The 72,089-nt window shown below is 38.0% G+C and overlaps 1 protein-coding gene and 1 pseudogene across 4 annotated transcripts; both read left to right on the top strand.

The window, feature by feature from the left end:
- Positions 1-15,761: 15,761 nt before the first annotated feature.
- On the top strand, positions 15,762-45,048 carry Ednrb (endothelin receptor type B). 4 transcript variants are annotated; one of them, XM_074043171.1, is made up of 9 exons: positions 15,762-16,113; positions 16,859-17,394; positions 37,126-37,238; positions 37,373-37,577; positions 38,995-39,219; positions 39,511-39,644; positions 39,795-39,854; positions 40,173-40,281; positions 41,294-45,048. In XM_074043171.1, exons 2-9 carry the CDS (start codon positions 16,909-16,911, stop codon positions 41,426-41,428), a joined length of 1,467 nt encoding a protein of 488 aa, XP_073899272.1. In that variant the 5' UTR covers positions 15,762-16,113; positions 16,859-16,908; the 3' UTR covers positions 41,429-45,048. The 4 variants fall into 4 exon arrangements, with proteins under 4 accessions (XP_073899272.1, XP_073899273.1, XP_073899274.1 ...); XM_074043173.1 differs by having other exon boundaries at positions 15,772-16,113; positions 38,995-39,144; XM_074043172.1 differs by lacking the exon at positions 39,795-39,854 and having other exon boundaries at positions 15,771-16,113.
- Positions 45,049-54,407: 9,359 nt separating this feature from the next.
- Positions 54,408-55,190, top strand: LOC109676311 (citrate synthase, mitochondrial-like; annotated as a pseudogene).
- The last annotated feature ends 16,899 nt before the right edge of the window (positions 55,191-72,089 follow it).

A 72,089-nucleotide genomic window follows, 5' to 3' on the forward strand; every position in this document is an offset into this window, starting at 1 on the left:
TAATTAGCCAATTAAGAACAGACTTTCATAGATTAGATAGATAGATAGATAGATAGATAGATAGATAGATAGATGATAGATAGATAATTTATCTTCTATATATATATACATATACACATCCATGAATATATGTATTTTAATCTATATGAAGCCATATGAAGTAATGCAAGTTAATCAGCTAGATTTAGTCATCCCACAATGGATATATTCTTCAAGGTAGCATATTGAATATGGTAAATATATATACTTTTATCTGTCAATTGAAAAAAAAGCTGAATTATTGGGCCAAGCTCCCAGAGAAACAAGTCTGTCATTTTGAAGCCTCTTTACCCCCAGACATTTCCCAGTCTAGTTCTAGGGAAGAACAATCTATTTTTCTTTTTTTTTTTCTTTTATTATTCATATGTGCATACAAGGCTTGGGTCATTTCTCCCCCCTGCCCCCACCCCCTCCCTTACCACCCACTCCGCCCCCTCCCTCTCCCCCCCCCAATACCCAGCAGAAACTATTTTGCCCTTATTTCTAATTCTGTTGTAGAGAGAGTATAAGCAGTAATAGGAAGGAACAAGGGTTTTTGCTGGTTGAGATAAGGATAGCTATACAGGGCATTGACTCACATTGATTTCCTGTGCGTGGGTGTTACCTTCTAGGTTAATTCTTTTTGATCTAACCTTTTCTCTAGTTCCTGGTCCCCTTTTCCTATTGGCCTCAGTTGCTTTTAAGGTATCTGCTTTAGTTTCTCTGCGTTAAGGGCAACAAATGCTAGCTAATTTTTTAGGTGTCTTACCTATCCTCACCCCTCCCTTGTTGTTCTCGCTTTTCTCATGTGCTCAAAGTCCAATCCCATTGTTGTGTTTGTCCTGATCTAATGTCCACATATGAGGGAGAACATACGATTTTTGGTCTTTTGGGCCAGGCTAACCTCACTCAGAATGATGTTCTCCAATTCCATCCATTTACCAGCGAATGATAACATTTCGTTCTTCTTCATGGCTGCATAAAATTCCTTTGTGTGTAGATACCACATTTTCTTAATCCATTAGTCAGTGGTGGGGCATCTTAGCTGTATCCATAACTTGGCTATTGTGAATAGTGCTGCAATAAACATGGGTGTGCAGGAGCCTCTGGAGTAACCTGTGTCACAGTCTTTTGGGTATATCCCCAAGAGTGGTATTGCTGGATCAAATGGTAGATCAATGTCTAGCTTTTTAAGTAGCCTCCAAATTTTTTTCCAGAGTGGTTGTACTAGTTTACATTCAAACCAACAGTGTAAGAGGGTTCCTTTTTCCCTGCATCCTCACCAACACCTGTTGTTGGTGGTGTTGCTGATGATGCCTATTCTAACAGGGGTGAGGTGAAATCTTAGCGTGGTTTTAATTTGCATCTCCTTTATTGCTAGAGATGGTGAGCATTTTTTCATGTGTTTTTTGGCCATTTGAATTTCTTTTTTTGAGAAAGTTCTGTTTAGTTCACTTGCCCATTTCTTTATTAGTTCATTAGTTTTGGGAGAATTTAGTTTTTTAAGTTCCCTATATATTCTGGTTATCAGTCCTTTGTCTGATGTATAGTTGGCAAATATTTTCTCCCACTCTGTGGGTGTTCTCTTCAGTTTAGAGACCATTTCTTTTGATGAACAGAAGCTTTTTAGCTTTATGAGGTCCCATTTATCTATGCTATCTCTTAGTTGCTGTGCTGCTGGGGTTTCTTTGAGAAAGTTCTTACCTATACCTACTAACTCCAGAGTATTTCCTACTCTTTCCTGTATCAACTTTAGAGTTTGGGGTCTGATATTAAGATCCTTGATCCATTTTGAGTTAATATTGGTATAGGGTAATATACATGGATCTAGTTTCAGTTTTTTGCAGACTGCTAACCAGTTTTCCCAGCAGGTTTTGTTGAAGAGGCTGCTATTTCTCCATCGTATATTTTTAGCTCCTTTGTCAAAGACAAGTTGGTTATAGTTGTGTGGCTTCATATCTGGGTCCTCTATTCTGTTCCACTGGTCTTTATGTCTGTTTTTGTGCCAGTACCGTGCTGTTTTTATTGTTATTGCTTTGTAATATAGTTTGAAGTCAGGTATTGTGATACCTCCTGCATTGTTCTTTTGACTGAGTATTGCCTTGGCTATTCGTGGCCTCTTGTGTTTCCATATAAATTTAACAGTAGATTTTTCAATCTCTTTAATGAATGTCATTGGAATTTTGATGGGAATTGCATTAAACATGTAGATTACTTTTGGAAGTATCGGCATTTTTAACTATGTTGATTCTACCAATCCATGAGCATGGGAGATCTCTCCACTTTCTATAGTCTTCCTCAATCTTTTTCTTCAGAAGTGTATAGTTTTCCTTGTAGAGGTCTTTCACATCTTTTGTTAGGTTTACACCTAGGTATTTGATTTTGTTTGAGGCTATTGTAAATGGAATTGTTTTCATACATTCTTTTTCAGTTTGTTCATTATTAGTGTATAGAAATGCTAATGATTTTTCTGTGTTGATTTTATATCCTGCTACCTTGCTATAGCTATTGATGATGTCTAGAAGCTTCTGAGTAGAGTTTTTTGGGTCTTTAAGGTATAGGATCATGTCATCTGCAAATAGGGATATTTTGACAGTTTCTTTACCTATTTGTATTCCTTTTATTCCTTCTTCTTGCCTAATTGCTCTGGCTAGGAATTCCAGTACTATGTTGAATAGGAGTGGAGATAGTGGGCATCCTTGTCTGGTTCCTGATTTTAGAGGGAATGGTTTCAGTTTTTCTCCGTTAAGTATAATGCTGGCTGTAGGTTTGTCATATACAGCTTTTATAATGTTGAGGAACTTTCCTTCTATTCCTAGTTTTCTTAGAGCTTTTATCATGAAATGATGTTGGATCTTATCAAAGGCTTTTTCTGCATCTATTGAGACGATCAAGTGGTTTTTGTCTTTGCTTCTGTTAATGTGGTTTATTACGTTTATTGATTTTCGTATGTTGAACCACCCCTGCATCCCTGGGATGAAGCCTACTTGGTCGTGGTGAATAATCTTTTTGATGTGTTGCTGAATTCGGTTTGCCATTATTTTGTTGAGGATTTTTGCATCAAGTTCATTAAGGAGATTGGCCTATAGTTCTCCTTTTTGGAGGTGTCTTTGCCTAGTTTTGGGATAAGTGTAATACTGGCTTCATAAAATGTGTTTGGCAGTTTTCCTTCCCTTTCTATTTCATGGAACAGTTTAAGGAGGGTTGGTATCAGTTCTTCTTTAAAGGTCTGATAGAATTCAGCAGAGAATCCATCAGGTCCTGGACTTTTCTTTTTGTGGAGGCTCTTGATTGCTGCTTCAATTTCATTTTGTGTTATAGATCTATTCAGGTGATTAATTTCCTCTTGGCTCAGTTTTGGATGATCATATGTATCTAGAAATCTGTCCATTTCTTTAAGATTTTCAAATTTATTTGAATATAGGTTCTCAAAGTAGTCTCTGATAATTTCCTGGACTTGCATGGTGTTTGTTGTTATCTCCCCTTTTGCATTCCTGATTCTACTAATTTGGGTTTTTTCTCTCCTCATTTTAGTCAGGTTTGCCAGGGGTCTATCGATCTTGTTTACTTTTTCAAAGAACCAACTTTTTGTTTCATTAATTCTTTGTATGGTTTTTTTGGTTTCTATTTCATTGATTTCAGCTCTTATTTTTATTATTTCTCTCCTTCTATTTGTTTTGGGAATTGCTTGCTCTTGTTTTTCTAGGAGTTTGAGATGTATCGTTAGGTCATTGATTTGGGATTTTTCAGTCTTTTTAATATATGCATTCATGGCTATAAACTTTCCTCTCAGGACTGCCTTAGCTGTGTCCCATAGGTTCCAGTAGGTTGTGTTTTCATTTTCATTGACTTCCAGGAACTTTTTAATTTCCTTTTTTATTTCATTGATGATCCATTGTTCATTAAGTAATGAGTTATTTATTTTCCAGCTGTTTGCATGTTTTTTGTCTTTACTTTTGTTGTTGAGTTCTACTTTTACTGCATTGTGATCAGATAGTATACATGGTATAATTTCTATTTTCTTATATTTGCTGAGACTTGCTTTGTGCCCTAGGATATGATCTACTTTGGAGAAGGTTCCATGGGCTGCTGAGAAGAATGTTTATTGTGTACAGGTTGGATGAAATGTTCTGTAGACATCTACTAGGTCCATTTGATCTATTGCATTTTTTAGATCTTGAATTTCTTTATTGATTTTTTGTTTGGATGACCTATCTATTGATGATAATGGAGTGTTAAAGTCTCCCACAACCACTGTGTTGGCGTTTATATATGCTTTTAGGTCTTTCAGGGTCTGTTTGATAAAATTGGGTGCGTTGATATTGGGTGCATACAGATTGATGGTTATTATTTCCTTTTGGTCTATTTCTCCTTTTATTACTATGGAATGTCCTTCTTTATCTCATTTGATCAATGTAGGTTTGAAGTCTACTTTGTCAGAGATAAGTATTGCTACTCCTGCCTGTTTTCGGGGGCCTTTGGCTTGGTAAATCTTCTTCCAGCCTTTCATCCTAAGCCTATGCTTATTTCTGTCAGTGAGATGGGTCTCCTGTAAGCAACAAATTGTTGGATCTTCCTTTTTAATCCATTTCATCAAGCGATGCCTTTTGATGAGTGAATTAAGTCCATTAACATTAATCATTAGTACTGATAAGTATGTGGTGATTCCTGTCATTTAGTTGTCTTAGTTGTTTGAAGATTTGATTGTGTGTACCTAAGTTGAGGTTACTCTCTACTGTCTTGCTTTTTCTTTTCCTGTGGTTTGGTGCTGCCTGTCTTTTCATGGTTAAGTTGGGTTTCACTTTCTGTGTGCAGAATCCCTTGCAGAATCTTTTGTAATGGTGGCTTTGTGGTCACATATTGTTTTAGTTTCTGCTTATCATGGAAGACTTTTATTGCTCCATCTATTTTGAGTGATAGTTTTGCTGGGTAGAGTATCCTGGGTTGAAGTTATTTTCATTCAGTGCCCGGAAGATCTCACCCCATGCTCTTCTAGCTTTTAATGTTTCTGTTGAGAAGTCTGTTGTGATTTTGATGGGTTTACCTTTGTATGTTACTTGTTTTTTCTCTCTTACAGCCTTCAATATTCTTTCCTTAGTTTCTGAACTTGTTGTTTTAATGATGATATGTCGTGGGGTAGTTCTATTTTGATCTGGTCTGTTTGGTGTCCTGGAGGCCTCTTGCTACTGTATGGGAATATCTTTCTCTAGATTTGGGAAATTTTCCATTATTTTGTTGAATAGATTACACATTCCCTTCGCTTGCACCTCTTCTCCTTCTTCGATGCCCATGATTCTCAAGTTTGGTCTTTTGATGGAGTCGGTGAGTTCTTGCATTTTCTTTTCACAGGTCTTGAGTTGTTTAATTAATAGTTCTTCGGTTTTTCCTTTAATTACCATTTCATCTTCAAGTTCTGAGATTCTGTCTTCTGTTTGTTCTATTCTGCTGGATTGGCCTTCTGTTTTGTTTTGCAGTTCTGTTTCGTTCTTTTTTCTGAGGTTTTCCATATCCTGGGTGGTTTACTCTTTAATGTTGTCTATTTTTGTCCTGAGTTTATTTATCCATTTATTCATCGTATTCTCTGTTTTACTTTGGTGTTTATATAGTGCTTCTATGGTTGCCTTTATTTCTTCTTTTGCGTTTTCAAATTCTCTATTTTTGTTTTCTTGGAATTTCTTGAGTGTCTCCTGTACATTTTGGTTGACCCTATCCCGTATTATCTCTATAAAATTCTCATTGAATACCTGTAGTATGTCTTCTTTTAAATTATTCTTGTGGGCTTCATTGGGTCCTTTGGCATAGTTTATCTTCATTTTGTTGGAGTCTGGATCTGAGTTTCTGTTTTCTTCATTCCCCTCTTGTTCCTGTACTAATTTTTTGCTGTGGGGAAACTGGTTTCCCTGTTTTTTCTGTCTTCCCGTCATTGTCTTTGGTATTGTTACTGTCCCTGTACTATGTGCAGTTAAGTATTTTCTAGCTTGTAATAATAACAATGGTAATATTTAGAATGGAAGGGTGAACTGAGATGGAAAGCAAGAAGTTAAAGAAAAGGGGAAAACAAATACACCGACAAAAGGGAGAAAGCAGAACAAGGTTTCAGACAAGAAAGTTTCAAAGGTATAAACAGGGAGCATTAGTGTACTAATTGACAGTAAGCTGAGCAGACATTAGAGAGACAGAGAGAGGATTGAAAATCAAAACTAAAAAAAAAAGATAAGAATAAAAATAAAAAATAAGTAAATGAAAGAAATATCTATATATAAAAATGAATTAAAATAAAATGGAAAATAGAAAATTAAAAAAAAAAAAAACCAAAAAAACCAAAAATCCTCCAAGTCCAAATGCAATGAAGTTTCAGTCTTAATAATTTAGGTGTCTGTCTCAGTCTCCAATCCTGGAGACGGTGCCTCAGATGTTGTTCTGTAGTTGTCTCATCAAAGGGGACGCATAAAGTGGAACAAAACTACACACACACACACACACACACACACACACACACAAAAACCCACCAAGTGTCCCAAGTTCAAATGCAATACAGTTTCAGTAAGTTTTTCTACTTGCAGGTGTAATTCAGTTGTTCTCTCATCAAAGGTAGGGAGAAAAAGAAAAAAAAAGAGTCTGGAGGCAGTTCTGAGAATGGTATCTGCAGCTGTGGCTTTCAGCCTGCTGTTGCTGGCGGCATTATTTATGCAGATCTCTGGGGTGAGCTTAACACTCACCTGGCCCCGCAGGCTTTGTTTGTTCAGATTTCTCCTGTGCAGGAGCCTCTGATACAGGCTTTCCCCTTTCCAAGCACTGGGAATGGTGACACTGCACCCACGTTGCCAGGCCTGTGTGTTTATTTAAAGTTCATGTGGGAGGTGGGTCTTCCCCCCCCATCTCTTCCCTCCTCTCCTGTGAAGTTTTCCTCCCTCCGCCACTCTCACCAGCTTTCCCGCTCCTGGTTGCTGGGCATGCACCCCACTCCTGCCAGTGCCTCTCCAGCCCGCCCGGCTTGTTTATTTACAGTCCCAGGAAGGATTCCCTTTCCCCAATCTTCAGCGCTCAGGGAGCCCCACCCTCTTTCCTGCGTGTCTTTATTGTTCTTATTGCTTATTACTCAGTTTCTCTTTTTTCCCCGGGTGGAGGTCAGTCTGTCCAAGGGGCTATGCTGCTCTGGCCCAGGCTTGTCTGTGGGAGTACCGCGGTACTGCGAAGCTCACCTGGTCTGCTCACCTGGTCTGCGTCTTCCCAAGCCATCTGGGTGCCGGCCACTGCTGGCCCCGGGGGCCCTCCTCGTTTCTCCGTTTAACGTGAGGTGGAGATTCTCTGCGCCGGCTGGAGGTGTGGAGGGGTCAAAGTTATGCCTTTTCTCAGTGATTATGCCTGCAAAGTGTGTCTCCGGCATCTCTCCAAGATTTCACTCTAGGAGGCTTGCTTTCTGCTTCCTCCCTCTGGCCACCATCTTGGAATCTCAACAATCTATTTTTCATGCTTTGTAGACTTAGGTGGAAAAACATGGGAGTCCAGAACAGCTTTTGTAAATTTCCCCCATTTAGGGGTTGAGACTCAAAAGTGTGGCCTCTTAAGACATGACATTGACCATTGTAACCAAAAGACAATGAGCTCTCCTATTCTTTGAAACCCAACTTCAAGCCATCTGTCAGCAGCAGCATGCATGCAGGCCATCAAGGCTCCCACCACAACACCATCATGTCAACACTTCAGCAAAAAACACCTGTACACCAAGGTTTTCACTTTCCCTAGCCAGCCTATGGCTTTCTGCTTGTCACCTTCTGCCCACCATAATCTTAGTAAAAGGCTTTGTGCTCACCAGCCTTGGTCTAACAGTTGGAGTCTATCTCTGACCCAGGGCTACACAATGAACTTTCATCACCATCCCATGGGCTGTAACCTTACCCTCACATTCCTTGGGTACCTTCCCTCAGCCTACCTGCATTTTATCCCTGTTTATCTCTTCTCAGAATTTCTAGCAGATAACCTGTAAGGTGGCCTCAAGTCATCGCCAGTTCCTGGTAACCATACCTTTGTGTAATCCCCTCTCTTCATGTATGGCTAGACCTAGTTTTACTTTTAATGAGTAGAACATGGAAAAGGAATGAAATGTTGCTCTCTCATTCTCTTTATTCAGAAGGAATCAGTCCAGGTGCCAATTATGAGCTATCTTAGGAGAAGCCCTGAAGACCAGAAACTGGTGTCTGGCCAGGGATGATCAATGTCTTGTAACAACATGTGAGGTGGGCTGGGAAGAGGATCTCCTAAAGTCACCTAAAGGAGCTGAAGCAAATCTTCCTCCACTAAAGCCCAAGAAGAATGTTGCTCCAGGTGACACCAGATTGCTACCTTGTGAGAGACCCTGAGGCAGTGCCATTCAGCTCGGCAGCTCCTGGATTCCTGACCCATGGGAACTTTGTGGTAACAAAGATTCGTTGTTTAACATTGCTAAATTTTGTCTGCCTGATAAAAAGCACCACCAGATTATCCTGTGTGATCCGTCTCCTTCCTTCCTGCCTGACCCTCCTAGTATTTATTGCCACCACATTGGATTCTTCCTCTCCAGAATCATTCTCTCCTCACCTGATGACCACCCTCTGCAACAGTCTGTCTCACAGTGGGATTCATTTTTTTCTGGTCCTCTCCCACCCTGGCAATTCTCTTCCATTTTTCCAGTAAGAAAAAAGTGTTCTTAAGAAAGGAAGATGAGCACATTTGTTTTTGAGTGTAGAATTTCAAACAGGACAAGCAATACATCTGGGTGGTGGTGAGGAGCAGTGGGCTTCTTACAGGTCCTGGAGGTCACACCATCTCATAAAACCAAGCATGTCCTGCAGCAACGTTTTCTTTTTTAAAAATGTAAGCTCTGGGGGACAGGATCACCAAGGATCCACATACCACAATTTACATGCAAAATTATTTATTTATTCATTGTCTGTTTGGTATCATTACTCTCCATTTCATCAAAGTAAGGAAAGAGGACAGGGCAAAAAAAGCAGCTATTTCAATGCCAACACATTTTCAGAGGGATTTTGTAGCCTACTCATATTTTTCTATTCTTGGTATTGTAAACTACTTAATTTATGACAGATAGTTTACTTCAAATGTAAACAGAGTATCTGAGAAAATGAATTATGTCTTTTTTTTTAAGTATAGCTATGAAATGGTGCAACTGCTATGAAAAACAGTATGGCAGTTTCTCATATAAGACAGCATTCCCATTTTTGGATACATACTCAAAAGAATCAAAACCAGGGTCTCCAAGAAATATTTACACACCCATATTCATAGCAGCACTATTCATAACACCCAAAAGGTGGGAGGAACCCAATTACCTATTGATGGATGAATGGATAAACAAAATGTGGTATTATAAACAATGGAATATTATTTGGCCATACAAAGGGAGGAAATCCTATCTCTACACCACATAGATGAAACTTTAAGACATTATGCTAAGTGAAGTAAGCCACTCACAAAACCATAAAGACTGCATAATTTTACTTTTATGAGTTATCTAAAGTAGTCAAATTCAGGGAAATGGAAAGTAAAATGGTAAGAGCCAAGGACTAGGTGGAGAAATAGGAATTTATCTTTTAATGGGTAGAGCTTCAGATTTGCAAGATGAAAAAAATGTATGGAGATATGTTGCACAACAATATGGCTGTAGTCAACGCTGTTGAATGGTATACTTGAAAATGGTTACTACAGTGCATTGCATGTATTTTCTACCACAGTAAAACTTGTATACATTATGCATATATTCAAATGATTAGCCACCCTTTGGATTCCCTATACTGCCTTCATCTCTGCAGGTATTTTTGGTTCCTACCATGTCAGCAAATTCTCCCTAATAGCAGCCTTGTATTGCCCGGATGACCTCATAGGAAATGAGTTTTCTGGGCACTTCCTGTGAGAGTATGTCACTAGTTTTATTTGCATAAGCCAGTTGCTGATAAAGCCATTTTAGAATCTCTTTCTCCAGGAGAGTGGTAGCTATTTTTCCTAACAGGGCCCTAAAGAAAAGGGACAATTTCCTGTGCATGAGTCCCCAAGGAGAGACCAAAAACCACCTTATGACTGTGGACACGATGAAAGTCACGATGGTTCCTCACCTTGCCAAAGGTGTGCCATAATTCTGAACTATTCATTCTAGGTAAAGCTGTAGATTACTTTGTTCGTCTAATGTACAATAAACAAAACTTTCAGAGAAATGCTTGTTTCCCTTTAAATTTTGACACACGCAGTTCTACTCCTCTACAACAAACTCTCAAAGCAGGATTGGAGTGGTAGAGAACCTGTGAGTGCAAAGCCCTGAATCTCAAAGCACGGTTAGAAACCTTTTATGAATGTCCACAGATTTTTGGTTTGGATTGGTTTGGCATTGGTTTTGGTTTTTTGAGACAGGGTGTCACTGTGTAGCCTAGGCTGACCTGAAACTCTCAGTCCTTCACCTCTGCCTCCTCAGTGCTGGGATTGTAAGTGCACACCACCACTTCTAGCTGTCACCACATTTTAGTTGAAAACATTTCCATTAGGAGAGTTTAATAACTAGCAGAAATGAGATTAAAATATCTCATTGATTAAAAGCAATTGTTAAAAGGAAAAAAGTCTGTTGTGGAAATTCTTTTTGCTGTCTCCTAGGATACTCTATTCTGAATGGCAAAGAACTTTTCCTTTCTTTAGAAAACAGTGACTTTCCTTTACTCACCACTGGATAATTAAAACCCTCATTCTCTTTTTGTTCTTTATAACCCTCTTTTACTATTTCACATCTCTTTGTACACTCTATTCAAGTATTGAAAAAATAGAAACAGGAAGGTGAAAATTAAAGAAAACAATTGCAAAGGAAATGTATAAACTCATCATAAATTATACTCATGTGAAATAGTCCCTGAAAGAGTGCTTTACACATGATAGGACAGTTCTAACATAAAGTTACTAGTGTTTGTGCCATGATTTCATGATCTAAAATAATTTATATAAATAGCATGTGCACTGATAATCAAAGACACCACACATCTGCTTAAATTGTAATTTCTAATATATTTTTATATTTTACCCAGAGAGTGCTGTGAACAGTTTTAAATTTGTAGACCAGGTAATACTTTTTTTTTTAATTTAGGTTGGTAAAAAAAAAATAAATCAGACACAGGAAAATAAAAATTACTTAAGTAATAGGAAAGAGAATCATTACCCTTTGGTTAGTGTAGACCATGGTGTAAAGTAATTGAACTCTAAGAAGGAAGGAAGTGTGGCCTTCCTAAGTCTCATATTTCCTATAAACACAAAAGAATTAGTTGTGTTTTTCTTATGGTTTTTATTAGCCTACCAAATTTTAATTACTCTGAAGCATGGAGTGAAACTAGGTAATGTCAAATAATTATTGATAAATTTTCAAATTTTATATACTTTTAAAAACATACCTTTAATTTATGAATTGTATTTTAATTATAGCAGCTGATAATAGGAATAAAATAAATTGATAAAGCAGGAACAATGTCTTACTGAAAATTGTAATAGAAATGGTATCTAAATCCAAAATATTCAGGTTTTGCTACTTTGCAAGAATAAATGCATTTTCAAAAAGCCCCTTAGGTGTGGATGCTGCTGTATACATAATTGTACAGCTCTTCAAGCTGTATCCATCTAGCTGTATATAAATTATACCTTAATTTTTTTTAAAAAATCCTTAACATAAAATCCACACAGCTTCAGTCACTGAATATGAGAGAAAAAAATCCAAGAAATAGAAATGGTGATGCTGTTTGCTATTGATTTTTGCAGTTATTTTAAATCTTTTTTATGTACTTACTTCAACCACTATTTGATCATTGGATCTGGTCCTTGGGGAATGTTGAAAAGCAATTGAACCAATTCTGTCTGCATTTTTCACACACCTTGTCCCTCAGCATTCATGATTTAGAGAGTTCAAGGTCAATTTTGAAGGGTATATTCATATCAAGAGGATTATATGAAAGTGTTAGGGGGTTTCCATGGCTAAAGGTGCTTTTCTTTTTTCTCTTACCAGGGAAAAAGGTTTGCTTTGGCTGAGCTCCCCATGGCAAACCTCTTTGAGGAATGAATTCTGAAGTGCCTTCAAACCTGTCTTCAGGACCTTCTAGTAAAAGCATTTAAAGGAGATACAGAGACATTACTCCAGACATTTCTGACTTTGAGAGGTGATCTTAGCCAATTTGGAATTTTTACAAATTTCATAGAACACTTAGTAAGAGTTTCTTCATAAAAGCAACCTTGTAAAAGATCCCATGTGTATATACCCCCCTTAACCCTTCGTAAATGGAAAATTAGTTCAGACCCAGATGTTTTTAGGAAAGGATTCTTAAACGCTGATACAACATTTTGCTCATATATACAAATGAAATGTACATGGTACTTAACTACTGGTGAATTTACAAATAAAATTGATCAGTAACAGATTTCAAGTCATATGGTGAAAAACTAAATTGAATTTAACAAGCTATATCCATAGCAGTATTACCCAAAACACGAGTAAAAGCAAAAGGAAAAAAAAAAAGATTCTTGGTCAAAGATCTGTCTGCCTCACTGTTTTGCACTCAGGCCATGTGTATGGGGTCAGTTTTTCCCTCACAATGATTTATTAGAGCAAGGAGTAACTTTAATCTTTCCCCTCCATTTTACAAAAGGGGAAACTAAGATCTAATTTCTTGTGACTTGATGATGGCATTCATGAGGATCAGAGATTTAATCCTTACATTTTACATGGTTATCTTTATATTTTAAGGTTAAATGTTCAAGGTTAAACTTGCATTTTATTTTATTTTTGCAGTGCTGGAGTTTGAACTCAGGGCCTACACATTGAGCCACTCCACCAGCCCCACCCCTTTTTTTGTGCTGGATTTTTTCAAGATAGGGTCTTGTAAATTATTTGCCTGGGCTGCCTTCAAACCTCAATCTTCCTGACCTCTGCCTCCTGAGTAGCTAGAATTACAGGCATCAACCTCCTGCACCTGGCTAAAGTTAATCTTTAATTAAACTTACTAATGTATAAAATACTTTTTTCCTAAAAAGAATGATCTATTTAAGACTCTAATCCAAAGTATAATTTGTATAACCAGATAGACATGGATTCAAACCCTATTTCCAAAATCTTGGTCTTATAATTAACGGGTCAGATGACCTAGAGGGAATTTTTGAGAGTCAATTTCACTACAAAGTTACCTACAAAATCATGAAACATAATGAGGAACTCAAACACTTCCGTAAGAGAATAAATGAACTCCTGTGGATAAGTGCCTAGTACAGGCAATAGTTCCTATAATGCAAAGCCCATATACCTCTTATACTGGAATTTAAATTCCAAATGAGAAATGGGTATATTTACCTTAAAATTATTTGGCTTTCAAGTTATGGAAACAGCCAAGATGACCCACTACCAATGAATGGATTAAGAAAATGTGGTATTTATACACAATGGAATTTTACTCAGCCACAAAGAAGAATGCATTTTGTTATTCGCAAGTAAATGGACGGAACTGGAGAACATCCTCTTAAGCAAAGTTAGCCAGGCTCAGAAGGCCAAAAATTGCATGTTCTCCCTCATATGCAGACTTAAACAAATGCAGTAATATTATTGGACATGGGTCACATACTAAGGGGAGAATGCATACAGGAGGAATAGGGAAAAGTAGGAAACCCAAAACTTGCAAGTGTTTGATGTGCCCACTGCAGAGGAATGAATAAAGTAATCTTAAACTGACAGAGACCACTATGGGAAGGTGACGGGGAAGTAATGAGGAGGTCTGATAGAGATGAACCAATGTGGGTTGCAATATGCATGTGCATGAAGCAAAGCTAGGAATCTCTCTGTATAGCTATCTTTATCTCAAACTAGCTAAAATACTATGTCTTTCTTATTATCTCTTATGTTTTCTCTTCAGAAAAATTGGAGAACAGGACAGAACAGGTTCTGCCTGGAAGCAAGGGGGTTGAGGGGAAAGGGAGGAAGCAGAGAGCAGGGGGGAGAGAAGGCCCAAACAATTTTGCACATATGAATAAAAGAATAAACAATAAAAAATTATCTGGCTTTGTTTTTGAGTTCTATAACTACAATTGCTAAAGTATAATTAAATAATTTAAAATATTCTATTAGAAAGTATTTCTTGTGGCAGGTGTTGTGATGAAACAGAATAAACAGAGAATTCACTCTTTATCCTGAAAAAGGAGTTAATTCACATAAAATCAGCAGTGACCCAGAGTCTGTATGTGATCGAGTGCTAAATTGTGAACAACAATAGCAAAAAAGTGCTATGTAGTGGTTATGAATGGAGATGATGATGAGCGAGATGAGGAGAGGAGGAAACAAAGTCACCACTGCAGGGAGAAATGTGCATGAGAGGGAAGAAGACTTGTGTCGGGTTCAAAGGAAGGAGGTCGGGTTCAAAACTGCCCTCCGTGGAGGCAACTGAGCAAAACATCCATCCTCCAAATGCACCCATCTAATTCCTCATGGATCCAACAATTTATATTATTACGTGACTCCTATGTGAAGCAATTGAATGTGGACCTTGTCTTCACTGACACAGGAGGGTAAGTGTTGCCTTCAAAATAGCCAGATTTGGAATTAGCACTCTCACTCAGACCATATTTCTCATTCCTTTAACCTTACTCCTTAATCGCGCTCTTAACTATAGTTCACACTTAAAGTTCACCTTTTAAAATAGAAGTTGCTTGTCCACTTCTAGTTTCTCACAAAGCATTTGACAGGAGCCAATATTTCAAGATTTGAGTCTTGCCTATACCATTAACTTAACTGAGAAGCCAAAAATGTGTAAGCGCCTTAGTGTTTGGGTGAAACTGGTATATGGAATGGTTTTCTTCTGCATGTCACACTTCCCAGGATTTTGCTGAATTGGAGGGTGGGGGGACAGCAGAGTAACAGCCAGTGCACCTCACAGCCTGAATTTCTATCCAAATTTCTAAAATTTTCACACTCTGTGAGCAAAATTGCCAGCCAATATTATTTCCTTCTATGCCCTTAAAAATGGAGCTCAAGGATGGATGGGGGAGGATATAAAGAAAGGGTACAGGAAGGTGACTATGATGGAGATATTATGGATGAAAATGGAAAAATGAGACCTGTTGAAACTATTCCAGGAATGGGGGTGAGAGGGGAATTTATGATATATTGTAAGAACTTTTGTTAAGTGTCTCAACGTGCCCCAATACAACAATAATATAATTAAAAACAATAAAGAACTCAAAAATATTTCTTTTAAAAAAGGATGGATGGGAAGAATTGGTTTTATTGCTCTGCCTGGTGAATAAACACCATGTTGAGTTTGCATGGCAACTTTCTGGTTATTGTCATGTATCCCGTAAGTATTAGGTACAGTACCCTTAGAGCACAGTACAACAATCCCTGACCTGACACCTCAGACCAGCAGGAAGCTGGAGAAAATGAGGGAGGTCCTCTCCTGAGCCTGAGAAAGGGTCGTGCGCTTCCGTGTTGGGGGCCCTTGTGGACTAGAAACCTCATGGAAAACAAAGCAAAGAGGAGCGCCCCCAAACCAAGAATGCTTGCAATATTACAGGGACGTTTATGAGAAAGAAACGTCTCAGACCACATTAAGTCTAGGCTAACACGTTTAACACAGAGGTTTGCTCTAGTCTGGAGTTCCCAGAGAGTCATGGGGTACTTTAGGCTGTTCGCCTGAAGAACTTTGAAAGAACTATGACAAATAAACAGCCTCACGGGACGCGTCTCTGGCCGAGGACTGCCCTCTCCAGCGGGCAGCTCGGGCTGATGCTGTCCAGGCATCGCCCAAGGGGAAAAGGTTGCAGCGCGGTCGGAAAGCGCAGGAGGAGTCTGGCGGTGATTGATGGGAAGGGACGAATGAATACAAGCACTTGTCTGAGGACAGCGGAGACCCGGAGCGATCTGTGGAGGCTACACTGGCATTCTCTCAGCGTTTCGTCAGAGCCAGACCCGCCTGCAGCTGAAAGGAGGCGTTGCTCTGCCTAGGGGGCCGCGCGCCCTGTGCACCGGCACTGCAGCTCTGCGTCCCGGGAACGAGGTCCCTGCTGGTGGCTCTGCGCCTGCTGCGTCCGATCCGCGAGGTAACCATTCTGGTTGGATGTTGAATTAAAATCAGTGACTGATCCTTGCTCTGGGCTTCCGCTTTGCTTACTAGTTTGGAAATTAAATAAATACCTACATACACATAAATTAAAATGAAGTTGGGGTAAAAGGAGAGTGCGTGAGTGTTGAAAGTCACTTAGAAGAGTCAGAAGTGTCCAGGTTGATGCTGACACTCTCCCAAATCGGACTGAGTTGAGAAGGCTCCGATTTTCCGAGTCCTCCAGCTCACCCCTGGGCGCGCGGGGGTAACCACTGCGCAGCCAGCGGGGAGTTCAGACGTCGGTGTCTGAGATGGCTGAGACGTTACGTTGGGTGTCTTAAGATGCAGATGTTGACGCGGCACTTGACCTCTAGGTGCGTTGATTCCGGGTCCCCAGGCTTAGCTGAAACATGCTTGTCTTCCTCCCGGCACGCAGAAGTATTCAGAGCTTTGCTTCCTTCTTTGGCACACCGCTTCTAGAATATCCCGCCCCCCTATGTGATTCACCCTTATCCCAGGCGGAAAGTACGAGAAGAAAAACATTGCGAGAGGGTTGGGGAAGGAGATTTAACGCGTACGGGCGGGTGGGGTGTGCCAAAGTTCTCCATTGGCGCGCAAACTTAAGTTACTTTTGGGGGCGGGTGGTGGCGCACGGCTGAGTTTTGCGCTAGTGTTTGCAGAGGCGTGGCGGTGTTAGCTGACTATTTAAGTGTCCTGTCTTCATTCCCCCTGCGGGTCTCCAGACTATAAACAGCGCAGCAGTCACCGGACGTCCACTGGAGCAAGCAGTAGCATGCAGCCGCCGCCAAGCCTGGGCGGACGCGCCCTGGTGGCGCTGGTTCTTGCCTGTGCGGTGATGGGCGTCTGGGGAAAGGAGAAAGGACTCCCGCCTGCCCAAGCCACTCCGTCGTCTCTGAGTACCAAAGAGATAATGACGGGACCCGTTAACACCTCCTGGCTGAGTGGTTCCAACTTCACTCTGCCAAGGTCGTCAGCATCTGCGGAGGACCCGAAAGGAGGGAAGATGGCTGAAGGCCGGCCACGAGCCTCCTCTCCTCCCCAGTGCCAAGGAAACATCGAGATCAAGGAGACTTTCAAATACATCAACACGGTTGTGGCCTGCCTAGTGTTCGTGCTGGGCATCATTGGGAACTCCACGCTGCTGAGAATCATCTACAAGAACAAGTGCATGCGAAATGGCCCCAATATCTTGATCGCCAGCCTGGCTCTGGGAGACCTGCTGCATATCATCATTGACATCCCCATCAATGTCTACAAGGTAAAGGGCGCTGGGAGAGGCGGGCTGGTAAGGGGGAGATGAGACAGCCCTTAGAAGGAGCTTCCTCGAGAAGACTGCTCACCTCCAAAAGTCATAATGGTTGGAACCAACTTGACTTCTCGTCTTTAGTAGCCCTCTGGCAAGCCTAGGTCTAGTGTAGTAACTTGCTAGAAATGAAGATCTTTCTGCCCCATCCACATCTACTAAATCGGAAACTCTGGGATGGATCATAGTAATTGCTATTTTTAAAAACCCTCTGTGTGGTTATTATGAACTTTAAAGTTTAAGAACCACTAGTCCTGAAGTCCAGCTCTCTGGGTTCGAACTCTCTACTCAAAGATTTGGTTTGGCTTTTTTTTTTTTTTTTTTTGATGGTTGGAGAGGCAGCAGTTGAACTCAGGGCCTCAGGTTTGCTAGGCAAGCACTCTACCACTTGAACCATTCTGCGAGCCATGGTTTTAGGAAACAAATGGTCCGGAAGAAAGAGGCCCAGATTGGTGCACAGGTAAAACATGGTTCACCTGTGGTAAGTGGCATTAGATACTTTCCATTGAATGTCTGTAGTGGTCCGCGCATTGGATTAGATGTGTTACTGAAATCAAGAGTTTTGGATACCAGGCCCAACTCCTGGGCTTCCATCTGTCAGGTTTGGTCACTTGCTTCAATATGCTAAGTAAAGAGACATGGTGGAGTGGCGAAGGGTAGAGAAAGATTTATTATACAGCTTGGGACGCTCCATGGGAAGAAGCGAAGAACGCACTCAGCCCATCTGCAGGGGACAGACATGAGCTTTTGCTTTAAATAGACAAAGAATTAAGGCAGGGGACAGAATGTGTACAGAGTTAAAACTGTCCCAGTCACAGGTGTGGCCTGGTTGGTCGTTACATTAGTCTTTATTCTTCAGGGTTTCCTGAGATGTTGTTATCCAGAATCATTGTTACCTAGTAGGTCTATTCTGAGGAGGCTCTACTGTTAGGGGTAGTTTCTTACCCTTGTCATGAAGATGTTATCAGTTCTATCCTTCCTGGAAGCCAAGGTGACTGCAGAGAGAATGGCGTAGAGCAAAGACAAATTCAAAATGAAGGTAGAGAAGCCAAACTGTTCTGTTTTTAGTTAATTCATGAACCCTAGTAAGGAGTCAGTGCGTTTCTGTTGTTTTTTTCCAACAACCCACAAGTAGATATTTCCACTATTTTACATGACTAATAGGACGCTCTAGATGTCACAGTAGTCAGAGGTGGAGATGGAGATCAGGACCAAATCTGTCAGGTTCCGAAGAATGAGACACATGACCTCAAGTCGTTGATTATTTCGTGGAAAAGACCAAAGAGCACTCAAAGTCTGAAATAATCTCAGCAGTTAATGCTACTTTGTAGTTTCCACAGGCCTAACAGGAAAATGGCTTAAAGAGTCAGGCAGGACATAAAGGCCTACACTGACTCCAGGTCGCTTTGGAACTCTGAACACATCCTACCACTTCTAGGTACCATTTCCTCAACTCCACAGTAAGGCTGCCATTGCCCACCTCCTCAGGATGTGTGGTGTTAACTGAGCGAAAAAGCTGGAAATTGTTAAAGAGTTATACAGATATTTAAAGCTCTGCTGTCCCATCAGCAGCAGCAATAGAAAACAAGCCAAGTGTAAGGGAATGGGAATGGGGATGTATTTTGTGGATTTCTACATCCAGGAAAGTGGGGGGAAATGGAACAGGTTGGGACAGGTTATAGGGAATGCTTTGAACTCTCTGGCAGGGTTGGTTACCACTATGTATATGTAGACATACACAGTTCCCTTCCCAAATCTCTGGAAATCCTAATCCCAATAGCCACATTTTAAGGGAATTCCAGACATTTCTGAGGCTTAAAGATGAGACTCAGATTAGGATCCAGGCTCTGGAGGGAAACACTCACAGAAATGTGTAATAAATTGAAGAAATTCTAAAATGCTGGACACCAATTTGTTCTGATAACTCTGTGGATTTGCTTAGAGAAATAGAGGCTGAAAACAGGTGCCTTAAATGCATCACAACCCCAGTAGGGTCAGAAGTGATCCATTTGTTTCTTAAGGAGTCCTAGATTAAGATTTGCCATGGCATTTGGCAGAGGCATTTCAACTCAGTTCATCAAAACTGAACTAAGAAACTTAAGTATAAGCTGTTGTGAAAAATCTAAAGAAAAAATAAGTGAAACAAGAGTTTTGCTAGGATTGCCCAGAATTCTCTGCAAGTTCTGTTTAGGGAGGTCTTCAGAGATCCTACATGTCTAGCTCAGATAGACATGGTCCTAAATCAGTGTGGAAGGTAGGGTTGAGAACATTTCCTTTTGTTGTTGCCTCCAGACCAGATGTAAATCAGTTCTTCCAGGGCCATCATACTTTCTATCTGGTGCAATGAATACTTTTGATAAACCAGAGAATATCTGACTGACCACACACAGGTTTCCTTTCATTTCAAATTCTTTTATTATTTCCCTAGGAAGTTACATCTTTTCCCCTGAAGCCACCCAGTCTGTTCAAGCTGTGTTTTTATTTCTGAAATAAACTAATGAGTCATTGCAAATATAGTGATCTAGTCTTCTCTAATGGTAAGAAACAAATCTGTCACATAAAATTAGGTCCCATTGCTAGGTGTACCAATAAGAAATCCTACATTGTTGTTGACTTTAGTTTAGCTTGAGGTATAATGTAATAATAACGGCTACCATTTGTTATGCATTAAGTACTTGGTTTACTTCATTAAGTTACTGTGACAACCATATGGAGGAGGTATTGTTAACATCCTGTTTTTGGTTTAGGGAAACTACATGTCAAGGAGGTAAAGAAGTGACTTGTCTGATGTCACACTGGACTTGAACCCAGACCCTCTGGCCCTAAAATCTGTGGTCCTTCCCATCCCACTGCACTGAGCATACTCAAGTGAAGCATGGCCTTTTCCAACCTAGAGTATGGTTAGGACCACAACTGAGTGCTTTACTGGAGTTATGTGCCACACTACCACAACGTAAGACTTTCAGGATTAATCAGAATCAACTTTCTAGCTCTTGAAATTCACTTCATTTGGTCTGGAGGGTATAATATCAATAATGTCAGACACTAGCACTTGCTAGAAGCAACAATCCTTTTTACTATTTTTGTATTTATTTTACTACTACTATTATTATTATTATTGGTGGTGGGAACTGGGGTTTTGAACTCATGGCTTCATGCCTGCTTGAGCCACACCTCTAGTCCTGGAAGCCTTAATTTTTGATGCAGCTATAAAGTCAGGCAGGACTCCACACCAAGATGCTATTGTGAGGAGCTGACAACCGGGAAGTATGCCTGCCCTGCCCCACCCCCCTGCCCTGTCCTGCCTCCCTCCAGGAGCTGGGTCCCTAGCAACTTTCAGGGGCATTCAGTCCACTCTCCAGTCTCCTGTGTCAAGAGGATCATGTGCTGAAAGCCAGAGAGAGGTCTCAGGACACTGAGAACACTGAGGCTCTTCAAATACTCATGTAAACATGCTAAAAATATTAAGTCTTGTTTACCCTTCACATCAGCACACATTTGGCTGTGCCTACATGAAACACATGGCTTAAGAGGTACAGCAAGCTCAAGGCCCCAAGTTCAAACACTAGTACTACAAAGCAAATAGATAAACAAATGGAAAATAAAAAATTCAATCACCCACAGTGTAGTATATTAAATAAAGTTATGCACGGATGTATACATATAAAATATTAAATGCTATATGAATGTATAGATACATAAGCAGATACATTGGCACAGGGCCTGGCTCACAGTAAGCAAACAGATGTGTGTGTGTGTGTGTGTGTGTGTGTGTGTGTGTGTGTATTTGAATAAGAATAGAAATTTACATTTTGGATGTTCTTTGACTTTCAGCTTTTGTCATTATAAACATGACCACTAATAATGTTTGTACCTCTAGGTTTGCATACATATATGATCACATCTAAAGAGTTAACTGCTAAAACTAGAATTATTAAGTCAAAGACTGTTGCATTTGCAATTTTGATAGATATTGCTACATTGTGTTGCAAAGCTATAGGATTCTTAGCTCTGATCACTGCTTTATATGACACCTTCACACAGATAAACATACATTAATAGCTTTCTAGCCACCATGCCCAGTGTTTATTCATTTTTTGTTAGCATGCATTTAGTACAAGGGAGTTGCATTTTGATAATTCCACGGATGCTTACTTTGAACAAGCTATCCCATGCCCAATATTTGCATGGCCTTTATCTATAGCTAAACCAACAAAAGTCTTGTTTGCTTATTTATTTATTTATTTGCAATGCTGAGGTTTGAACTCAGGGCCTATACCTGTAGCCCTTTTTTGTGATAGTTTTTTCCAATGTAGGGCCTCTTGAGCTATTTGTCCAGGCTGGCTTCGAACTGCAATCCTCCTGATCTATGCCTCCTGAGTAGTAGAATTACAGGTGTGAGCCACCAGTGTCCAACTATGCTAGTGTTCAAATATCTGATGTTAAGGTGAAATTTTCTTTATTCACACATTACCTACTGTGTCCTTCTTACATACGATAAAATGAGTTGGGGTCATCTCGATGTTTGCTGCCTGTGAGAGCCTGATACTTGACTACTAAGTTGTGGTAGCACAGGTGCAAAATTGCGTGGAAAGCAAAGAAGGTGAGTATTTGTGGAATGGATGTGTTAATGTTTTTTGTGTTGTTGTTTGCCTGTTAATTGATTTAGCTTGGTTTGGTTTGTCAGTAATTTTTGCAAGACTTGGTTGGTAGGAAGAAATTTAAAACTCTTGAGCAAATAATTAATTTTTAATTATTCTAGATTTTTTTGATGTATTTACATGGATAACTGAGTCAATATAATTCTCAAACATAGCTTCTCTTTTGTGTAAGAGAATTGAATTTGAAAACAATCTGCTCATAAACTGGTAAAACAGTCAGTATCTCCACTAACTAACTAGCTTGATAAGGTTACAAATTGAATAATCCGTCTACTTGTGGTAGAGAGTCAAACATTAGCCTGGCGATCACTGTGCTTTTTTGAAGATTTTGCTGTTAAGACATGGTTGGTCACTTTAAGAGGCAAGGAGACTGCTCCCCAATTCCGAAAAGCAAAATTGCTGATCTTTAACGTTTAACTAGTTAATATGGGGTACATGCAGCACTAAAATGCCAGCATGGCGAAAAGCAGAATTGCTTCACTGAACTGAAAATGAGTTTTAAATGAGGTAACCTTGGCAGGTAATCAGACATTTCCTGCTTATGACCCAATCAGAATTATCTTTCCAAACAAATTCACCTTTCTTGCTCTCCTATGTAAAATATTTCTGGTACAAGTTTGTGTATAATTAACTTGCTTCATAATTAAAAGTAAAAATTGACGGAACACCATCAAATTTAACTTTTGAAGTTATCATTTTCTTAACGCCAAACTGTAGTATATGTACATACAGCAATGCACAGGTTAAGGTGCCATTGGGAGAGAAGTGTACTTTCTCCCAACTTAATAACACTTTTCTCATTACCTGAGATACTTCAGCAACGTCTAAAGATATTTTAGTGACAGAAGCATTTTGTACCAAAAATGGATCCTATATACCTATGAGATCCATTTATTTATAGCAAATAATTTGATATGAGACTAATTGGAATTGTCACTACAAATCTCCCCCATACAACAAATATATCCTAAGTTTAAAAATTGAGAATAAAAAACCAAATAATTTGAAAGCTTGCTGAGTAATCACATAAATTATTATCTTTGAAAAAGATAATAAAGAGTAAAACTATAAGCGCTGAGTGATTTGGGATCAATTAACAAATACCCTAACACACATCCAGCCTAGTGCCTGCAATAGCCAAAAACAGATGAAGGCTTGCAGATACATGATATTAGTCATAACAAATAAAATAAGATCAATGGACTTTTTATACTCACATTTTTTATAAATGTTCAATTGAAAAAGAAGTAGGAAAGTTCAGTCTCTTGTTTAAAGGTTTTGGTCATAACCAAATAATAGATCCATAGCAGAATTCAAACAACCCAAAAACTCAAGACTTCACGTCCCCAGTGTACTGCTTCACATGGTGGTTACAAATTCCTGTGTCAAAATGGTTGACAAACATTGGGCCCTGGGCAATGAAAGGTTGACTCTTTGGTACTTGTATTTGCCTTTGATCTGATACTTGGCCACTCTATAAATCTAAACCTCTAAAAATGTCAAGGTAATGTTTCTTTCAATATTGTAAACTTCTCTATCAAAGGTTTTACATTTTTCTCTTTGCTTACTTAAAGTGAGTGGTTAAAAATTGAAGATTCTTCCATAGTTGTACAAAAGGACAACATGGCTAAGGACTCCATTGTCTCAGGCCAGGGAACCATGTTCTTCATTTCACAAAGAAAACCATTTAAAGTTATCTTTGGGTGGCTAATATGCTATAGTGGATTATTTTTAGAAAAACATGTCAAATGTTAATAAATGATTAAGTGATTTAAAGTGTGTTGACAGATCAAGCCTCAGCTAAAATAAGATTCAAAATATAATTTATGATGTGAAATATTCTCTTTCAGTACTTTGCAAAGTCAAAAGATTGGTTATGTTTGGGAGAGAGCTCAGTGCGGTATATGGGTATACCTTGGCCAAAATGTATCTATTTTTAGACTTCTTTTATTCCCAATGCTTTTATATTAGAAAGTTGTTTCGCTTTCCCTATAGTCTCCCTAGTGAAAATATAAATGAATAAGAGAACAAACAAAATATGTTGGTAGAATGTGGGGAGCTGAATTGGAAGTTGGGATTGGGGGCTAAAGTCAGAAATTTGTTAGCAAGGTTGACTAAAGCATTTCTCAAGCAATTCTCCCTCCTTGAGGTTTAAACCATATCCATGCCTCTTGACTTGTGTCCCTTCCCTGTTTCTTCAATTTCATTGTAATTCCCAGAAAAAAGGAAAACTAACCTCAGGATGTTTACATGTACACTGTCTCTTCAGTGTTTTCAAATTATTTTAAAGGATGTTTAGATTCCATAGTAATCAGACATTTTCTGATAGTAACTTCTCAGTGTCTTGTAAGACATTACACAGATGAAACTATGTTTTAAATATGTCATGAAACAACTTAATGAGGTTTGAGTTCACTCAGTCGGAGAGCCTTGTTCCAAGCCATGAGGCCGGAGGGATCTCACTTTCCAGTCCCTTCAAAGTGTCGTGGTGATCTTAGAAGATCCAGCTCAGAGAAATGAACCTAATGGCTTTATTTTTCTCTCAGTTGGATCTTTTCAAAATATGTGCCAATAAAAGCACAAACTATGGCTCTATTTTAAAGTTCAGGTAATAAGAGAGTAGTGACTATTTCTTTACTGGCCTATTTCAGACTTTGAAATAAATTTCATTGTGATATTTGTAGTAAAGTTAAATTTCTCCTAAGGAATACTTTTAATTATTTTTTTCTTTCTCTGATTCTCTTAGAGATTTTGCTACAAGAACTGTAATTCATCATCATAAAGCCATTGTTCCATTCAGTAAGTTATAGGAATCTTTCCAGAGCAGTGGAACAACCTCTATTTTGTAAGTGTACATGAAACAGATTCCCAGGGAGTCTGCTTTGCACAACTCCAGGGGGCACTGTGAACATTGTGAACTATTTGAAGGGGCATCTGGGGGAGAAGTTGACATTATTTCTGACCCGTATCGCTTATTCTTTCAGTGATTAAGTGCATTTTGATGGCTACAGAGTAGAATTCGTAGTTTATATTTGTCCCTGAGGCATGGATACAATGTATGTCAAAGAAAATCTATGCACTTGACCAGCAACTTGGTTTGAGTTCTATGTATGAATAAGGAAAGAGTTTTGACATGGAAATTCTTCAATGAGAATGATCAGTCTTATTAGAAGTAGTTCAAACACAGAAAAACTTGTCTACTACAGGGAAAAAAAAAAGATAGATAAAAACAGAATACATCCTATCCCAAAGTTGTGGGTGCAACCACTCCATTATTTTGCTCTTCCACTCTTACTGTAGAAGTGTTCTTGTAACGCCAGTCATTTGAAAGAAATGTTCCCAATTCATTATGACATCTAGTGGACTAGTTGTCTTCCTTTTATATGTTGCTCCCCTACCCTCTAAAACAATCATCTCTACAACACCTGTGTTCTACTGCAACCACCTCCACCAAATTTAAAGTTCTTCCAGAAACTAAAGCTCCATGGAATCCCATCAGATAGCAAGAAACAATAAGATCTGTTTTGTATCAGTCATTTCCTTGACAAGTATGAGTAGCAGAGAGAGAGTGGGAGAAGTGTTTTTGTCTCTCACTTTTTCTAGTCTGATGGAGGGACAGAAGTACAAGAGTACAGCCAACCCCCAAGCCTCAATCCTTACCTACAGGCATCAAGAAGACCTGATCATCTGGATTAGAAAATACGAAAAGTACATTCATAATCATTTCAGTTCTGTAAGGAACATGTTTACAATATGAGACTGAAAAGCTCATGACAAAAGTTTTATTATACAAGATTTCTGCCTAAGGATCAAATGTACTCATTCATGCACTGATTTTTATTCAACAAGCATTTAGGAAGTGCCCACTGTGTGCCACATACTGTGCGAGGCATTATAAATGTTGTAAAATATTCTCAAACAAATAATAGTTTAAGTTCCGTGTACTCAGTATACTTTGATTTTAAAAACAGAAAGAGAAAATGGTATGGATGGTTAATGAAGCAAGTGGACAGTTACTAGTGCGAGACGATTGATTGTGGCATTTCCTGACTTTATGGGGCTTGATTCCTTTTATCATTAGCAGGGGATTAGCAGGGTGTTTTCTCCTATTTAATTTTTCAAGAATGTGATTTTTAATTAAAAAGAGAAATGAAAACTGTAAATCTCCCAGTTGGAGAGATCTCATATTTTCATAATACTCTTTAAATAGAAATATTTAGCTCCTATTCATGGTACTTAACCTTTTAGAAGTTTTTTTAAAGCTATATAATATGAAAATAATTTTATAATGTAATATAAACATAATTCATTTGGATCCTCTTGACTTTTTTCTCTCATCTGAATACAAACTTATGAAACTGTGACCTTTCTTGAATAGAAGCATTATAACCAGTAAGGTCATGACTTTTTCCAATTTAGTGTTTATTTGTTTGTTTTTTCCATCCAAAAGAGAAGTGCTATGGAAGCAGTCAGTGTAAGCCTTAGGGGAAACGGCCGGGACAAGCGTAAGTCATCATCTGGTCACATGAACACTGCAAAGTAAGATGAGTCAGCATGCTACAAAAACCAGCATCATTGTCACTTACAGGGGTATTTGCTAACTGGCTCATCTTTGGTAAATGTTAGGTAATTTTAAACAGGACTTATGAATTTAATTTATGTTGATATTGAACTCTAACATCCTTTTTGCACTTAGAGACTGACTTGTGTGTGTGTGTGTGTGTGTGTGTGTGTGTGTGTGTGTGTGCCTTGAACATACTAAGCACACACTCTATCACTAAGCAACCCCAATCCAAGATTGACTTGTTTTGGGGTTTTTTTGGTGTGGCATTGGAGTTTGAACTCAGAGCCTACACCTTGAGCCACTCCACCAGCCCTTTTTAGTGAGATGGGGTCTTGTGAACTATTTGCCTGGGCTGGCTGAGAACCGTGATCCTCCTGATATCTGCCTCCTGAGTAGTTTGGATTACAGGTGTGAGCCACTGGCGCCTGGCCAAGATTCACTTTTTTGATTACTTATTTGATTTGTTTTCATTTTTCAGACCTTGCCTTAAGTTATCTAGTGAATAATGTCCAAAGAAAAAATTAAAAATAGGGAACAAGAAATATGCTATTGCTGGGTTTTAAATTAAATTTACCTCCTCTTGCCATAGATGAGCATCAGTAGTGGTCAGGGTTTCTGTCACAGAGAATCAGGATTTCATGTGTCTCCACAAAGCCTTTGACTAGAGAGAGCTTGAGCTTTTCAGAGGAAGAGCACAGGAGTCTGTCAATTATCCTTACCATTAAAAAGTAATGGAAGCAACCGTACGAACGCTTTCCCCATCTTCTGTGGCCTCTCAGAACCAGGGACATCCAGTTTTGAGATAGTGAAAGCTGATAAAGGTTAACACTCTTTTCCTTTCCTTTCAGAATTACAGATTAGAAAGTTGTAATCTCTCAGTTGTGATTAGGTTCCTTACTATCTCTGTGTTGAACTTAAGAGCATTGTTACAATTTTCAGTTTTTGTTTCCCTGTCTTCTGTGATAGCACGGGTCAGAGGTTGGGCTGCAGGCCTCCCAGTGCTATGAAGAGCAATAACCCAAATTTTACACTCAGCCAAAAACAATAGCAACCTCAAAACAGAGCTTGGATTCAGTGCAGAGCTCATTTTCATTGGCCAGACTGCTTCCCCTTCAGGGACCTGAATGCTCACTCATCTCCATTTGTCTGCTGACTGCACCTATGTGGTACCAGTATGAACTTATTTGGAAATAATTTGAGACAGAGTAAAATTTTTGTAAATATCCAAATGTTTGGACATTATATAAATAATAGATAGCTATGTACATTAGTCAAGTTTCTGCACAGAAGCAGAACCAGAAGAATAGATAAGTGAATGGATAGGTAGATAGAGATAGATAGATTATATAGACATAGATAGATAGATAGATAGATAGATAGATAGATAGATAGATAGACAGACAGACAGAATTAGGAATTGACTAAAGCTGTTCTGAGGCTGAGAAGTCTCACTATCTGCCATCTACAAGCTGGAAACCCAGAAAAGTCATTGGTATAATTTAGTCCAAGTTGAAAGGCTTAAGAACAAGGGGAATTAATGGTGTAAATTTCAGTTTGAGGGCCAACAAAGATGTGATGTCCATACTCAAGCAAACAGGTTGGAACCAAAATAAGTGAATTGCTCCTTCCTCCACTTTTGTTCTATTTAGTGCCTCCACTGCCTGAGGCTGACCCATCACTAGGAAGGGTAACTTCCTAAATCCTCAGATTCCAATGCTAATTTCAGAAACAACCAGAAATAGTCTGAGGCATAAAGTTAACCATCACACTAGGTGATCAGGATGCAATTTATGTTGTATCTAGCCATTTTACCATTATTTGACACATAGCTATAGGTTTAAATATTTTATTTAATCCTAAGCATTCTTTTTTTAGTAAGACCCACACTATTTAGCTGGTATCACAGTGGTTGCATATGGATTCCAGAATCAGATCAGCTGGGTTCAAATGTAAATCTATTATTTAAGTGACAGAGAAACCAAAGACAGGTATAATAGTTATCTAATGAAGAGGAACAAGTTACCCTACAATTTAGTGGTTTAAACAGTAAAAATACTTAGTTATCTAACATTGTGTCTATGGTTATTCACAACACTGGAGTCTTTTTCCTTGTTTTTAGGAGGCCTTAGTTCTTTGCCATATCTGCTTCTGCTTAGAAACACTTGAGTGTCCTCACGACAAGACATGGCAGCTGGTTTCTCCCAGTGAAAACAAGCGAGAACAAGAAAGAAGCCATATACCTTTTATGAACAAGTCACAGGAGTCACACATCGTCACTTTTGCCATATTCCATTCATTAACGGCAAATCACTAAATCCAACCCATGTTCAAGGGAAGGGAAATTAGGCTTCGTCTTTCAAAGGAAAGAGTATCAAAAATTCACAGATATATTTAAAACCAACATAGAAAGTTAATAAACTTCTAAATGCCTCAGATTTCTTATCTGTACAATGGGTATAGCTGTAATACTTCTTTGCTAATTGCTTTGGAAATTCAATAATATGGAATGCTTAAAGTGCTTAGTGTGGTGCCTAGCCCATTGTAGGTGGCATATTAATGTTTTGGGTTTTTTATTTAAAAAAAAAAAGACTTTTTCTGTGTTTGTGTATTGTTTTTAGAGACAGGTTTCACTATGTAGCCCAGGCTGACCTTGAACTCTACTCCTCCGCCTCAGCCTCCAGAATGCTAGAATTACAAGCTTGTGCTACGATGTCCAATTTGTTTGGATTCCTTGATTCAGTTAAGGATAATAAGAATGATTTGACAGAATATTGTCTGAATAATTCATAGCAAGATGGAGCTAACAAAATCCCCTAACCAGTTGGGACCATTTCATTCAAGGGCAATTGGCAGTTCTTTTGGAGAAACTTGAGTTCAAAGCTGGTCCAGACCTGCCATACCTCAAGTTTCTCCCCTGTCCGTAAGTGGCTCCACCATTCACAGAATAAAGCTCCTTGAGTGTCCTGACTATTCACATCTTATATCGGACCCATCAGCAAGTTCTGCTAGCTAGCTCTACCCTCAAAATATACATGGGACATCATCTATTCTTCCCAGCCCCAGCATATTACTGAGCCCAAAAATCAGATTTATATGCCTGATGCATGCAAACACCAAACATGCTTGGAGAAGAGAAAGTTTAATCAAGAAGGTACCAACCAAGAAGGCAGAGGACAAAGTCTCAAATCCTCCTTCCTCCATCAAGTATGATTATGGGTTACATAAGAGAAAAGGGTACAGAATCCAAAAGGGGGAATTCAAGGTGAGAAACTGATAGTTTCATAATTTTGATAGTGTCAGATTTCTTGACACTAATAGACCCTCGCTCAATAGCAGACCATTGAGCATTGTATTGTTTTGCAAACCCCGCTTATAAATCACCTTGTGGTGTGTCAGCTCTTCTGCAATTAAAGTTACAAGATTATCAATTAGAATTGATATTTACAAGAATACATAAGAAACAAGGAATACATGCTCAAGCTCTGGTCTGCCTGGCTTTCTTTTTTAACTTTAGGGGAGAATGGTCCAAACCTCTTACGAGAGAAAATATTTTATTAATTCCATTATGGGAGCTCAGTTACAGATTCCCACTGCCTATTGGATAATTACTCAATCTTGTAGGAATAGGGAATAAACATCTAGCTACTTCCTGCTAAGAGGTGGTGGAATATGGAGGATTGAGGAATAAAATTGTTTCATCTGAAATTGAAAATATTTTTAAGTTCCTGGGATACATCCAATGCTCCATATAACAATAGCCTGATCTCTTTTAGCAATTGTTTTATGTATGTATTATATTGTAATAAAATTTTATTACAATAAAATGCATAAACGAAATTAGTAAAATGGACATTCCTTATTTAAGGAGCCCAGAAAATACAGCTTTAATGCCCTGGGGGTCCAACCAATGATCCTGAGCTCTACTCACAGACTCCTGGATTCCTGTTCTCACATCTTCTCAGGGTGAGCTTCAAATTCGGTGGAAGTGTTCAGTGATGCAACAATAAAAGGAAGTATTCTGGATCACACAAACCCCTCCTACTCTGTTAGGGTGTAGTCTAGACAATCCAATTACCAAGCGCTCTGTAGCTAAGGATTCCATTGTTTTTGCTGAGGGGAGATGGTCCAGGCAGTTTCATCAGCTTCAATTTCCAGGTGACAGAAAGATTCCTTACCTGTGTCCATGGGCTCCTGATCCCACCAACCAGAGCCAGAAGGTTCTGCTGAATGAATGCAAACCAAAATCCCTCTTCTTGGTGCCTGGGTAAAGAGTTGTAAGACTCTCTCTTAGTATTTTTAAAACTTTTAATTTTATTTTTGTATTTGTTTATTTATTGCTGGAGAATGAACCCAGGGCCTTATACGTGTTAGGCAAGTCTCTACTACTGAGCTATGTCCTTAGTTCTTTTCTTTCTTTCTTTCTTTTTTGTGGTACTGGGATTTTGAACTCAGAGCAGGTGCTCCACCATGTGAGCCTTACCCACAACGTTTATTAGCCTTAGTTCTTTTTCAGATCAAGTCCTTTGCTTTTGTGCCCAGAGCTGGCCTCTGACTGTGATCCTCCTGCCTATACCTCCCCACACAGCTGAGATTATAAGCCTGTACTACCACATGAGGACTTTCTTTTAGTTCTTGAGAACATTTTTATTTTTATTTTATTATTGTTTTCCTTTTGGCAGCATTGGGGTTTGAACTCAGGGCTTCATGTTTGCTAGGCAGGGGCTCTTATCACTTGAGCCACTCCATCAGCCCTTATTATTATCATTTGTTTTAGAACAATTTTAGAGGACTAGCCAAGTGCTTAGTTTCTTGGGACTGGTGGCTAGAAAGAGGTGTAGACAGATATCTCAGTAAATCAGTTCCTCCTATTCTCCAGCTATCCATGTACAGACATGTACATACCCATGGAATTTCTTCAAAGGCCCCAGAAACAAACAGGTATCCTGTCTGACACATGGGATGCCGGATAAATTATTTAAATTGGGTCTGAGTCTTGGCGCAAGGCTTTCTGCATTATATCAAACCAAGAGTCTGTAACTTTTGTGGTTTGGACTTTTGATTGGTGTTTTATGTTTTGGATTTTTTGGTAGCCAAAACATTTAAAGGTTTATACTAGGAGTACTGTGAACTCTGAGTATCCCAAATATTGAGTTCTCCATAGATCAACCGAAGGGTGTGGTTATTTCTTCTACTGAGGTAATCCTGGAAAGCAGGAGCCTCATGTTGGCTATCCCAACACAAAAATTTAGCTGAGAAATGATAATCTAAACAGTTTGTTGATTGTAGTTGTATTGACAGACTCAGGATACTTTAGAACCATAGGTTATATGGCAAAACTCAAACTTCTCCATGGAGGAGTGAAGAAAACACTAAGGGTGAGGTTACATGGAATCTTGGGTGGTTACCTTTATTCAGTATGTTATTTCAGAGGCTCTTTTTATAATATTTCATAGTAAAGTTAGGAACCATGGAAAAGTTAGTTATCAGTAAATCAGGAGGCCATATATCCAACAATCAGTAAATGCCCTAGCCAGGGTTTGAGAGCTCCCAATCATACAGTTGTCTTTCCATACAAATATAAGGGTCAAGAAAGCAATACCATAAACAGAATCATATTGGTTAGTTCCCAGGGAAATAACAAAAATGTAGCTAAGGACAAACAATTATGTTAGTAATAACACCTGTAAAATCATAGATAGTCTTAGCTATTCATCTTTAGAAGCAGTCTTTTTGAAGAGAATTTTTTTTTTCACAGTGTTAGGGCTTGAACTCTGGGCCTATACCTTGAGCCACTCCACCAGCCCCTTTTTTGTGAGATAGGTTTTTTCAAAATAGGTCTTAAGGACTATTTGCCCACTGGCTTTGACCCATGATCCTAATTTCTGTCTCCTGAGTAGCCACCAGCGCCCGGCTAAAGAGAAGTTTTAAGTCTGTCATCATATTGCTTGTCCACTGCTGGTTGGTTGCTTTGTAATCAGACTGGTGAGGCAAGTTTGCCTCTGGTGTGATGTGTCCAAGGTTTAATTCCTACAGGCTTAACAGACAGTGGGTAGTCAGCAGAACACCATAGGTTCTGTTCTTCAGGTCCTTGTTCTTTTTAGGAGCTGAGAAGTACTCGGACTGCAGCCTTAAACTGGTAAAGAGGGATGTCTGTAGGAACAACACCCTGTTAGAAGAAAACTCATGAGTAGAAGTCAAGACCTCATTTAAGGGTTTTGAGCAACCAGTGATTGAGATTTTCCTTAGAGCCAGGTCTCCCTCTGGTGGGGGTACCTGGAATGGTCTCCCATACATTAGTTCATATAGGCTGAATTGAGCCTCTTCTTAGATGCTCCCCTTACCTGAAGCAAAGCACTAGGCAACACCTTTTCCCATGTCAAGTGGTTTCTTGGTAGATTTTTGTGATGGTTCTTTTCAAAGAACCTCTCTACCTTTCTGGTAGATTGTGGTCTCCATGAAGCATGTAATTTCCAGGTGATGCCTAAGACCGTGGTTGCCTCTGAGTTATTTTAGCCACAAGAACAACCCCATTATCATTTTGTGTAAACACAAGCAGTCCATATCTAGGAATTATTTCTTTCAATTTTTAGTTATTTCATAAGACTGCTCTGTCCTAAGGGGTAGGCTTCAACCCAGCCAAACAAGTACCTATGAAAACTAACAAGTATTTAAATTTTCCAGCAGCTTTTTGAAGTCTCTTGTCAGTCTTCACCAGGCTTCATCTTCAGTGTTGAATTCCCCTTCCCAAATTGGAGACTTAGTGTTTGGGTTGTTTTGAAATAGATTACACGTTGTTGGGTAATTATTGGACAAATCTCTGTAGACTGGGCCTATCTGATCCCACTGGACCCATTGAAGAGTGGTTTCTCACCACAATGGGTACTCAGGTAGAGATGTTCTAAGACATCTACCTCTTAGTAGATCTACCCCTGCCACTGGGATAATGCACTTATCATTGCATTTCTAAGTGGGATGCTCTTAGGAAGAAGTCTCAAATCCCTACTTTTCTTCTTAAGGGGCAAGTATTGATTGGAATCGGTTTGTGAAACAATTGCGGTCAAAAGAGCCTCAAAGCTCATGGTTCATGCAAACTTCTTAGCACCCTCATCAGTCAACTGGCTTCCTTTGGCCATTATGGAATTTCCCTTTTGGTGCTCCAAGCAATGAATTACGGCTAGTTTCTTTGACTCATTAACAGCTTGGAAAAAGCCAAAATTTCAGAAACATGTTTGATATCCTTATTACTGAGGTTAGTAGGCCTATTTCTGTACAGATAGTCCCATAAGCATGAACCACAGAGAACACATAGCTGGAGTCAGTGTAAATATGGACTACTTTATTTTTATCCAAATATAGAACTCTCATGGGAGCAATGATTTCAACCTTCTGTGTTGAAGTACCAGAGAGTAAGACCTTTGCTTCATCAGTCTCTTGCAAAATGACAGTGGCATATCTGGCCTGGCATTGTCCTTAATCTGTGACACTACTACTGTTGGTGAACAATTCCACACCTGATTTTTCTAGTGGTTGATCATTCATGTCTGATCAATTGGAAAACACTTGTTCAATTATCCGAAGATAGTCGTGTAAAGAAGGTTCTTGGAAGTCAAAAGGCAGGATAGTTTGAAGATTCCCAATCCACCTAAAGGCAGACAATGGCTTCCTTTGGGATCTAACAGTGGAAGGACACACTGTGTGTGGGAAGGTGGATGGAAGAGAGGAGTAGGGTAGTGCATTGCTGAAGAGCAAACTCTTCAGGGTAGAATAAGGGTAGATGCACATGATCAATGCATGATGTATACATATATGGCAATATTACAGTGAATCCCCATCAATTTATAAAATTAATATGTAGCAAAAGTATAAATTAAAAAGTAGATTTTTTAAAGAAATAAATTCTTCTTTCTAATTCTGTCTTTTGGTTGACAGAGTTCTTACTTTGTTTTTCCAACTCTTACAGCTTTTTCAATTTGGGACAGTTTTAATCCAGTGTTTTCTTCTTCCTTGAGGTAGTTTCATTAATTTTTTTTCTTAGAGAAGTCTGTTTTTACATACCTTCCTTAGGTTCTTTCATGATCCTTTCTATTTTTCCCTCTAGGATTCTGAATGCTGAATGAGTGCTGCTGAGACACTTGTTGCTTCGTGTACTATGTTCTATCAGAGGCATCTCCTATAATTTTTCAGACAGACAATCCACCATCATTTGCATCCCAATTGAGTTCTACCATAGGAAGAAGCTATGGTTGCCTCTGGTCTGGCAGAATTCATTGGATCTGCTAGGTGGAGTCTTTAGGCTTCCTCTCTTGCTCTCTCAAAGACCATTTGGGGTTCTTCACCTATTTGCAAAATGTTCATAAGAGACTGAATGTCAGCCCAAAGGGTTGCAAAAATAAAGGCAAACAAATATAAAGGAATATTGTTTGTCCAATGAAGTAAATAAGAAGTAGAAATTACTCGAGCTGGTGGCCCAATCACATTCAGTCCTCCGTGGCGAACTGGTAAAGTGCATATTTCCTAGCCTGTGGATCAGCAGTACCTCAGCCAAATTAGGTACGGAAGGAAGAGACTATTCTAGTCATCTCCCCACCCTGCTTCCTGGATCATTTTAGTCCTGCTGTACATTCCCATAATGGGAGCTCTGGTTGAAGAGCTTGTGGTGTGAGGCCATTGGTGAATTAAGAACATTCAAATTTATTTATCTTTCTCTTATTCCTTATTGAGGATGATAGACTTAGATTTGTTTGTCTTCTGAATCATGATTTTGCATCTTCCCTGAGCAGGTCCATTTTGATAAAGTAATATGAAGGCTTATGTGTATGGGTTACTATCTTCCTGACATGAATGACTTGCTTGCCCCTGACTCCCTTTACTCTCTGGTAACCTGTTGGGCCCTGTTGGGTTTCAGATCCCTACATTAAGCACATATGTTCTGGGTGTCAGTGGCTCATGCCTGTAATCCTAGCTACTCAGGAAGCAGCCCAGGCAAATAGTTTTACAAACACTATCTCAAAAAACACCCAACACAAAAACAGGGCTAGCAGAGTGGCTCAAGTGGTAGTGCACCTGCCTAGGAAACTTGAGGCCCTGAGTTCAAACCCCAGTATTGCCAATTAAAAAAAAAGCACACATGTGGCAAGTCTGCCAACATTTGTCCCATGTGTTCACATCTAATTTAGAAATGAAATTGGCCCTGTGTTCAGTCTTTAAATCATATTCATAATGAGAGACACATTTTAGCTTTTGGTACCATTGTAGAACAATCAGCCCAGCTTGACAAATTCAGTTGAGTCTTTACTAGTAGTGAAAGGCCAGAAATTACCCAATTGTGCTTCAAAATAGTTTTCACTTTTGGAACATAATTTTTAAAACTTTTTAACAAAAACCCATATATTTGAAATATTTTCCTTTGTGTTCAAAATCTCATGAACATTAGATACAGTTGTTTACCTAAAGTGATTCATTTATCATTCATTCATTCATTAGACAACCCAATTGTCCTAGGAAAGAAAATAACCACATATAATCATGGGTGGTTGCATTAATCTTCAGCCAGATAACAAGAACTATGTCCTTTTGCTTATTGTATTGCTGGTGTCTACACATTTTAGAGGCATGACTATTTATTAAACGTTTGCTATGTGTCAAACACTATTCTTGGCAATTACTGAATTCATATTCAGTCTAGGGAGTCAGACAGCAAAAAAATAAGCAACCAAATAAGTAAATATTATAAGTGGTGAGAGTTGGTAAGTGCTATGGATAAAAAAGAAAGTGGAGTAGGGTAAGGGAGATAGGGAGAACTAGCCAGTTAATGTGTTTAATAGTGTGATCAGAGCAGGTCACATTGGAAAGAGATTTCAGCAAAACAAAGGATGTGAGGGAGTTAGCCAAGTTGGTCTGTGGGGAAAGAGCCTTTCAGGGTAAGAAAAGACCTAGAGCAAGTGTACTATAGAAAAATGTGCCTGACGTGTTCAAGGAGCAGTGTGACTACTCTGGTTGAGTTACTGTTAAGTAAATTGGCTACACTAGAGGACAAGTATAAGAACACACATGCTGTTCCTCATTGAGTACTGTCCATAGGAATAGTCTAGTCTCCTTCACTAAGGAATGTTTGTCACCTATTTTCAATTAGCCAACGTTTTGATTTGGCATGACCTGAGCATTGAGTGTAAGGACTGTATGACTCTATGTAGGTTTAATTTTCTAAGGGGAACATATGCAGCTGGCCCCAGCTGGCCATGAAGAGGAGATGCTGACTAAGCTATGGTATATATGTCATGAATTCTCATAAACTGGCTGCATTTTTATTATTCCCAACACACTCTCCTGTTCCATAATTTGAACACTTGTGTTTTTCAAGGGTGTTGTCCATGACAACACCTTACTCTGTCCTAATTAGTTCAGTTCAGAGAATGCTTTCTGAAAGTTTCCCTAACAGCTCTTCATGTCACCTCAATGTAGCTGCTCGCAGAAGACTGGCCATTTGGAGTTGAGATGTGTAAGCTGGTGCCTTTCATACAGAAAGCCTCTGTGGGGATCACTGTGCTGAGTCTATGTGCTCTGAGTATTGACAGGTAAGAATTTATTTCTAAGCCAAGGAGATCCTAAACACTATACTACTCTTTGCTATGTTACATCAAAGATAAACTATGTAATCAATAAAACTAGGCTCTACCAGGTTAAGAAACAATTCTTTTTTCATCTTCAGATATCGAGCTGTTGCTTCTTGGAGTCGGATTAAAGGAATTGGGGTTCCAAAGTGGACAGCAGTAGAAATTGTTTTAATTTGGGTGATCTCTGTGGTCCTGGCTGTCCCTGAAGCCTTAGCTTTTGATATGATTTCAATGGACTACAAAGGAAAGTCTTTACGAATTTGCTTGCTTCATCCAGTTCAAAAAACAGCCTTTATGCAGGTAAATAAATTTGCCTTTTATTTTTCCTTTTCTGTTCTTTCCTTATAAATATTTGGCTACTCTTCCCTGTTCTCCCCTTGGAAGGTTGTTGATTTATGCATGTCCTTAACGTAAAGTAAGAGTGTAGATCTCAAGACTAATGACCCAAGCTGCAAGAATTAAGATTAGAACTTCTCTAAGAACCCTCTGGATCTCAGGGACACAGATAAACTAAGTTACATGAGAATTGATGTGAATTTTTAGCTTTTTTACTCAAAGTCCCCAAAGGACTGACCACTACTATACACTCTGCATAAGACAACCCAGCAGTCAAAGAAGGAGTGGGTGGTTCAGCTAATGGTTCAGTGGAAGCCACTGGTATGAGAGGATTCTGAATATCAAGCCTATCCCCCTTCATCTTTGATGTTAATGTGAAACCTGCCTTCGAAAATATTGTATTACCTGGGTCATTTATTAAAGAATGTTTGATCAGTAAATGAGAAAAGAATGATGACACTAGTCTCCAAAAGATAGATCCTATGTCAAAGGCTGTTCTCAACAGAATAGATTAAGAGAAGTCAATGCAAAGGCGGCTGGACTATCCCCAAAGATTATTTTCTATTTTATATGAAAGAAGACTGAATGAAACTTCATGAGGTCTGGAGCTATAGCTCAAGTGATAGAGTGCTTGCCAAACAAGTGCTAGGCCCTTGGTTCAATCTCCAATATTGCATAAAACAAATAAGCTTCACAAAAAGTGTGCATCATAGTAAGTAAAAGAATACAAAAGGACATTAATGTGAAATTAAGAATGAGATCGTCACTTATGTGAGGTGCCACTGGGTTACATAAATTCTTCTCCATCACAGACATTCCTGGAGCAACATTTTTTTTTAAAGGTGACAGGGAAGAAAAGGAGTAAGAGAAGAGGCGTAATCCATAAGCACTTTGGTTTTTTAATTGAACTTATATTTATATGCTACTAACCTAAATAGTTAATACAAACCTTTTCATATTTTTTCCCATTGCATACACTTAGTAAAAAGTGAAAACATCGCCTGGACACTACGATATCTTACATATTCAGACATGATATTTAAAACAAAGAATACCCTACAGATAACTTGCTTATGTGAAGATGAAACATTGAATCACCAAACAGTTCAAATTTTGCCCAACTGCTAAAATCTTGAGCATAATTATACTACCCTTTCCCAAAGGACTGAAATACTTTTTGGAAAGTTTGTTTCATTTAATGTATGTATTTAATTTTTTGTCCAGTAGATGTGGCCTGAGAGATCCTCTGCAGTATTTATCAAATGGATCTATGTCAGAAGATGGTTGCTCCTTGATGAATTTTTTTTTTTAAGTTTAACACTTGGAACATAAGATTTTTTATAAAACAGTATTAACCATAAAAATTCTCTCTTCCCCATAGTTCTACAAGAAAGCTAAAGATTGGTGGCTGTTCGGGTTCTACTTCTGCTCGCCCCTGGTCATCACTGCCGTTTTTTATACCCTGATGACCTGTGAAATGTTGAGAAAGAAGAGCGGCATGCAGATTGCTTTAAATGACCACTTAAAGCAAGTAAGAAGATGCAAAGACCTGACGACTGGGGATCATGACTATGATTATGATGAAAATTGTGATGATGATAACAAAGTAAATTATTCATCAGAGCACATTTCCATTTTTTACTTTCTGGTATTTTTGAGTCATAAAGAATATTTCAGATTATCTATTTAGAGTTATTCTCTATCATCTGAAAGGATCTAGAGAGAACTTTTTATAGATTAGAACTAATTTAGTTCTAATTCATATTAACTGCTCGATTGAAAGCTCAGTGTTCTGAGTCTTTACAAATGTCCCTGATTTCTGTAAATAACATTATGCATTCTGTTTGGGAAGGGCATGTGCTATAAATATAAGGATCTGACTATGGTTTTATTTCAGAGACGAGAAGTGGCCAAAACAGTGTTTTGTCTGGTCCTTGTGTTCGCCCTGTGTTGGCTTCCCCTGCACCTCAGCAGGATTTTGAAACTCACACTTTATGATCAGAACGATCCCAACCGATGTGAACTTTTGAGGTAAGAAAGGTAGAATCAAAATCATTTTGTAATTACGTGTCATTTGGGAGTGTTTCCATCAATCCCCTTCATAGGCAGAGAGAGCACCACTTTTCTAATCCTTGGGGAGCAATTAAGACTCCCAATTTTACCTTCATTCCTGTTTTTCAGGAGAATAAGGGGGACCCAAGGAACCATGGGAACACAGAGGCAGAGTTGTCAAAATGATGAGTGAGTGACAACACTGACAATACAGACCTGACCTTCCCTTGCACTTAGAAATCCTTTCTTTTCAGCTAGCCTCCCCATTTTGAGATGAGATTTTATTTTAAAAGGGAGAGTTGGACGTGGGAGGGAAACAAGGGGAAGAGCAGTGGAAATGATGAGACAGAGACAGACTGAGATTATTACTGGTAAATTAACCATGAAATCAGAACCACTGGATATGGGTAATCATTCTTCTTCACAAAAACATAAAATCTGCAATGAATGCACACTCAAAGCAACATATTTTTGATAGACACATTTGAATTTTTTGGGGTTTTGCAGCTTTTTGTTGGTATTGGACTACATTGGCATCAACATGTCCTCCTTGAATTCCTGCATAAATCCAATCGCTCTATATTTGGTGAGCAAAAGATTCAAAAACTGCTTTAAGGTAAGTGAATATTCCAAAATAAAAAGCTTTTTTTGTAATATAACATTGACTAGAACCATTGAAAACGACTGATATGTCTATCTATCCAGAGGAATTTAGTAAATTCTGTTTCAATTTTCCCTGCATTAATTACATCCTGGATGATATAAAATATGACTTCTGCTCATAAATCACTACAGTGGATTTTTGCCTAAGATTCTAGCCAGCCACCCCCTGTTGCTTTAGTCAACCAGTTACAGTCAAAGAATTCCTCAAGAAATTAATAAAAATTTCATGTATTAAGACTGGGCATGGTGGCTTGTATCTATAATCCCAGCCACTCAGAAATTAAAGATAAGAAGATCTTGGTTTGAGGCCGACTGGGAAAAAGCGAGAGACCCTATCTGAAAAACAAACTAAAAGCAAAAAGGACTGGGGATGTGGCTCAAATGGTAGAGCACTTGCCTAGCAAGTGCGAAATCCTGAGTTCAATTCCCACTACTGCCAAAAAAATGACATTGATGTCTGACAGATACCACATAATAAGATAAAAACTAATTATACATGCACCCATAAACACATGCATATATATGTAGGCATGTATGTGGTAATATTTCTGCTTGAGAGGGAAAAAGTTTTATATCCTACATTTGTCACCTATTAGGAGTAACCAACTCGGTGGGGAGGGGAGATATAGAAGAATGACGGAGGGGGCGAATTTAACCATGATATATTATAAGAACTTTTGTAAGTGTCACAATGTGCCCTCAGTACAACAATGAAAAAAAAGAGAGGAAATATCAATAAATAAGAGTGGCTTTCTGTTTGTGATGAATCTTAATTATATAGTTTTTTCTTGTATATATTTTGTTCAGTGATAACATTTATCTTTTTAAGAGGGGAAATAAGAGATCAAGGAAAGATAGAGCCCAAGAACTCTCAATCCCACAAAGAAAGTCAGAGCCCTGAGAGCAGGACAAGTGGTAACTGTGAGGCTCGTATAACACATAACAAGTTGCTTTGTTTTGTGCAGTCATGCCTATGCTGCTGGTGCCAGTCATTTGAAGAAAAACAGTCCTTGGAGGAAAAGCAGTCATGCTTAAAGTTCAAACCTAATGATCAGGGATATGACAACTTCCGTTCCAGTAATAAATCCAGCTCATCTTGAAAGAAGAAACATTCACTTCATCTCATTTTCTTTATTTTGGACAGAAGTCATTAAAACAAAATGAAACATTTTCCCAAACAGATCAAAAGGCTGTATGTTTGCACAAAACCATGTGAAAATGCAAGAGGGATTACTTTTAACACTCAGAGTTACACCTTATGTTTTATGAGCTGTGTACAACATGAGAAGAAAAGCAGTGAGAATTAAGAAAGCCTCATTGTGAAAGCACTTAATTTTTTATCGCAGTTAGCACTTCAACATAGCTCTTAATAGCTTCTAGTATATTCATAAGCCATTTACATTTAAAAAAACAGCTGTCTCCGAATTTCTGTTAGAGTTATTAAGTATGTGACTCTGAATAAAAGGAGAATAGGTCACAACACAGAATTTTTAAATGAAGTTTCAATTACTCACTCTGAAATTTTAAAAATCCTTTACTAGCAACTTTCTTTTAGAATAGTATCACACTATTCATTACTGGTCAAACTGTAATTAGATGCAAAATGTGAAAGCAGTTAGCCAAGGGACTTTTTTGGATATTAAAAACATTAAAATGATCAAGAGGGAGTATTAGAAAGAGAGATCAGGCTAAGTCTTCAAACATCATCGCGTTCTTTAGAGTGATCAGATTAAGATCAAAAGACCCAAAGAGCAAAAGAGGTTTGAATTGCTTTCACAAAAAACTTCTTTAAAATCTCCCATTCACGTGCTCTATAAAGAAAATACTACCTATAGTTTTTTAGAATGCTCACAATATTATTCCTTCACTATTGTAGTTTAAATTCCATTTGTTTATTTCTGTCATCTGTAAATACTTAGTTACATGTAGATGACTAAATGAAGGGCAGGCCCCAGTGTTCATAGCTCTATGACTGAGAGATGCCAGTGACCCCATAACGGACAGAATGTGAATTGCCTGGTGCAATGTCCACATGACAAAGGAGCGAGGAGTATCCCCTCTTGCCCATGTTGTACTTAAAATGGTCTCTAGCATAATTTTAGAGTGAAAATACTTAATATCACACAAATTAGTGAATTTAACAGTTATGTATGAGGTTTATTACTAATTCTAATATTTTTGTAAATAACCAATAGAAAGGTATACTTGGCATGGTGCTTTCTATCACTTAGAAGCCAAACTGCTCTTGGGGACTGCAAAAATCTCTCCACTTTATGCATTCTTGCCTAATTTTTTAAGCTCCTCAGCAAAGTGCCTTAGGTTAACTCCGGATGAGAAGTGTGTGAAAGTATGTGCAAGGGAAAATGGAAGAGAGGAAACGAGGTGGGGTGGGAGGAAACCCATGGGGATGGATTCCCATTCTTAGCCTGGTGTTCGTCATTGCCCTGTCCCATCAATGGGAAAGGTCCTGATTCTGTTCCAGCTAAACACAGCTCAGTGTTCTCAGAGTGACTTTAAGAACAAATTGGGCCCAAGAGCTTTAACTCTGTCTTAAAATATATCAGAATTTCCAATATTTTTTTCTTTTGTAAGTCAGGCCACATGTTGAAAATAAGCTAGGAATGTTGTTTTCTGCCAGAATCCAATGTAACCGTACAATAAACTGAAATGCAGTAATGTGGTCTAAAAGCAAGGGCAATAATTAATTCACATGCCACATGGATTCTGTTTACGAGTCTCCCACAGTTCTTGTTTATTAATTTCTTCCCATCTTTTCAGACGCCTGTCATTGTAAAAGATATTTCAGACTTTCAATTTTAAGTTAACTTTGGGTCACTAACATTTTCATAGTTTGTGCATATATTCTTATTCCTACTGAGTTTTAGGTCATTTGTACCACCATGTACTGAGTTTTTACATCCTAATATCCTCCTCATTTATATCCCATTACTCTTTCCTGCTCCATGTCAGAATCATGAGCTGTAATTGCCTTGCCAGATTTTTAAACTGCAAAGAGTATTCCTGCACCATATCTGATCAGAGCACATTGTATGAATGTATGAAAACGTCACAATGACGCCCATTATTTTGAATAATTCATATGTGCTTATGAAATGCTAAAAAGGTTTGATTCAGAATTTTAACATGTGGCTAAAGGGTGGTAAGAAACAAACATGATTTCTTTGCATAATTAAAACCAAGATGAAAGGTGCTATCGTCTAACTTTAAAACACATTTTTCAGTATTTAGAATTGTTTAGTATAGCAACAAATAAAAATTGTAACAAGAATGTCACAGCTCAAAAGATTTATAAGTGATCTTAACCTATTTTCTTCTTTATTATCCATTGCTAAAATGGGCATATGCTCAAACACATTTCAGTATTGACAGCTCACATATGGCCAAAGGAATACCATTTATAGTAAAACATGAGTCTGTGTAGCTAACTTTAAAAAAACTGTGATATAACCATGTAAAATAATTATATATTTTGTCTTTGTGTGGTCACTTAAAGTGGCAGCTACTGTGGTTGCTGATTTTTTATGTAAACCAGTAAAAATTTAAATCGTTTTCAAAAATTCAGCTTACTTTTCACTGTGCAAACACTAATTCATTACTTACCAACTGATTAAGTATTTAAAGGAAATACAGATGCTATAAGTGGACATTATTTATGTTAAATGTATAATTATCAAGGAAATATGAAAGTTGTTGAATTACAATGCCACGCTTCTGGTGGAGGTTATGTTTCATTATGTGAGCAGCCAGATACACACAGTGCTGTACTTTCCAACGTTGAGTAACTGGCTGGTTGTTCCCAACAGCCTCTATGTCTTTCTTTCTCTGGTTGCCTGCATTTGGAGCCTTTCACTCTTGAATCATTATTGTACCATATCAAAGATAGAAGGTTGAAATGAGATTTGGGACTTCCTCATTTCATTTCACAAGCTGCTTCTTAGTGTTTACTATGTGCAAAACAGAATGAAATTATTATAGGTTGGTAAACTGGAGGTGTGGCTCAAGTGGTAGAGTGCTTTCCTAGTAAACATGTGGGCCTAAGTTTAAACCTTGGTACCTCCAAAAAAAAAAAAAAAATTAAGTTGAGCATCTCTAACCAGAAAATCTGAAATCTGACATGCTCCAAAATCCAAAAGTTTTTACGCACTGACAAGTAGAAAATTCCATACTTGACCACATGTGACAGATCACAGTCAAAACTCAAATATACTAAAAATATTATACAAGTTTACCTTCGGACTATGGGTATAAGGTGTACATGAAAAAAATAAATAAATTCTTGCTTGTACTTGAGTCCCATCCCCAAGACACCTCCCTATGCACATTAAATATTCCCAATCCAAAAACGGCCAAGAATAATGCTGAAAGAAAAATTAGAAAGAATAGAAAAGAGAGAGACTAAATTATTGGGGATTGCAAAGGCAAGAGGAATGGACAGAGAAATTTGGAAGAGGCTGAAAGGAACAAGGAAGACCAGTGTCTGCCATGAAAGTCAAGGACTGCAAGAGCATAGGAGTGGGCTGAGAATCAAGTAACAAGGGAATAGAAAAGCCCCTTAAACTAGCAACATAAAAAAATGCCCAGTGGAAGGGGTGAACTTGTTCAAAGTGCACTGCATACATGTATGGAATTATCACAATAAAACCTCGTCATTATTAATGTATGCTAATTCAAAAATAAAATAAAATATATATGATCCAGAGCAGTTTGTATCATATGGTGTGTGTGTGTGTGTGTGTGTGTGATATGACAATATACCTATTTTTCCTCATCTATTCAGTACATAGATCATATACATGTCATATATCATGTCACTTTAACAGTAAAGGACTAAACTGCTATAATTATCGTGAATTAAACACTTTTTCATACTCCTGCTAAAGTCCACTAATATGGCATAAAGTAAATAAATGAAAAGGCATGAAACCAAAAGAACAGAGATAGGAGACAGTGTCAACCAATTAAAAATGTTACCAAAATTATAAAAGATGAAAATGAGATAGAAGAAGGGCAACTTATACAGGTTCTGCTTTCTCTACTAAAGTCCACCAGTGAGGAAGGCTGACATATTTCACAATGCAGGATATACTCAGGAACTGAAGGCAGCAGTTACTTTTGAAGAAAAGGAACTGAAGTGAAGCCAAAAAGTACAGATTTGATCAAAAGTCTAACCAATCAAAGCCGAATATCTATAACTGCCCCGTATAACTTCTAGATCGGATAGATTACATTCTGGAGAGGTTGCACTAGATTATCTCTGGATTCTGGACTTGGTCACAGCAAAGATAGCAGAAGGCTTCTTTCCTGGGATCAAGGATTAAGCAAAGAGCTGCCTCATAAGCAGTGAAATCTCCAGTCCCCCTCCCTTCTAGCAGCAATTAGCACCTTATATGTTCCAGGCAAGAGAATGACTACTATTCTGAAGAAATAACTAACCCAAGTGGAGGGAGAGACAACAGATCACATCAAGGGTGAGGAGGGTTCTCACCAAAATTGGTCATGTGACTTCCCCATTCTCCACATGCCTAGAATTTCTAAGTTGTCCCTTAGTGTCACATTTTAAAATATGAATGGGCAGGTAAAAGCCAGTAGACACTTTACAAAACTCTAAAGTGAAAGACAGAAACTGAAACAAACAGGAAAAAAAAAATGTGAGATTAGAGAGACAAAATGTTCAGGGAGCAAAAGAAAAAAAAATTATTTCCCCAGAGCAACAAGAATCAAGAGTTAAAACCAGAATATTTAATGAACAAAAGCTGCATTCAGGAAATCAAGAAACTGCTGTTAGAGCTGGGTGCTGGTGGCTCACACCTGTAGTCCTAGCTACTCAGGAGGCAGAGATCAGGAGGATCACAGTTGAAAGCCAGCCCCAGGCAAGTAGTTCATGAAACCATATCTCAAAAAGACCTATCACAAAAAAGGGCTGGTGGAGTGGCTCAAGGTGTAGGCCCTGAGTTCAAACTCCAGTACTGAAAAAAAAAAAAAAAGAAACTGCAATTAGAAATCAAAAGCATGTTGGAAGAAACAAAACACAATAAAAGAGTTTCAAAGGCCAAACTTTAAGAAAAATAGAACGGGAGCACTGAGGAGTGGCTCAAGTAGTACAGCACTTGTCCAGCAAGTGCAGGTCCCTGAGTTCAATCCTCAGTACTGCCAAAAAAAATAATGCTAATGTGAAGTTACTCTGCTAAAGTGTATTTCAACAAATTAAAGAAGGAAATTCAGGAAACATGCTAGACAATTGGTAATCTCCCCACAAATTCTTTTTTGTATAGAAATTTTTGTTTCAAAGGTCAGGAGTGGCAGCACACACCCAAAGTCTCAGCTACACAGGCAGTGGAGATAGGAAAACTCCAGTTCAAGGTTAGCCTGGGAAAATAGTAAGACTATCTGAAAGAACAAGCTGGGCATAATGTGAACACCTCCATTCCCAGTTACATGGAAGGCATAGGTATGAGGTTTATGGCCCAAATCTGGCTCGGACAAAAATAAACTAAAGTAAAAAGGGCTGGGAGTGTGGTTCAAGTGGTAGTGCACTTGCCTAGCCAGGGCAAGGCCCTGAGTTCAAACTCCAGTACCACCAAAAGAAGAAGAGAAGGAGGAAGGGAGAAGAAAGGTGAGGGGGAGGAGGTAAGGGAGAGGAGGAGAAGAAGAAGGAGGAGGGGAAGGAAGAGAAAGAAAAATATATGTATTCATAGCTTGGATATAATCAAATTTACCTTATAAAAATAAGATATTTTAACCAAAACTGTGATATAAGTAAATTGGAAAGAAAGTTTGCTTGATAGTTACAGGGTAAGAAAGTTAAGTCTTAATTTTCTACAGTAGCTATCTAACATCCACTTTAGGAAACACTTAGGAATTAATCCAGGAAAGATGAAGATACACTTGTCCTAGGACCAAAACATTCCACTTACAGAGAAACTGCTCATTCAACCAGGATACAGACACTAGAGTGTTCATAGGAACATTATTTATTTCAGCTGGAAGAAATGGAAACAACTCAAATGTCAACAGTGATAGCTTAAAAAACTAATCGCATAGCACATCCACGCCATGGAATGCTCTCCAACTGTTCAACCCAGCACTATTGACATTTTGGTCCAGAACACTGTCTTGGGCCTTGTCCTGTACATTGCAGGATGCTTAATAGCATCCCTACCAAGGGGCCAGTGACTCACGCCTATAATCCTAGCTACTCAGGAGGCAGAGGTCAGGAGGACTGTGGTTTGAAGCCAGCCTGAGCAAATAGTTTGTGAAACCCTATCTCAAAAAATCCTTTACAAAAAGTGGCTGGTGGAGTAGCGGCTCAAGGTGTAGGCCCTGAGTTCAAGCACCAGTACCACAAAATAAAAAAAAATTAAAAAAAAAACTCTAGTCTCTACCCACTAGATACCAATAGCATTCTCCCAAGTTGTGAAAACTAAAATGTTTCCAGAAGTTGTTAAGTATCTCCTGCTTGGAAGGAGGTAAATTCACCTCAATTTAGAATTACTGAATTACAGTATGATTCCATCAATATAAAGTTGAAAATTCTGACAAAAATCAAGCTATACTTTATAAGGATGCATACATAGTGAATATAAATAAAGGAAATTATCATGCAAACCAGGACCGTTGTCATTCTTGGGAAATATGGAACACTTATGAGCTGGAAGAGATATGTGACGTTCTTCACCTTCAGTAGGGCTTACAATGATTGCTTATCATATTATTAGTTTATATAGTTATTTTGCACACAAATCCAAACATTACTATAAAATATACCTACATTAACATCATATATTTTATATAAAAAATAAACTTTTGTAATTATTTCTTTAAGTATACATCTTATGTCCTTTTTGCTAACATCTGATTGAAAATTGGCAATCAGTACTAAAGCATGTTATTTAGAATTATGAAGGGAAAAAAACAAAATGGCTAGGGGAGAAGAAAAAGAAAATAAAGTTACTCTTGGGGGTACAGAATTCTCACAAAAAAAAGGAGATGGGGCAGGGAATTATATTATTATTATTATTATTATTTTGGCAGCTCTGGGGTTTGAATTCAGGGCCTCATACTTCTTAGGCACATGTTCTTCCCACTTGAGCCACTCCATCAGCCCTTTTTGTGATGGGTTTTTTTGAAATAGGGTCTGTGAAGTATCTGCCCAAGGCAAAAGCCACCAGTACCTGCCCCGCTAATTCTTTATTTTGAGCCTGTTGCACTAAACTAGGTGGATACATATTAGTTTAATAAATAGAAAGTTTACTATTGAAAATGAAATGATGGTACAGTGGAGCATGGATACATTTCCTGAATCACAAGCAGGTAAGCATTCAGGCCAACCTGTGAATGCTGCTTATTAGTCACTATGGTGGTTAGCATTTATAATGGTGCTAAATGTCTAGATTCTACTGGGATGGCAAAAGTGTAAACTGGTTACCAAATAAGCAAAATAGAGATATTATATAATATTAACTAAAGATCTATTATGCAAACAAATCCTGAGGGAGATTGTAGAGCTGTAATGCATTTACTAGAATAAGCAAGCAAATTAAAAAATACCTCCCTAGAAGTTGGGATGTAGCTCAGAGGTTGAGCTTCCTAGCATGCACAAGGCCCTGGATTTGATCCCCAGTACTGTAAAAACTGGGGGGGAAAAGAAAGAAAACAAAAATGCCTCTCTAATTAATTCTTGAAAATTTATACTTTTTGGCAAAATCAGAGGAAACAGGGAAAGACAAAAAGCAATAATGAGTATTTGAAAGTAAGTTTCACTTCATCAAATTGTGGTGGTAGCAAGATAATTATTTTTAAGAGGGTTGAAACATAAGCCTAATCAATAATAATTAATAAGCATCATCCTAGTATATTTCCAGGCCTGGAAAGTTTAAAGTATTTCCGTAACCAAAGTTGACATTGCTGTCAAGTTTAGAAACTCATTGTATCATGGACTATCATTAATGCATGGAACCTAAAAAAAAAAAACTCAGGGGACTGGCAGAGTGGCTCAAATGGTAGAACACCAGCCTAGCAAGCATGAAACCCTGGGCAAAAGCCACCAGTACCTGCCCCGCTATTCTTTATTTTGAGCCTGTTGCACTAAACTAGGTGTTCAAATCCCAGTACTGAAAAAAAACCCAAAAAACTCTTAGGAACAATAAATGAGTGTGGGAATATAGCAGGCAATAAAAAAATTCAGTTCCTTTGTTTAGAATTCACTAAAGTCTACATTTTTCTTAAAAAGACTATTCAAATGCTAGCTCAGGGTAAACATGACATTCTACACTTTTTTGGAATTTAACTGGTATCCCATAGATAATCAATCCATGTTAATGAGAAGGAAAGTTAAAATCTAATTTGAGACTACAAAATTTACTGAAAATAATTTCTGAACCAATTTCCCCACATATGTAAAATCCATTGTTTAATCATATTTTCTGTTAGTTTGCCTTTTTCTCTAATCTCAAAAGCTTTTATTTATTTGTACTAATTTCCCCATGGAGGAGAAAAGATCACTTTTCATTCTATTTTACATAATAATCAGATTCTCTGGATTCTCCGAAGTAGCAGAGTATCAAGAGACAGAGGTGATTTCTTCACAAAAATGAGGGAAACTCATCAAAGGTCTAAAAAACTGACCTTAACATTAACAAAAGCTGGTCCTCCTTCAACAGATTCCATTAGAGGATTCCACTGACACCATTATTCTCACATAAAGGAAATTTCATATCTTTCTAATAAACACCACAGTACCTATCAGTGATATGTATGTACTAGCTATCAAGAAGTTTGGTCAATATATGAAAGAAGCCCACTCATTACGAGATTGTGTTAAGAATGGCTCCTTTTGAGAGATTTTATTACAAAAACTGTATGTATTTATATCCTGACTTAAATTGGAGTTGAAGAACTCTCAATCCTTTATGAAATAAATTCTGCCTTACAAAATACTCTGCTTATCAGTAGCATTTAGGTTCCTTATGAATTTTACGTAAAATATTATTTAGCTGTTTTGAATTTCCCTAACTCTCTAAACACTGGTAAAATCGGTGCAATGAAAAAGAACATCTTTCCTCAAATTGTAAACCTCTTTACTGACAGATCGCAAGTTGCCAAAAGGACATTTTGGAAATGGTGCCGTCAGAGATTTCCTTACTCCAGATTTCCAGGAATCTGTAATCATTGCCCATGAGAAAGAGAGGGAGAAATAGCCTCCAGTGAAAAGAAAGCTTTAGGAGGTTGCTTTCTCATCCCATTCCCAATAGGGCAAATCCTCATATTTCTGGTTCTACTCTGTAGAATTGTGATATTTCCATATAGGCATATAAGGTTCACGCTCTCTATTACTCTTTCATGCTGTCTTTATCTAGTTTTCAGCCCTGACCAGAGGCCAGATTAAGTTTACAGCCCAAGACTCCCCTTCTGCTCTCACTTAACTGCTCTAATTGCCTCAGGGCCAAGTAACAGACAACCAGGAACAGCCTTTATACCCAGAGCCTGAAATCTTTCAAATAAGTCAATCTACAGGGAACCCAGAATCCTAGACAACCACATTCTTTTGCCATACCTAAATTACTCCTATACCCTAGTACAACTCACTGCCGGTCCTTGTTTGATGTCCTTTTTTCCTACAGAGCTATATGTAGTAGGAGTCATCTACCGAAGTGTCAGTGTGCTATATTCTCCATCAAAAGAATCTTTAAATCTTATAAAACAACAGAAAGGAAGCTTGATGGCTAATGAGGGAGAGATATCCACATGGATTCTTATATTACCAGGACGTGGGAATAAACTTCCCAAAACGTCTTATAAGCTAAATGCCTCATGCAATAGTCTACTCACTTGGAAGTGCCTGCCCTTGGTTTGCCCTCCACCTGTCTCTGTAAATGTGTTGATTGTTTATTATCAAACAAAAGAATAAGTAATCACAGAACTGATTTTGATAGAGAGACAAGCAATGTTGTTCTTTTTTTTTTCTTTTTTTAAATATTGACATTACTTTCCCAGGATTTTTATTAGATCCTAGGAGAAATTTGACAAAATGAGAATTCATTAATATGTGGCAGTCCAGCTTACCTCTTCTCTAATACAACTGGAAACAGCATTTTCATACTTATAAAATCTAAAAATGAGTTATAGACTTACAACCTGATAAATAGCACTGATTTCCTTCATGACTGACTGATGGAAGACTTTGGATAATTAAAAATATTCCTCATCCTGCTTCCTTCTTTCTTCCAGAAAGCTGGATGTTATGGTTACAGGGTAGTGGTTGAGCAAATAGCATTTAGTGGTTCCAGATTTTCTTTGGTAAACTCTTACATACAAAAAATCAGCAGTATGACGTACTTTAATGGAGAGGAATGTGCTGTTTATTCTCTTTTCAAGTTTGTCTGGGAGATGACATCCTTCTCCTGGGTCAGAAGCTGGCTCTCCAGATTGTTCACTGTTAAATCTTCCAACAAAGCATATAGGTCAGAAGGTGCCTATCAGAAGTGTGTTTAACAATGCACACCTCATTTCTTCCAATCTGTACTAGTTGATTTACTTAACTATTTTCAGATTAGCTTCCTATCACTCATGTGACTCCAGGAGATACAGGTTGCAACTGTATATAACACAAGCTGTTGAAGAACGAAGAGGACCTAGAAGTCAAAGATGTGAAAAACTCATTCAAATGAGAATTGATTTCCAGAGATTTACTTTCTCCACCAGACAAAATCCACTTCCGTCGCCACAAACAAGAATCATTTACTTCTGACAATATGTTGGATTAAGTCATCAAATGAAGTTTCTGAGAGAAAACATCCTTTGGAGATAACCTGAGGCTTAACACAAAGCCCTCTAGTCCTGAAATATCCCCTTTATTAGTTTGCAAATTGCTGCGGAGTTTTAGGTTGGAGAGGAGAAGGGGAGGGGTGGGATGGGAAGGTGGGAGAGGAAGTTTATACTTTGGGATACAGCCATTGCCTCCAGAATCTCCATACTAAAGGGCACCACTGTCAGGTAGGAAGAATATAATGTACTGCATTGCATGGATTCATGGAATTTGCTGCAACAGAGATCAAGTTCTGAAAAAAGGTAGCCCATCACACCCAGCCATCCTAAAGACTTCTTTGAAGACAGTTAATATTGAAGGGCTTATTCTTATTATATTCACTCATTTGCACAAACTTTAGAGCTTTATTATAACTGGGCCAGCTATTGTCAAAAATTTGATATAACCCAGTCATGGATATTCTACTCACAACTTTATTACCACAAGAAATTTGAGGCAGTAAACAACAAAGAATGTAGGCTAAAGGGGTTGATAATTTGTAAATAAGAATATATAAATAATCTTTTTTAAAACAAATGAATAAATCTAGATTTGTATCTTTTCCAAAAATGGAAAATAGGTGATTACAAGCTGGCTAACATCGCTGGTATACCCCTATTCAGTATCAGAAAACAATTTTAGAATTTCATCAGGGATAACAAAAGTTTTCATAAGTCCCGTATTATGGGACATATTTAGAAGACAGAGGACAAATCCTAAGCAAGCTAAGAACAAATGTAGAACTGGGGCTTATAGGGTGGTGGCCTTGAAATTGTTTCTTCAATATTTGTAAAAGAACAATTCCCACAAAAAACTACCAACATTCTAAGTGAAAAGTTAAACATTGTAAGTATCCACATATACTCACATCTCAAAAAAGCTATGTGCAAACCACATGGCATGTTTTAGTTATACTATTACTGTTGGTTTGCATATTCCAGATGTTCTCAGTTCTTGGGTACATTGTCTATGATTAGGACACTGCCCAGGTGCAGGAAAAGAACCACAAAAAGTAAGAAAATAATAATGAGTTATTTACTGATAAAGGAAAACAAACACCTCAAGGGTTGAAGTAGGCAGTTGAGGTAAAGACTGATTGAATGGAAGCTATGAGAACTTGGAGTTTTATCCATAGGATAAGTTTACGAGGCTGGCATGAAACTAGGGAGCTTCCCTTTGTGACCCTCCCCAAATAATTACAGAGGCCTCTTAAAATAGCAAATATTCTGGCTACTGTGCAGAGGCTGCCTGGGTGCTAGAAATCATACACTTGTGCACTTGATCCTTGTTGCCCTTCCCAGTTTAACCTTAATATGGGGAGTGGGCCCCATAAGAGCAGAGGGCAATTATCTTAATCGTTGATCCAAGATGTGGGCCATCTAGGGTTTTAGAATAGAGTCTTTTAACCTGGGGCATTTCCCTGTTCTTGCTCCTGTCAACTTGGAAGCTTTTGTTTGTTTGTTTGTTTTTGTTTTAATTGTTTTTTGTTTTTTGGGTTTTTTATGTGTGAGTGTGACTGGAGTTTGAACTCAGGGCTTTGTACTTGCAAAGCAGGCACTCTACTGCTTGAGCCACACCTCCACCCTTTATGTCTACCTCTATGTCTATTGATAATAAAGCATTATAAAGTGTATTTTGATTAAGTGCAATTTGACATGAGCTAACCTTTATGACATCATGACTAATTTCACTCTCCATCAAGAAGTTAATGGAAGTTTGTCTACGTGTCCTATGTAGTGATAACTATCAATACAATTGGTTTAAGAATTCATACTCTCATTCAAGGTTAGGTACACCATCACCCCCGTCTCCCCCCAGGAGTTTGTCTGCCCTTCCCCTCAGCCACCTCCTTTCAACCTTGTGTGCTGGTTGGCACGTCTCTGGTGTAGCTTCTACGGCTCGAGTGCCTGCTACAGTTCTCCCCCTCACTTTCCCTCCCTGCCAGATCCCAGAGTTCATCCACCATGGCTTTACTCACTGCTATCACCCAGCTCTTAGGATCCAAGAATGTATCCTGTCTTGTTCTTGCTGCCCGGCCTACAAGTGCTTCTATTAATTTGAAGGATGTACTGGCCAACCTAATACCTAAAGAGCAGGCCAGAATTAAGTCATTCAAGCAGCAACATGACAAGACAGGGGTGGGCCAAATTACTGTGGACCTGATATAGGTGGCCTGAGAGGCACGGAGTAGTAAATGAAACATCAGTTCTTGACCCTGAAAAAAGCATCTGTTTCCTAGGTCATAATATCCCTGAATGCCAGAAACTGCTGCCCATGGCAAAGGGTGGGAAAGAATCCTGCCTGAGGGCTTATTTTGGCTGCTTGGTAACTGGACAGATCCCAACAGAGCAACAAGTATCTTGGCTCCTACAAGAATGGGCAAAGAGGGCTCAAGTTGGTACCTCACCACCCACAGTAGTCATGAGGATGGCAATGTCAGTGCCCATACCAGCCACTTAGTGGGCAGTTCCCTTTCAGATCCTTACCTGTTCTTTGCAGCAGCCATGAGTGGACTGGCAAGGCCTCTACATGGATATTGGCAAAACAGGAGGTGCTTGTCTGACTAACACAACTACAGAAGGAAGTTGGCCAAAGATGTGTCAGATGAGAAGTTACGAGACTACATCTGGAACACACTCAGCTCAGGACGGGTTGTTCCAGGTTATGGTCATGCAGTTCTAAGAAGACTGACCCACGATATTCCTATCAGAGAGAGTTTGCTCTGAAACAACTGTTTAACAATCCCATGTTTAAGCTGGTTGCTCAACTGTACAAGATTGCACCCAATCCTCTTAGAGCACGTCAGGAATCCTTGGCCCAATATAGATGCTCATGGTGGTGTGCTGCTCCACTACGACAGCATGACAGAGATGAATTACTACCCAGTCCCATTTAGGGTGTCACAGGTACTGGGTATGCTGGTACAGCTCATCTGGAACCGTGCCCTAGGCTGTCCCCTAGAAAGACACAAGTCCATGAGCACAGATGGTCTGATGAAATTTGCAAACTCTTGTAACTGGATTTTGGAAAGAAACTGACTACCACAAAATGAAGAAGCTTAAACATAAAGTATATTTTTGTTTCAGGGGGCCTAACACTTAAGATTAAATTATATCTGAGACACTGAAAATATGTTTTAAGTTAAAATGTAAACTAAGAATTTAAAAGATGAAAATGACCCCTTCTTCCCTAACCAGTTCCCTTCCTCTGCCTGGTAGGAGTTTCCCATCAACTGTAAGTTGCATATGATTTGGGTTAGATTTGGCCAGCCACCATATCTAAAATGAAAATCTGGTTCTTTCCTTAGGTCAAAGTAAGTTAAAACAGAATCTACAGTCACTTTTGCTTCTTCTCTGCCTGGCCCTCAGGCAAACAAGTCAGGGCTCTGCCTCTTCATAGTACATGTTGGGTTGTCAGCTCTGTCAAGCCTCAAGGCCATCTCCTGTGCACACAAACACTTCCTAACAAAACCTGTTGATAGCTGGACATGCTTTGGCATCTTTTTATGCTACCAGGTGACCTTATGGTATTTGTTGTGACTGGTGCTGTTTGATCTCTTTTTAAATTTTTCTCATTAAAATGAAGGTCTGGGAGTGTGCTGCCTCCCAATACTTTAATAACTCCTTCTAGATCTACTATACCTACAGCCTCAAGCTGAGGATTCCCTGGGTCTTCCTCTCTTGGTTCCTACTAAAGACCTCTTTTAGCAGGTCTGTCTGATCTGTGATCTTCCCCATCATTGAGCTTTATCAGTGTTTAATATGAACTAAGCTTTTTACTTCCACAGAACATAAGCCACTATCCTCTGTCTTTCTTCTCCTCTGTTAATATGCTGCGGCACATAGACCAGGGGATCAGGAATGACCAACACTTTGTCTGGTGCAGAGGTTCTAGCATATCTTTTTGAACACAGACGTGATTCAAGATTGGAGGCAGAGCCTTTGAGTATCATCAGTCCTAGAACTGAGGACATTGAAAATAGTAAGCTTCTCCCCCACATTCCCTGCCATAAGAAAATGCTTCTGTATTTATCAATGTCTTTCTTTGCCCCCTCATCAAGAGCTTATAGATCAGTGTACTTTTTAGCAGCCCCATTTGCACAGGTTTTCAGGGACTCAGAATGCTCTACTGCTTTTTCTTTGAGAAAGGATTGAGATACACTCCTGTTAGGCCCCCTTCTTCCAAAACTCCTGCTTGTGTTTGTGTGGAAACTAAACCCCAAAACTACACAGTATAAATTCCTGGATGACTTAAGTTATGATGCAGATTTCAGATTGTTCTGTATAAGATAAAAAAGAAATGTTCTTATTAACAACAAAAAAGAGAATTAATTCCAGAAAAAAAATGCAAACAAAAAGGAGAATTCATATTCTATTACTTTGCATGGTTAGCCTGTAAGAAGAATCTTCATTTAAAGAAAGAAAATTGTACTGTGTTTGACTAGTCTGCATTAAATATAAACTAGAAAAAGAAGAATGGTATAAGTAGAGACAGTTGGCAGTCTGTCCATGGCAGTGACCTAGAAAGCAATCCTGCTGAAAACAGATAAACAGAAGTTTCCTTGCACCACCCATTTCACTGTCAGAGATTTTTATCCTTTTCCTATGACATTTCAGTGTATTCTAACTTTGGGTGAAATTATTAGAATTATGTATTTCATATTATGAGACCCACATTTTAAGCCTTAGGATATAGAACTTCATATTTTGTCTAGCCATCTTAAGTATATTTGAGCCAAAGTCATTTACCTGCTTTATTTTAGACATTTATTGCAATCCTCAGTTATAATAGGATATTCCTGAGATTTGTTTGAGCTAAAACAGAAATAATCAAAATTTATCTCCACGGCATTTTGTAGGGTTTAATTTCCTTCCAATTCAGTTTTTAAAAATTATATAACTTTAATTAAATTTGGGTAACTATTTCATGTTTTTAAAATGCATGTTTGGGGAAGGTACAGTAATATGCACCCGTAATTCCAGCACTCAGGAGGCTAAGGTAGGAGAATCATGAAGTTGAGGCCATCCTGGGTTACAGAGTAAATTTGAGGCCATTCTAGGTTATATAAAGACCCTGCATAAATAAAAGCAGCCATGTTTCAGCCTAATCATTACTAGACTCCTTATGAAAAATACAAGTGGAAAATGCAACTTGAATACTTTTATGTGTTTATATAACAGAAATTTATACAATGATGGCCATAAGCAACTAAAAACATTAACTGATAAAGTCACAGGGCTCCAAGAAGGAAAGTAAGTCCTGTGGCCAGGATATTGTTGCTTCAGTATTTTAAGAGACTATATCACACATACATGAGAAAAAGTGTTGAGAAATACAAACCTCTGATGAAAATCCTAGTTCCACCTTTTGGATCCACCTCTACCCAAGTAGAGTAGAAATAAGAAATCCATCCTTCTTTGGACCACAATAAGGGTTAAATTTGACTCCCTTCAATATGGCTGTTCTTTAAATCAACACAGATTATCTTCTCTATCAAAATCAGAAAGAGAATTCAATTTCATCCAACATCTGATAGTTTGCAAATTTCTGAGAATTGAGACAGGATCTGAAACATCTAATCTGGCAACTCCAGGCTCTTCCTTACAAAGCCTCCCACCTTAGACATCAAAACTATGCTTTCTTGTTTACTCCTGAGTCTTTTTAATTTGGCACAAGGGTCTACCCTCAATTCCCAGGTACCCAGCCCCACTGGAATTCTTCACAGATACTATTAGTCCCTCTCTTTAATAATGATGAAGGAAAAACATCACTTCCTACAAACCCCAATCTATTTTAAATTTTTCTTCAGTCCCCTCCTTTACAGATACACACACACTCATTCCATCATTTCAGTGACTCATTTGAAGTAATAAAAAGATGTAGAGAATTCTGGAAGGACCATCTCTTAGGAGTAACTATCTGCTGCTTCTATAGCAACTCAGGTCAACTGGTCAGCAGCTGCTGACTTTGAGATTAGCACCAGGGCTTGGTGGTTTCTCCCAGCTGTTCTTAGGAAGACAGCATCAGCAGCTGTCTCCGTGAAGCAGTTTTTGTTAACATACAAAGTTTTGCATGTGTGCCCAGGTTCTTCAGCTGTTTCTTGAATTATCTTTTCAAGCACCATGTCAACACCACAATCACTAACCAGTGTGGCATTGGTTCCGATAGGAATAGCAGTGGTGCACATCTCTTCTAGAGAAAGGATCTATGTAAGATGAAACTGAACCTAGAGTTTTGCTCTACTGTGGCACCTCCCAAATTTTCCAGAAAAATTCCATGACGGTGGAGGAAAGAGGATGTGTGACCTCTAAGGTTTTGAGGTTTAATATGAAGTTGTACAGATTTATGAAATTTTACAAAAACATATTTCTTTGATGTCTCATAGTTCAGTTTAATAATCTACATGATTTTTGAAATGTATTTTGTAATACATTTATGTTTTTCTTGATGAAGAATGTTTCTCTCTTAGTAATATCAACATTCCTGATATGTGCATCCAACAGCTATTCTGACCATAAAATAGTGACTTTTTATTAAGTGATTACTATGTATCAAGTTGTGCAAAGCCCTTGGCAAGCAATATCTCATTGAATTCTTAAATCAAAATTAACAATTTGTGTTTACATCTTCTTTGTAATTATCCACTTGCAAACTTTCATCTAGATAGTTGAGGATTCAGAATAAATTGTTGATTTAGTTTTCTTATTCCTCATTAAGAAGAGGTTCTAATAGCTTTCTACTGTAAATCCCAGTGGAGTTAGGGAAACTCAGGAGGCTCTTGAACTTATTTCCATAGACCTATCAGCAACTAGGCAAGCAGTGTTATCAAGTGGGTTATTTGAAACAGAACTCAAGGCACTGAGAGATACTTAAATAAACTTGTCTGTTAAATACTGTGAGCTCTCAGGCATTTTATAAAGTTCTGGATGGAAGTTATTTTGTGAATGAATTCTCTTTCTGGTACCTATAGAGTACATATTCTATATTAGTTACAAGAGACATAAGAGGCACATGTATCCTAGTAAGGTTTAATGTCACACTTCTGAATGGCCCCTCAGTTCTGTTTTTTTTTTTTTTACACCCTATAGCAGGACTTACCTGCTATAAAAAAGGTCCTTACCTTTCTGATGTCTCAGAAGTAGCCTTTTCTCTTAAAGTTTCTCACCCCACTTTCATCAGCACTTCCCAGACAGAGAGAAAACATTGGAAAACTAAAAAACTTGGCCAAAGCTGAGACAGATCTTTATAATTGTCTCTTCCTAGAACACAGAAGTACCTGTGCAAATCTGGTCTCAGGAATATTCTTGGCACCACTATGATTCTCAAGCTAGATTGAAAACTAATTCTAAGGGGTAAATTGATTTATATCAATTTATATTATAATTTGTAAATTTATATTATAATTTATATTAATAGTAAAAGGCCTTCTCTTGGGTCTTCTTGTTTCTTTACCTGACCAAAAATTGCTTCACTGAACTACTTTAAGAATATAATCTCTACATTCATACCTCTAAAACAAGTATTTATTTTAGCAACGCACCAGTGTCTTTTGTCAGGGTTTGGCTAAAGCCTTAAGTCACTATCCAAGTCCTTACATGAGGATCATCCCAGGAAATATCCATTTTAACTTTAATTCCAGAAACATGTGAACCTTAAAGAAGACTTTTTTTGTACACTTCTTCATTCTTAAAATGGAGTCCATGTCCTTTGTTTCCCCCTTGCATTACTTGCCAGGGACTTTGAACTAGATTATAGTCCAAATGAGGAAATAAGTTGATTTCAGGTGCTTTCTAACATCTTTCAAATACTGAAGGTTGCTTTAGCAATTATCAAACCTAAGTGCACATCGCAATCTTCCCTCTTTCAAAAAATACCTGAATATCCATATCTAAGAGTGGGGTTTAGGTACTGGAATATACTTAACCGCTCTCCAAGGTGATTCAAGTGTTCAAAATTTCAAATGCTCTCAAGGTGATTCAGGGGAGAGCTAAGAACCACTTGTGAGGGTACTGTGAATTTGTTGTGCATTGTTTTCATCTCAGTTGTCTTGTTTGTATACTATTTTACTTTTTCCAGTTCAAGTTATTTAAAAGAAAAATATAATCTGTAAATGCTTAAATCATCAACTTTATAATACTGAACAGGTCTACATGCCTACATGTAACCAGACTTTCTCAACTTTGCCTCTCTATTAATAGTACCATTTGGGGAGCTCTAAAAGTCCTCATACCTAGACCTTACACCAAGCCAATTAAGGAATAGCCTCTGAGGATGAAATTGGGGTTTTGACCATTTTTAAAGCTGATTCCACAGTGCAGCCAAAATTGAAAACTACTTTTCCATATTTTGTTCTCACCTTTATAAATGTATTATAATAAGTTCTAAACATGGACAAAATTATTAGACAAGTTTATACTTGACCTCCAGCCAAAGATTTCTAAGACCCTTGTTTGCTCTGGAAGTTTAGCATTGATACCATGTTTCTTGACATATTTCAAGTCTGCCTTAGTGGTACTTGTCACCTGGAATAAGCACCCGGATCTTTGCTAAAACCACAGAAACTCCTCATTCTTCCAGTCTCTCAAGACCAGCAAAGTGCAAGAACACTCACATTCAGTAAAACTCTGCTTGCGCTAATGAATGACAATACATTCCATGTTCCTTCTCTTTTGAATTTTATTTTGTGCAAATTTGTACAATCTTCTGGGGAGGGTTCCTAAATATCTCTTTCAGCTGACTAAGCTCTAATCGACCAATCAACTTTGCTATTAAATTTATTTGTTGACTTCTTTATCATCTATTTACTCAAAATTTCTCATTCAATTGTCATACACAGTAGTATACTCCTATAATTCCAGCTACTCTGGAGACTGAAGCAGGGATCATGAGTTAGAGACAAGCCTGGACTACACAAGCAGTTAAAAGCTAGTCTCGACTTCATAGTGAGACTGTGTCTCCAAAAAGCTTTCTACTTTTTTTCATAGTTGGATATGAAATTCATAGTAAGAATTATCAACATTGCTTGACATTCCTTAATTAATATTAACCCAATTGTATAAAATTTATTTGAAATTTATAACTATTGCAAAACATCTACCTGGAGAACACAGATTAGTGTTTTCTTGGGGTTAAATGAGGTGGGACAAAAATTAACCTCAAGGGATACCAAGTCTTCTCCAAATTCAAAAGCCAGGAGAAGTAGAGACAGAGGCTTCCCAAGAGTGAGGGAGAGCATGAGAAAGAAAGAGAGAAAAGGGGAGAGACAGAGAGAGAGAGAGAGAGAGAGACAACCAGAATACTTGCTGAAAGGAATTTGACATCTGTCAACATTACATAGGTAGATATACAGAAGGTGCATGAAGCTTTTAGACTGGCTTTTAGCGTGATAGCTGAGAGTACATATATAATCTAAAACTAATTTTAAAGGATTTTAGTAGTGAACGTGACCCTCAGCACTTGTCTTACTATATTGGCACTAGAAACATGCCAGCATCCCATTTTCAATCAAGTAGAATACAGCACAAAATAAAGGGGTGCTACTAGAGAGGTGGGAGGGGAAAGGGAAGGAAGGTGGATAAGAAAAAGCAACAGAGGCCAGCATTAGTGGCTCACACCTATTATCCTAGCTACTCAGGAGGCAGAGATCAGGAGGATCAAGGTTCAAAGCCAGCACAGGCCAACGGTTACTGAGACCCCATCTCAAAAAAATCTCAACACAAAACAGGGCTAGCAGAGTGGCTCAATTGGTAGAGTACCCACCTAGCAAGCTTGAGGTCAAGAGTTTAAACCCCAGTACTGCCAAAAAAAAAAAGAAAGAAAGAAAGAGTAACAGAAGGGATGAATATAATCAATGTATACTATATGCTTGCATAGAAAAGTCAACATAAAACCCCTTAGTTTGTACAACTCAATTTATGCTAATAGAAACTTTAAAATAAGGGAAAAAGAGAAAGAGATGGGAGCAAGGAAGATCTTTTTGGTAAAGGAAACATTCTGTACCTTGATTTGTTGAAATAATGTACTCCGATCTGTGTGATGTTATCAAGGGGGTACAAGGCAAATAGTCTCTCTCTGCACGTTCTCACAAATGCAAGTGAATCTACAATTCTCAAGATCAAAAGATTTTGCTTTTTTAAATAAAACATGACTTTAGCTTATAAATCCCTGGTGGACTCATAACTAGCTTATCCTTAGCCTCACTGGGGTCTCTTCCCCTTTACTCTCTGCATTCACACAGTGCTCCATTCTGTCCTGGAGAAAGTGCACCTGTTCTCTCTGTCCTAAATGGGGGCATGAATGCACTACACCCCTCTAGTAGTTTAATGAGTCAGTTCTCCTTTTCAATGTTGTTTCTTCTAGGAGCCGCTGATAACTAAGTCATAAGAGTTGTCAGAATCAACCACACTGGGTCTGGATCTAGCCTTCTAAAGACAGCACAGTACTTGGTTGTGGGTCCAGAATGTCAAGTCCATACCTCTCTCTTCTTCATGGTAAGTTTCCACTTTGAGTAAATCTGTACTTTCTGCAAATTTCAGCCTTTAATTCTGCATATTTTTTCTGATCCTTTCTCTGTCTCTGGTATTTATACTACAAGGATGTTGGTGTGCTTAACACTGTTGCACATTTCTTTGAGACTCTATTCATTTTCTTTATTATTTTTAATCTGTGGTCACAATATTATATATTTTCTATTAATTTATTTTTAAGCTATCTGATTCTTCCTCCACTTCAAATATATTGCTAACCCACTCTAATGAAGTTTTTATTTCAGTTACTATACTTTTCAACTCCAGAATTCTATTTGGTCCTTCATAAAAAAACAAACAAAAAACTATGACTTTATTGGTATTCTCTGCTTAATGAAACATCATACCCTCCTTTACACTTTTAAGCATAATTTCCTTTAATTACTTGACCATCCTTATAACTGCTGCTTTGAAGTTTTGTCTGTCAAGTCCAACATCTAAGGCTTCTCATAGATGGTTTCTATTGCTTTTTCCCCCCTAGAAATGAGCATCTTGGGTAATAAACTATAGCAAATCTGGACAGTAATCTGCCAAGAGCTTGTAATTGCTTGCCTATTTATTTCTTAATGTGGCTGCACTATTTTACTAAAGTCTATTTCCCCCATAGTGTGAACCCTCTGACTGCCTCAGAAGGCACTGCCCCCATCAAGTCACAGTCACCCAGGATGGCAGTGGTTTTAGCTGGGTTCTTTTGGCTATTTTTTCTACTGTTGTCTTTGTTAATTATTTGCCACTATTGTTATTAGCTCCTCTGGGTGCTTACCAATTGGTCTATTATTTAGACCATATGTTGAGGCATACATTTCTCCATAATCTGATCCAATTAGATTCAAACCTCTTTTAAAAGGTAGTTATTAAGGCCACTTTTTGAGGTTTGTTCCCACTTCAGGAAAATTCTGTTTTTGGCAATACTGGGGTTAGAACTCAAGGTCTTGCACTTGCTAGGCAGGCACTCTACCACTTGAGCCACACCTCCACCTAGAACCTAGAAAGCTTTTTATCTGTCTTTTTTCTCTGGTTTTCTCTAATAAAGAAATCACTAGTCTTCTCTTAATCAAAATCCACATTGTTTCCAAGAGCACCTGTAGACTTGAGTTCCTCCATACTCTGTTATAAAAAAGAACAAAGAAAGAAAGAAAGGAGTCAGCCAGGACACCCCTTCCACACTGCTCTCTGGTTTTGCAACATTAGGTCCAATAAAGGCATCTCTCAAGTGGTCATTTTTGGCCTACTTTTGATTTTCATCACTCACTAATGTTGAGAGACCTCATTCGCATAACTTATTAAAGTATATGTTTGTCATCACTCCATTTCCTTACTAGTTTTTGCATAATCTTAGTGTGATTTATTTATAAATTTTATCATATGTATGCATAAGTGTATATATATATATTCTTATTTGGTTCATCAATATCCTGTTTCAGCATCCTCTGGGAGTCTTGCAATACATTCCCTGTGAGGACTATATACACTATTATTAAATATATCTACTATGCTGTAAACATCTCATTCTCCCTACCCATTCTGTCAATCTTTCTTTTTCAGAGAGTTTAACTCATTTACATTCAAAGTAAGTACTGATAAGGAGAGACTTACTTGTGTTGTTTTGCTATTTCTTTATTGTATTTCATATTTATTAATCTCCCTTGTCTCTCATTTCTATCTTCTTCTGTGTTTAGTTGAGGGGTTTTTGTTTTGGGTCTTTTTGGTTTTTTTGGTTTTTTTTGGTGTAATGTTTCAATTCCCTTCTACAGGGCCATCAAGGTTCCCCCATTGTGTCCTAATCAAAATTGACAGAGTGCCTTGACCACATCATAACCCAGCCACCTGAAGGTTTTTCCCAAGAGACTTGAGCCCAAGTCAGATTTTGAGCTTTCATGGTATTGATAAAAGGTTCATTGTTGTTGCTCAAAACACTTAATGAACATGCCCCAGTACCTGAGCCCTTACATAAACTGTTGGTAATAATGGCGCCGATAGGTTTCAGTTCTTACTGCACCCTTAAGCTCCTGTCTCCCAGGGTCACAGTCCAGCCTCAAGTCTAGCTTGAACCCTTCTTCTGCCCCAACCTCCAATCAGCATGAACCATAAGATCCTAACCAACCAGATCATGCTGGGTCCCACTGAGGGGTATTTTAGCCCCTCCCCCTCTCTCCCTCTCTCTCTTGGCTCTCTCTGTTCTCTCCCTCTCCCACCCGGCAATAAAGAATCTCTTGGCCAGATCACTTCTCTCCACGTGGTCATTTTGGGGCCTATATTTCCTTACATAAACTCCATGTATTATTATAATGAAATACCTGAAACACCTAACTTATAAAGTAAGGGAGGGTTATTTGTGCCTGCATCAGTTCATTTCTGGCAGAGGTCCTCATGCTACACACAATCACAACATGGCACAGGCAAGCATGTGGAGCCTACATCAAAAGAGAGAGAGAGAAAGAAAGAGAGAGAGAGAGAGAGAATAGCATCCCACAATCCCTACCAAGGGCTTATCCCCCATTCTCCTGCACCACAGGAGCTTGTTCTAGAAACCTAACTGAGGGAGACAGCAGATGCCAGAAAAGACAACAGATAGAAGAAAAAAAAATAATATTAAAAGGAAAGAAAGAAAGAAATCAGTCCTCTTGGGAAGATTGTCAGCCTTCTCTGTTCTCACAGACTTCTCTATCTAGGCAAAGTCTCTGGACTGCCACAGCTGGATGTACGGATTATGTTACTCTCAGAATGATATCCCTGCTTTGTGATCAGGGTAGAGGGCAGAACTGTAGCCTCTGATCTTCTTAGCTTGCCTCTCCTGTTAAATTGCCCATCCTATGAGCAAGAGTACACAAACGTTACAGGAGTCCAGTATTCCTAGCTGGCTTTGCTTTGTATAGAGCCTCCACTCTCTATAGGAAGGTGACTCCCCAACTTCTCAGTCATAACATTCTGGAATTTCTACCTCTCTCTCTATATATATATAACTATATATATAACTATATATATATATAACTATATATAACTATATATAGTTATATATATATATAGTTATATATATAGTTATATATATATATAGTTATATATATAGTTATAGGGAGAGAGAGAGAGTTAGGAAGAATGAAAAATGTTGATGAACTGCCTCTCCTAAAGAAGATACAATGTTCCTTGGCTGGGATTGGGGGCTGGGGTACAGGAAGGTTGCCTTGTTGTTTTGGCTACACTTACCCAGAGTGAAACTTCCATCATGATGAACTGGAGAGAAGGGAAAGTGCCACAGACTTACTGTTTTTACTTAAACAGAGTTTGGGGAGGGAAAAATTGTGGCTTTATTTTCTGTATGCCCTTAAGACCACTTTCAAAGATTTTATTTATTTGTATTTTTATATTTTAGCCATTCAAGGTAAAGCCATCTTGATTCATTATAGAGATCTTAGAACTGATTCCCAGAAAAGAAATTGTTTTCTTTCCCTGAAGCTTCTTAGACCTATGTGCAAATCCTCCAGTAACTTTGATACTATATACTACAGATTTGAGAAGTGGCCTTGTAAGAGGTACTTAAACTACTTTTGCTGAAAAGCACTGACTCCTTACTTGGGCTCATGAATTAACTAGAAGCAGGAGAAAAGCATGGCATCTCTCCTTCATTTTGTATTTGTCTTTGCTCTAAGCCATTCTCTCTGTAGTCACTTTGCAACTACCTTGAATTCCAGGAAAGACAGAACAGATAACATCTTCATGACAAGGAACTGAAAGTACCACTAAGGTAGAGCCTCCTCAGGATGGACCACCTGCCAGGCAACAATGATTCTTAAACCTCTTCCAGAAAAAGGACTTAGATAACAACAACAAGACCATGTCGGTGAATGGGACTGTTTAACTATGCATACCAATGTCCCCCACCCCTAGTTCTTTGCTTAAACCTCTAACTCATTCTGTACCCTGAAAGTGGCTGAAGATGGGCTGAATGCTTACTCTGCTTCTTCCCACAGCATGTCCTGGACCATATAATAGATCTCCTTTCTTTGCCCTTTACTATATCTCTTTATTTGACCTGTATGGGTGAGTGGCTGGATATGGCATGTGGAATTCCCGAAGTTTGAGCCTAGAGTCCAAAACTCCAGTGTCAGCTTTTGTCAAACCAAAAGTAAACATATTTTTCTGTATTTTCCACAGAATAATAATTATCTTCTTTCATTATATCACATTATCAAAAAATTTATATTCTCTCCATATCAAAAGAACTTAAGTTCTTTTGACAAGTAACTTGACATTGCCATCATTAGACATAAAACTTGCAGGCAATAATAAACTATAGTTTTTCTTGCTTAATTTTTTTTCTGTTCCACATTGTCAGTTGGGCAACTGGATCAGCTTTACTACATCAGTAACATCATTCCTTCCGTGTGGAATGTAAACTCCATGGAAGTAAGAACCATTTTGTCCCCAGCACCTATCACAGCATATGTGCAGGAGACACACCCAATGAATATTGGCTGAATGGACAGGCATTGATAAGAAGAATTGGTCTCAGCACCTCCATACATTTGGATTCTTTGAGAAAATTGACAATCCTCTTAGGGAACATCTCATTTGAAAGTAGCTTAAAGATGAAACCATCTCTAGGAATAAATGCAACCTAAAATATATACCTACATATTCCTACATTGTCTGCCTACTCCATCTCTCTTCCCACCACCAAGTGAAATCAGACTACAGTTAATATCAAGGTTAGTCTTAAAAAAGAAAAACAATGTCCCATAACAGAAACACAGAAACAAAAGTGCAAACTCATTCCTTTGCGCTGGTTACAGTTATGAGCCTTATGGCTTGATGACAGATTTTACAAACTCAGCCATCTGTGGGCCAAATCAATTTTTTTCCATCATGAGCTCCCTTTTTGATTGACAACTCAGTTCCCAGGATTTAGATTGACCCAAAATTTCAGAACCTACACCGTTATAAGATTTCCTGCATGAATTCTGCATGCAGTCCATCCCTGGAGCCATTTGCTTCAGTTTCTATTTCACCTGATTTCTTTAGAAGCAAATAGTCCCATTCTGATGGGGACTGACACATGAGGTTACCAACATGGATCCTATGTTCACTATTGCCGTGTTGTCTTTTGAGAATATAGTATAGGCTTTTGTTTAGGAATTATTAGATTACTTTCTCAACACTGAGACAGCTGAATCCCTAGAAACCTCCTGATGTGCACCGGAAACAATATACATCATCACCAGGGTTATGTTTATGTGCTTATATTTCTTACCATCTGAAAGGTAGCTACTGAAAAACATAAAAGAAAGTAATGAATATTAAAATATTAAACAAGCAACATAACATGCAATATTTTTGTTTTACTATTAAACTCATTCACCTCTAAAAATCTTGATGTTTCCCACCAAAAAAAGAAGAAAAGAGAAGATGTAGGTTCTTATGCTGCTAGCTTAATAAGGTGAAAGGAAAGGAATAAAAACTTTTAAGTTAAATAGTAAAGAGGGAAATGAGAAAGAGAACACAAGCCAGATAACCTGCTGTGGAATTCCTGGTGGGGTGCTCAAAATACTGCTAAAATTATCCCAATGATAATTCTTTCCCTAAGGTCACAAATCCTATTTTACTCCTTTAAGATATAATGTTTACATCTCTCTTCTACCAAAGCTGTCTACATGAAACTGAGTCAGTTGCTCTAATAATTTTAGTCACATTCATCAATAGGTATTACAGAACTAGCTAAGGCATATCCAAAAGCAAATGATTTATCTTAACACCAATTCTAAATTTACAAAAACACTAATAATGTCACCAATTAATATTAACTCTTCACAAGAAAACAAGAATTTTTTAAAAACATAAATAAGCTTACTGTCTGTGAGAAATTTTTGGCTGTGGGGAAGAAACAATAAAAGTGACTTATCTACTTTGGAAGAATGACAAATCATAGACTACAAATTGCTTCCAAGGAAAATAGCTAAAAAATAGTTCTGTCTACTTATGAAAAAATTCTGTACTTTATCTTTTATTACTATTTTGGCATATTTAATATTTGGCTTATTTTTATTGCTTCCATTTCTTTCAGCTTAAAAATCTAAACAATATTTTCCATTTTCAAACTCCCAACAAATTTTAGTTATTTATATCCTGGAACAATCAATAAATGACCAAAAAAATTAAATGTCACTGAAAATTGCATTCTAATATCTTGCTAAATTATCTGCCATCATATAGCATGTTGCTCACATTAAAATGGCTTTACAGGTTGACTGCTTATTCTAACAAGACTTTACTATTCCTTTAAGATCTTGCCTAGGTAGATAACTTAATAATTTTTGCAAATAACTTAATTACTTTTGGAGGAACTTTCTGAAAAACCATTCCTTCCAATAATAGAGACAACTCAACTATGCCTCTTAAGAACAAGCACGCCATCTCAAAGCAATGCATAGCTAGGCTTAACAATCTACCATTTGTTCTTTGAGATTATTTTGACACCACCTTCCCCTGTGTTCACCACAACTATTTTATTATAAACTTCAGTCAACCTTAACTGGTCCTCCACCCCACATTGAAATATCTTTCAAATCTCCTCAAAACAAAATCCATCAATCTTATAAAATCTTATAAAAATCCTGTCTTATTCTAAAAAGCTAAGGAAAAAGTTTCACTTACTTGTGTAATAAGTAACTTGGCTTTGAGCTAGGGTAAATCTCAGTGACAGAGTACTAGCTGAGTATGAGGCCCTAGATTCTATCCCCCTAAAAATAACTGCTTTGCTTGTTTTATCAACAGGTTAATTTGGTAGTCACTTCAGATTCCTGGACTCAGTAATTCACACTGTAAACTTTCAAATAACATTACTTTATGTCACAAAATCAATGATATGATATCCAGTATTCCCAGTTATGCACTGCTTTTATGTTTATAACAACTCCCTAGCAAGTGTTTCAGCTGACAATCAACAAACCTAACATAAAAACTTAAAAATACATGAAAAAAAATCATCTGATTAGTTTTACAAGATATAAAGTATGCCATGAAGCCATTGGAGGCTCAGTCTTGGATTGCTTTACCTAGTTTTCTCTCCTATTATAGCTATATTTAAAAATCCACAACTTTCCTCATTTTAATTTACATTACTAGACTATTTTCCCAGCACCTGAAATTTTGGGGGACACACTCCAACAATCTCCTAGCCATACTCTTACCATAGTGGGCAAATGTCCCTTTGCTTACATAAGGTATGACAGGGTGTTGGGCTCACCCCATAAACATAATTCACAGGCTAGTGAAAAGTAGTAGGTACTTTCAGGTATTATGTAACTAGAATAAGGCTTTTCACTTCTAAGATGGAATGCCAGAAATGTAACTAGATATTTCTGTTCCAGGAGGTTGCTCTGTCATGTAACTTTATTCTGAAATCACCTCAATTTCTATTAAGGCATTTTTGGAACATATTAAACCATGCAAAAAGCAATTTAAGTATTCCTATGTGGAGTTTCGGTGGCGCAGTTATTCTTTTGTTGTTGTTGTTTTGTTTAGCAAGGATTTATTTTAGTATAGCAGGGAGCAGGGTAAAGTATGGAGAGGGGTGCAGAGAAAGAGAGAGAAACATTTCCTGTTCCCCACACAGGAAATGGGAGCAAAGACTCCCAGTTACTCTTCTTGGGACTAGAGTTTGAAGGACTAATAAATAACTTCTGTTTTTCTTATCCAAGTGCTAAGCCACTTGAGAATTAGATGCAAGCAATGTTTTGCTTTGTTATCTTAGTGTTGTTCTTGGAGAACAGGTCTATTAGTTCAGTAGCCTTCACTGGCACTGGAGATAAATGGTAGACTTCTCATTTTAGGGGCTGCTCCTATAAAGTTTCTAAAATGAAAATTATTGAACCTCAAGCACACCAGAAAAAAGGGATTAAGCTATCTTCCTTCTGCATTTTGCCCATCTATTTCTTCCAATCTTCCCAATCAGATAAGTCACTTCACCTTCCTTAGAGAGGCCTACAAGGGGGTGGGTGGGGGAATTTGGAGAGAAATTCCAAAGGAAAGAAGAAATTCCAAAGGAAAGGAAAGAAGTTTGTCCCTATACACACAACAACTATATATTCTGATTTGAGAAGTGACAATAGGTGCTTCCACTTACTGGTCTACAAGCTGTTTCCACAGCTGTTTGGGGAAGATACCTAAAATATCCATCATTATACATAGATTTTAAATAAATGAACATTAATACTGCCAAAATTTTATATTAAAAGATAAATTTAAAGGGTAAAAATCACACTTGGACTAATATAAATTGACAAGTATGAATTTATTTAATTCATTAGTTAAAAAGAGAATGAGTAAGATGCTATAATTGTGTCCAAAAAAATTTCAAAAATACATACATATATATAGCAATCAAGAATGCTGAAATGAATACACAAATAGATTTAGAATTTTATCATATCAACAGCATGATAAAACTGATAGAATGCATATACACAATAAGAAGTTTACATTAATACCACTTATCTACAACTTAGAGTTATAAATTTGCTTAAAGACAAGGAAATACACAGGTAACCTAGAAAGGTTTACCACACTGGATACTCAGCAATTTTTTGTACATTTCTACAAATTGTGTAGAAGATTAATATTACTTGGCATCACCTATTAATGAGAAGAACTAGAAAACTATAATTTCTTAATCCAAATTAGCATCTGCATATATGTCTGCATATGCTATTTCAGCTCAAAGTATGAGCTGTATCTTCTAAACCTCCATGGTTTCACATCTCCTCTGGATTCAGGTTATCAGCATCCAGCCCTGGTAGCATCTGATGAGATGTACTATCTGGCCTGGGGGAAGTGAAAGAGGGTGTTGAATGTGAGATTCATTCATATCTCTTCTTCCTACAAGCAATTTGAGAGAAGATTACCTGGCTCCTCATCTAGTCTTTTCCAAAAGTATTCCTGAATCCATTCACTTTATTTCCTAATTCCTCTAGGGCTTTGCTTTTAATCTCAAAACCAAACTTTTACTGTCTGCTGAAAAAGTCCCATTATTACAAACCAAAAACTTGGCGTTCAGTATTGTGTTCTTTGCTTTTAGTTCAAATCACTATTTTAAAACTTGAAGTGATGAACCTTGACAACCACTTTTTCTTGCCATCTCCGCCACAATACTTATAATAACCCCAAGGCAATGAACACTTTGTCAGAAAAGAAAGAGGCTATGTCCTAGACGATATAAAACTTTTTCCTAAGTTTAAGAGTGGATCTAAGTTATATGTTTCACTTCTAAAAATGGCAAAAGATACTATTCTATGCTGACTTTTAAAATCTAAGCCAAAAATATTTACAACATGACCAATAAATATATCAGTTATTAAACTAGTACAAAGGAAATACATACTTACGCTAATAAAAAAAACTAAAAGTCAATGTACTTGT

Source organism: Castor canadensis, chromosome 10 (assembly GCF_047511655.1).
Source record: "Castor canadensis chromosome 10, mCasCan1.hap1v2, whole genome shotgun sequence".
In the NCBI taxonomy this organism is placed as follows: domain Eukaryota; kingdom Metazoa; phylum Chordata; class Mammalia; order Rodentia; family Castoridae; genus Castor; species Castor canadensis.

Excerpts from the sequence above, each read along its gene's own strand:
- Ednrb (XM_074043171.1), top strand. The coding sequence starts at position 16,909 with ATGCAGCCGCCGCCAAGCCTGGGCGGACGCGCCCTGGTGGCGCTGGTT. Across the intron at positions 17,395-37,125 it reads TCCCCATCAATGTCTACAAG|CTGCTCGCAGAAGACTGGCC; the intron begins GTAAAGGGCGCT and ends ACCTCAATGTAG. Across the intron at positions 39,220-39,510 it reads ATTGTGATGATGATAACAAA|AGACGAGAAGTGGCCAAAAC; the intron begins GTAAATTATTCA and ends GTTTTATTTCAG.